Here is a 71,359-nt window from a genome sequence, read left to right as displayed (position 1 = left end):
ACCCTCGCCGGTGGGAGGGCTTCGTTTTTAAATCTATCTTTGAGTTTTGTTAGGGTTTGTGTCCTGCTCAGGAAGACGAGATGGCGGCTGCTCCCTGAAGATGGGATAAGGTTCTTCCCACCTATGCCCCGTTCCGGTGGTGCTTCTAGCATCGTCGGTGGGCGTGTGGAGCTGTGTCTCCGGCAGATCTGTCTTTGGTGGGCTTGCTCGGATCTGTTCGTCGTTCATCTTTGTTCTTGTGTATTTAGGTTGAATTTTCTGAACTACGCTACTCTTCATCGTCAGCGGTTGTTATTCTGTTGGTCCTATGGGGCCTTAGCACCATGACTTCCCGACTGTCTATTACAACAAGTTTTATCCGGCTCCGCGAGGGAGGGGCGATGATTGCGGCGCGCCTTCGGCTCGTTTCAGTATTTTTTGTCGTGGCTAGGTGGTCTACAGATCTAGATGTATTTTTTTATTTCTAGTGTGTGTTTTTTTAGAGATGTTTGTTTCTAGTGTTCATTGTACTATCATGATTGAAGATGAATAGATTAAAATTTTTCTCGAAAAAAAAATGATTTGGAGAAGGATCGCTCTCTGCCACAACATGATGTCAATCCCTAAGTTGCTGAAAGAACGACATGACCTAAAATGTCATGTCGAAGCAGCAAAAAGGTTCTACAAAACGCCACCTCTAGGATGCTTGTCTACCGAGAAAATTGTGGAAGTGATAGCATTGTTTTCGCTAATCACATGCTATAATTGAAGCGGATGATTGCGTGTAACATTTCGGCCACAACACAACACGACATCGATTTGTCATCGAGGAGTAGTAATTGTTTTATTGTACTAGTACTAGTATGCATGTTACTAGTCTATGTTATTACCTCTATAGTGGGGAGTAACATATGTGTGGTAATATACAACACTTTATTTATTAGGCTATAGACACATTTTGTCTTGATATGTGTGATGTTACTCATACTACTAGTAAGGCCTTCTTTGGTTTAGAGGAATCTTGTAAAAATTTCATAGGATATGATTTCTATAGGAAAAATTCCTTTAGAGTCCTTTGGTTTGTAGGAATGAAATCCTATTCCTATGGAGAAATTCTTCCTATCCTCCATATTTCATAAGAAAATAAATATTAGCCTAGATTTAATGAAAAAAATCATATGATGTAAATCAAAGGGTATCTCCTTTTCTATTCCTACTCATAGGATTTGATATACATGTCATCTCATTTCCTATGACTTTCCTATTCCTACGATTTTCCTACCCTATGAACCAAAGAAGGCCTAACTAGCTATGTTACTATTTTGCCCACCTTCTTCATTTATTGCTTGCCACATCATCCACTTTATCTAGATATATGTGATGTTACTATCTATGTTACTTCCATTGTGGGTAGTCTAAACATGCGGAGGCGGAGCGGCTGTTTTACTCCGGACGCAAGCTGTTGACAACTTTAAACGAGTTACTACGACGGCATCTCCCGACTCCCGAGCCCTCCCTCCACCGCGCAACACCACGCCGTGGCCAAATTCCAAAGCGAGTTATCCCGCGACTAGACCGCACCGCACCGCCGCGACGTGCCCATGTCCCCGTCCCTGTCGTCGCAGGAGTCCTCCCATCCATCGTGAAAGGCGCGTGCTTAAACAAACAAATCCAGCTTCCCGATCACGCACGCAGCGGCAGCGCGCATAGGAGGGTGTCGGTTCCTTCCTTGCTGCGCCGCGGCCGCGCTTGTGCGCTCCACGAGTTTCCCGGAAACCCGCACCCGCCGGGAAGCGCAAGGCGACGCACCGACTCGGCGATCGCCTGCAAAGCTATCACCGTCCGTTTCCCCTTCCGACGCTCGCATGGCACGAGTGCGTGCGTCCGAAATTGCACCGGGTGATCACCTAAATGGAACTGCCGCACGCATTTGGGTCACTGAGCGGAGAGGATGAGTCGCGGTTGAGGTTCAAGCGTCACGTCTCGCCAGCAAAGCCACACTACGCAATAGGGTAGGCCACATAGACAAGTGATGTCTCATGAAAAGCTGGGAAAATAAAACAAGAGCGAGCCCGGTTTGAGTATACTACTCCCACCTTTCATGCGTTTCTCTGTCGAATGACAACGTCAATTCTCCGAGCAACAGGGACCATACTACACTTTATATATAAAGGTTTAAAAAACAATGATAAAAAGAGCACCACTAAGAGCATCTACAGCCGGACATAGCAAATTCGACCCCTCAAGCGCGTGCGCATTCGCGGGCACTTATCGGGCACCCCACAAATTTTCACAGTTGCAGCCGAAGATTTCATACTAGATTCTCAAATCCATATAAAAGCATGCAAACGGAAAGAAACCTACGTACTACGTCAATCACCTAGCTACTAGTCGCCGGAGATGTCGACGATCTCCGTGCCCGGCTGCGGCAGCAGTTGCAGCTCAGGCTCCTCCGGCCTCCTCCGCCTCTATTTCCGCGTCGAGTTCGGCGAAGAGCACGTCGGACTCCTCCTCGACCGCCGGAGGAACACCCTGTTGGCCTCCACATAGGGCTCATCCTGGATGGACTCCAGGATGACCTGCTGCTCCGCCATCTCCTCTGCTTGGGCGACGACGAACTCCGCCTCCGCCTGCTCCATGTTGAAGCCCGGCAACTGCTGCTCCGGCTCCGCCTCCTCCACCTCCATCGAAGCCATATCCTCCTCTTCCCCCCGACTGCTCCTCCTCCTCTGGCTCCGGCGAGTCCGGAGGCAGCGCGCGCGGCTTGCCTCGCCCGGATCTCCTGTTGGACCTCGGCGCGGCGCTCCGGCGTCAGCATGGCGTAGTAGGTGATCTTGCTCTGGACCATGGCGGAGTGCCGGAGCGTGGGCGGAGCGTCGGACCAGGGGTAGAGCGCCGGAGCGGGAGAGGGAGGAGGTGGATGTGCTAGGACTGGCGGCGGCAGAGAGGGGGGGAGGTGGATGGGTTAGGGTTGCAGGATGCCGGCCGGCTTAAATAGCCGGATTTGGCCTTGGGCGGCGAACCGGAGCAGCGCCACGCGGCGTTCACACCGTAGCGATGGACACGACGTCCGTCGAACCGCCAGGTTTCCTGGCGCTTTAGCATGGGACCCCGCCATCAGACCGACGTGACGGGCATGCCCTGACGCCTCCATATTCGCCCCATATTTGGGCTGGATATGGGGTGCCGGTCAGTCCGGGCGTTTGAGGCCCGTTTAAGGAGCCCGTCTGGGTTAAAAAAACGTGACCGGACAGTGACCGAACGGCCCGCCGGGCGTATGAGACGGGTTTAAGAGGTCCGGCTGTAGATGCTCTAATAGGCGAATAAAAACAAGGGATGACATTTATGCGGCTTTATTTTCCTCATCTCCGCCCACGCACACGCACCAAAAAAGGAAAAAAAAGGGAAAGAATTGGCTGCCGCTCCGCTTTATGAGGTTCCACAGAATAGAATTAGAACGGGGAGGTGGTTAGCGAAAGTGATGCCGCAGCCGCAGCCTCAACCTCAGCCTCGGGGTAGGGTGGTAAAGCAAGCGAGCTGGCTGGCGCGGTGATCATGACGGGAATGACACTACTGCCAGTCGTACTTAGGAGTAATTAAACATGCGGATTAACCCGTCTCACTCCTGCGCGCTGCCTTGTCCTTCACTTCACCTCCCTCCGATAAAAACAGAGGCAGCAAAGCTGGAAAGGTTAATGCGAGCGGGAACTGCCCCACAAGAGACACTGATCAAAACCTCTCCTCCCTGCTTTTTCCTCTCCCCTCCTCTCTTTTTTCCCTTGTCTGCATCGAGTGAAATTCCGCAGCCCCACCTGGCCTCCCCTCCCCTCCTCCCCCCTCCACTCCTCCTTGTTCTTCTACAAGCCGCAGACGGAGCTACTCTGCCTGCCATAACCGCCCACCAAGGAGAGAAAACACCGCCTCCCCCTACCACTCACCCACCACTCCTACCTCCTCCGACTTCGCGCTCGCTGAGCGGGCCTCGTGGTTGGACGCGCCGGGTAGCAGCCGGAGCAGCGGCGGCGGCGGCAGGGAGTCCACAATGCTGGGCGCCAGGAGCAAGTGAGTCATCCGCCGACGCTCTCTGCATTCTGCAACCATTCTTTTATCAGCCTTCTTTATTTTGGAGTGATGGGTGGGGATGGGCACGCAGAGGTGGTTCTTGGTGGCGTGCTTGCTTGGTTTCCTGGAGCATAGCATAGATCTGGTTCGGATCTTGGTGGTTGGGGACGGAGCTGCCAAATTCTTGATCTGATGGTGTTTTTTTGCCTTTTTTGCTGAGCAGATCTGGCCTGGCCGACGCCAAGGGCGACGGCAAGCCGGAGGGGAAGGTCGGCAGCAAGCCGAGCGGCAAGCCGGAGGCCAAGAGCAACGGCAAGGGCACGCCACCGACACCCAGGGGCGAGACGCCGCCGACACCCAAGGGCGACAGGCCGCGGAAGCCGGCGGTCCCCAAGGCGAATGCCGCCCATGGCACGCCGCCGAGCGCGCCGCGTACGGCCGACAAGTCTCCCAGGTCCGCCGACCGCAAGTCGCCCAAGGGCGCCACCCCAACCCGGATCACCGCCACCACCCCTCCCCCTCCAGAGGTACGCTCGATTCCTCCTCTGCTTGTGATGCACAAAGCTTCATGCTTTTAGTGGAATCTTAGTAGTGGTTTGGTTGGCTTGCAGAAGCAGGGGAAGGCTGGAAAGCCGTGTCCGGAGCCGCAGGCCGCGAAGCCGTCCCAGGAGCTCCAGGCGCAGCTTGATGCCGTCCAAGAGGCGCTCAAGAAGGCCATGGGTCAGCTGGTGGAGAAGGAGGAAGAGAAGGGCAAAGTTCTGGAGGAGCTCGAGTGCGCCAAGAAGGTGGCCGATGAGGCCAATGCGAAGCTCAAGGAGGCGCTCGATGTGCAGAGCAGGACCGTGGAGATCCAGAAGGTCCGTTCCATGGAACCGGAGCAGGCGAGCAATGATGATTCTGCGCACGGCGTGGAAGATGAGCTGCGGAGGAAGCTGAAGAGCATGCAGAGCCAGCAGGAGGCTGACGCAGCCGCGCTGCATTCGACGGTGGAGCAGCTTGAGAAGGCAAGGTATGAGCTGGCCGATGCAATTGATGCCAAGAACTGGGCGCTTAGCCAGGCAGATGATGCCATGAGGGCTTGCGAGGTGAATACTCATAAAATTGAGCTCCTCAATGCCGAGGTGGAGCGCCTGAAGGGGCTGCTTGATTCCAAGGTGGAGAGCAAGTCGAGGGAAGCTGCTGACAAAATTGGGAAGCTTGAGGCAGAGAATTCTGTGTTGAAGCTTGAACTGGAGAAAGCAAAGCTAGCTGAGAAGAAGGTGATTGAATTGGAGGGTGTGGTTGAACAGCTTAGAGTTGATGTTGCTAATGCCAAGAAGGAATGCTCAAAGTCAGATGAGTTAGCTGATCAACTCAAGAAGAAGGTGCAGCTGTTGGAGTTCCAATTGGAGGAAGCCGACCAGTCACTCATTTTGAAAGGCAAGTCTTTGGATTCAGTGATGGAAGAATTAGATGAAACAAGCACTTTGCTTAAAGACAAAGAATCTGAAGCTGCTGTACTTCATGACAACGTCGGATCCTTGGAGGATGAGGTGACCAGGCTCAAGGAAGAAATTGACGTGACAAGTGAACGTCTTGATGCTGCAGAGAAAGATGCAGCCGACCTAATTGCAGAGATCGAAGAGCTAAGGTTGAAGCTACAGGCAGTAGAAGATGAGAAAGCAGAGGCGCTGAACAATGACCAGCTTGCAAGTTCAGAAATCGCGGCCCTGACTGAACAAAAGAACGAGCTAGCCAAGGAGCTAGAAGCTAGCAAAGATGAAGTTGAGAAGGTTAAGAAGGCAATGGAGGGTCTGGCCTCTGCCTTGCACGAGATGTCAGCTGAATCCAGAGAGGCGCAGGAGAAATACCTCATCAAACAGGAAGAGATCGAGCATGCTCGGGCACAAGTAGAGGAACTCAACAATAGTCTGCAGAATGCCAAGGAGAGCTATGAGGTGATGCTCGATGAAGTAAACTATGAGAAAGTTTGCCTCAAGAAGTCCGTTGAGAGAATGGAGGCAGAAGCTAAGAACGTGTCTGAGGAATGGCAGTCCAAAGAGCTAAGTTTTGTCAACTCCATTAGGAAGTCGGAAGAAGAGATCGTCACTATCAAAGCTCAAATGGACAAGTACTTGGCCGTGGTGAATGAAAAAGAAGCTGAAAATACCGAGCTGTTGGAGAAGATGAATCATCTCGAGGCTCAGCTAGTTGAAGCCAACAAGGCCAGTGAGGAAGCCAAGGCCGAGACCCGTCAACTGAAGGACAAACTATTAGACAAAGAGAACGAATTACAGAACATACAAGAGGAGAATGAGGACTTGCAGGCAAAGGAATCAGCTGCTTCGGAGAAGATAAAAGAGCTCTCTTATCTAGTGCCGAATGGAACGACAAATGGTGGCAACAAGGAAGAAGATAACGAGAATGGTGGCGGTGTGGATGACGAACCGGTCGTGGTGGTTGCCAAGATGTGGGAGAACAGCAAGGTCACCGACTACGACTCATCCAAGGAGAAGGAGAACGACGGCGAGTCTGAAGTCGATCTGGAGTCCAACAAGGGAGACTCCACCCTCGACAGCAACGGGTTGCAGTCCGCAAAGATGAACAACGGCATCACATCGCCAACCAAACAGCAGCAGCAAAAGAAGAAGAAATTTAAATTTAGCGGCTTACTGAAGAAAAAGAGCTCAAATTAGCACAAGATCACCAGTCTTATGTTGTTCCTTCGTTGTATGCTATGTGACATCTCCTTTCTTTGACTAGCCACCCACCCATGCCCCTAGTTTTCTGAGTCTGTCATCATGGTAAAGCAAGTGTTGGGTGTTTCAGAGAATACAAAAGAGCCGGCCGATTGTATTTACAGCCATGCGTTTGTTTCTTGCATTTGTGTAAGTTCAGTGATGATGATTCATGTTGTAGTCATAGTGATTGTATTTATTCATACATATGCCCTGGGTAATGGTGTTGTACATGGAACAGAGATTTCCAAATCAATGCAGTTTTTTTCTGTTTTTGTTGAAGGAAATTCTTTGAGCATGGTGCTCCCTCCCATGCATGTTCTTGTTGACCTGATGTCACAGAATGATGATGGTGGCAATGGGGCAAAAGCTGCTGTGCCATCTGATGGAAGAGGACCAAAGCATGTGAGCCAGCCAGGAGTGGTATGGCTTCTGATGAGGCTGTTGCTCATCAATCAAATAATGGGGTTTGCTCCACTCCAGCTAATCCTTTTGCTGTTCCTCCACATTTCTCCCAACCACCCGGGCTAAAAAGGCCCGCACAAGAGGGGAGGCTGCACTATGATGCATGCATTATGCATCGTTCATGTGACTCACAACTCACAAAGATGTAGTACATGTTGGAGTTCTACTGTAGGTCCTATGGTGGAGCGATGGACTTTCCATGACAAAATGCACTCGCAAATTATTGGCTCCAGATGGGTGGTAGTAGTGGTACCTTGGGGGGGCTAGCCTGTCTCTGAAGGATGGCCACTCAGTACAAAGGCCCCTACTGTTCCAGCCTTCCAGGTCAACACAGGCCCACCAAATTAGTAGGCAATGTGTTGTGTATGTACAGCAGAATTGATATGCAACGTGCTTTTGGTTCAGTTAATGTGTGCCAAAGGAGTGACTGTAATGTGGCAGCGACAGAGTGTTGTACATGCAGCACAAGAACATGAGGCCTACTGCAATGTACGTACTTACAACGAGCACCTCTCGCCGCCCGCCATGCCAGTTTGATTTTCAGTCACCCAGCATATGCCAAAATACTATAAACGGCCAAATACGTGCAGTGATGATATGCCTGTGCACGTCTGAAAATTGGGAGCGGCGTCTATTGCTCCGCTTGTTGTCTTGTGAATGGATGGAGGTAAGATAAAGAGGCGAACCGGAAGGGGACCGCAGCGCAGCATCAGTCCTCGCTGAGAAACCATGTGAAAGCCCTGACATCTCTGTAATCTGCATGATCAACAGAGGAGCAGGGCTCAATATTCCTGCTACATGGCATGTGTCCCGGAGTGGCAGGCACCGGCCTCTGCGTCCTTGAGACGCCGCACTCAGGCCAACTCCACATCGCGACCCTATCCTGTCCGGCCCGTCCGTTTGAAGTAAAACGGACGAATAGCGCGGCCCAGCGCGCGGCCTCAAACGGACAAATGTCTGGATTCCGTCCATTTTCGACCCATTCCCGGCCCAAACTTACGCTCGGTTTGGGATGAAACGGACGCGCGCGGACGGCCTGGACGCACGCCCTTGTCCCCCCGTGGCCCGCCTGTCGGGGACACTAGCAGTCCCTCCGCTCCCAACGCTTCCACCCTCTCTCTCCCGCCCCGCCCTGCCGCCGGCGCCGCCGCTATTCTCCGGCCGCCTCCTCACCGCGCAGCCTTCGGCCGTCCCTACCAAACCACGTCTCGACATGGCCGCCACCACGCCCGCGCTTTGGCCGTAGTTTTGGCCGTCAATCGGAGGTTTGGCCGTCGCCGTCTTTGCCGGCCGCAGAGGGGACACGACCGCCGGCGACGTACCACGGCGGCCTCGGCAGCTTCCGACGAGAGCTCCAAAGCGGCCAGTAACCGGCCAGCAACCACCCCTGTTGCGTCGAGGTGATCATCGCGGCCTCTTCGCCACCACGACCGCAAGGTGTTCGGCATTTTGCCCACAAAGGTATGGACAGTGGAGACGAGTTTTTCTTCCATCACTTCCTTTGTTCATCGGACGATTCGTCGTCGGATGATGAAGATCTTGTGGTGGCTGCACTGGTCGTTCACGACCACATTGAACGGCAGCTTCCTCGGTACAGGGGTCAGTCCCTGGCCGTGCTCCCAACCTGAACCGCAACAGGGAGAGAGGCCACGCCCTGCTCTATGTCGATTACTTTGCCAACACCCCGCTCTTCAAGCCGGATAAATTCCGTCGCCGTTTTCGAATGGCAAGGCATGTGTTCAATCGTATCCGAGAGGGAGTGGTTGCTCATGACCCATACTTCGAGTGCAAGACGGATGCCCTTGGCAAGCTTGGATTCTCCTCTTACCAGAAATGCACCGCGGCCATCCGCATGCTTGCATATGGAATTCCAGGCGATCTGGTGGATGAGTATGTGCGTATGAGTGAGACAACATGTCTGATGTCAATGTACAAGTTTTGCCAGGCTGTGATCGAGGTGTTTGGCCCAGAGTACTTGAGGCAGCCAACTGCCGCTGATACAGAGAGATTGTTGGCGACCAACGCAGCTAGAGGCTTTCCAGGCATGCTTGGCAGCATAGATTGTATGCACTGGGAGTGGAAGAACTGTCCATTTGCTTGGCAGGGCCAGTACAAGGGGCATGTCAACGGGTGCACTGTCATATTAGAAGCGGTGGCATCGCAGGATCTTTGGATATGGCATTCTTTCTTCGGCATGGCAGGTTCTCACAATGATATCAACGTGCTGCAGCGTTCTGCAGTCTTCGCGAGGCTTGCAGAAGGCCACTCCCCACCTGTCAACTTTGAGATCAACGGCCACCAGTACAACAAGGGATACTATCTAGCAGATGGTATATATCCTCAGTGGTCAACTTTTGTGAAGACAATCTCGAAACCCCAAGATGAGAAGAGAAAGAGATTTGCCCAAATGCAAGAGAGTGTTAGAAAGGATGTGGAACGTGCTTTTGGTGTGCTTCAATCCCGGTGGGGTATTGTTCGAAACCCTGCACTGTCATGGGATGAAGGTGATGACTGCTTGTGTGATCATGCACAACATGATCGTCGAGGACGAGCGTAATGAGAGTATCTTCGAACAAGGATTTGATTATCAAGGTGAAAATATTGAGCCCCTGCACCAAGACCCGGCCACATTTGAACAGTTTGCCCAATTCCACCGTGAGATGCGTGATTGGCACACTCATTTGAATCTTCAAAATGACTTGGTTGAGCACGTGTGGGATCACATTGGCAACCAATAGATATATTGGTCCATTTTATGTTCAGTCAAGACAATTTCGATTTGGTTGTAAAACTATTTTATTAAAGACAATTTCAATTGGGTTGTAAAACTATTTTAATTTTCAGACAAATATTTGGGTTGGAAAACTAGTTTTGATGAAAATATGGGCATTTTTTGCCCTGATGAACAGGATGGGGCAAACGGATGCGGCCGCGCGCTGGGCGCACGGCCACAGCATCCCAGGACAGGCCCGGACACGACCCCATTGCCCTACCCAAACGGACAGAAACCGGACAAAACGGACGTCCGTTTGGGATCGCGCGGTGGAGTTGGCCTCACCTTCGTACTGCAACAACAAGAGCTCACGACGCTTGCTGGGGCCATGAACTACTGGTGTGAGGCGTCTCCACGCCCACAGCAAGGTGAACAACACATGAGAGGAAAACTGAAGCCAGAGGTACACTGAGAGGCAAAATTTCATGTTTTAACCCTTTTCTGAAACCTATTCGACATCTGACCCTAGTTTGATTTTTTTTTTAGATCTGACCCTTTTGCTACCGCCAGGGTCCATGGCGGTAGGGTATAACAACCTACCGCCAGAGACCTTGGCGGTAGGAAACATCCCTACCGCCAAACGAACTGGCGGTAGCCTGTACAACCCTACCGCCAAGGTGCTTGGCGGTAGGCACGAGCACGTACCGCGTTCAACACTTGGCGGTAGGGCATGCAACCCTACCGCCAGGGACCTTGGCGGTAGGCTGTTAGACCCTACCGCCATGGACCCTGGCGGTAGCAAAAAGGGTTAGATCTTGAAATTTTATCAGACTAGGGTCAGATGTCGAATAGGTTTCGGAAAAGGGTCAAAACACGAAAATTAGCCACACTGAGAAGCAAACTGGAGGTCTGGAATGTACAACTAGTGACTGCTTGTACACAGCTTGCTAATGAGTTTATTTATTATGAAGGCACAGCAGCTCTGCATCCCAACACCAAGAGGAGACAAAGCTAATGATGCATTTCTTGTTCACGAAGGAGATTGGGGAGCTATCTCAGCTCAATTTAGAATGCAAAGCCTATCTAGGGCCCGGCGTAAAACTACCCTACACTGCATTAGGTTAACACTTGTATCTATCAGAATGAGAACTCCTCGGGTAAACATTTGCCAAACTTGCTGGATATAAAGCCCCTGTACTTCCCCTTGAGTTCAGCCACTGCAATCAAACGCCATGTACTTCAACGACAGAAAACAAGCACACTGCATGGTTGGTGTTGACTATATGTTTGGTGCCATAACAGCTATTTACCTCTAGTGTCCTCAGGTTTGGTGCTGTCTGGCATGCCGTTAGATTGCGCCAGCTCGATTAGTCTCATCAAGTCCTTGCCTGTAATTCATAGTGTCTGAAGTGTCCTCCGTTCCAGAAAGTCAAACAGAATAATAAATGAAGGGCACGCTGAATGTAAATTGTACCATCAATTTGCTTTCCGGAGCTCTTGGCATTGATCAGATAAGTTGGTGTCTTGTCTTTTTTCAACTGCAAGGGTAGAGACTCAACTTTCTCAGATTTGACGTTCTCACGTTCATACTAAACCAACAAGTGATGTAATAAAGGCTAGAGAGGAAAAGCAAGGAAATTATGCAACATACATGCAAAAATAAGGAATTCGCGAGGGCAAGCTGGTCAAAAGGAGAGGGGGCCCTGTTGTAAGCTGGGATGAATTTACCATCCTCATATCCAGCTAAGAAATGGTAAGCTGCCTGACCTGGAGAGAGCTTTGATACTAATGGTAGGGCATCAGTGCTGAAAGTACAGAAGAAGGTAACTTATTGTTAGCACAGTAGATATAATGTCTCATTCCTTCTCATTTTAACCATCCAGAAACACACATCATTAAATGCTGTTAACTTGCTACTTGTACCCATGAAGCACATGCTCTCCATTACCTATCAGATGATACAACAACCACTGTAGCTGGTTTGGTAAACAACTGTGGTGGTCTTGACTTTGTTGGGAAAAGCACACTAGATTGTTTTGAACAGATAACTACACCGCTATCAGTAGACACAAGAACATCCTGAATTTCGGAGCAGGACTTGATGACCTCCACTGGAGCAAACAGCAGTACGATAGAACCGCCAGAAGACAGAAGCCTGATACACACAGTATGGAAGATGAATAACATATTTAGGGAAAAGGTAAAAAGAAATATCAAGCAGACTCTACCAGCCAGGGACAGGGAGGCCTCCTCTTGCAGACAGTATAGGGGCAGCCAAAGCGGTAAGAGCATCTTTTAGCATAGCGGAATCAGCAAATGCTTTACCACATAGGATAAGTGATGAGCGCTCTATGTCTGCCACTGCAACTCCATTAGCATATTGTGTCCCTGAACCTAGAGCATTCCTGACGTTGGTACTGTTAAGCAATGCTCAACAAGAAAGACATCAGTCTTATGTTATGGCCAACTACAGTTAATGCACTGAGCTCTTGGTGGCAACTTGAATGCATGCACAAGTTACAACATGCGTAGAAGAACTAAAAAGACAAATTACCTGATGGAACTGGCAACATATATAGTTAAAGGGCATGTGTCGTGGGAAATCGCACGATCTGGTATTTTCTGAAGGATATTGGAGAGTGACATGATGGCAGAGGGGTTGTCACTTATAACACGGACCTTTGCATCACATTCTGCAGATGAACCAATGGCACCATCTTGGACATAAAGACTTGAGATGGATGAAAGGTGAAAGGTCACCTAACAGAAGCAAACAGACAATCAAACACATTGACACTGAAGCTCAACTGGAAAGTAGTAAGTTAAAATTCTGTCAGCTGACAAAATGAGGCCAATGGTGCTTCTGAATTTCCGTCAGTTCATGACAATCATTGTGTTACAAAGCCATGGAGAGTAAAATAATAAATAAATAACCTACCTGTTTCAGAAGCTTTGCAAATTGAGCTCCTGAAATTTCAGGGAACCCACCGATAACATTTCCTTTGACATGAAGTGGAGTACCAGACAAACGCTCTGCATGCTCCAAAAACAGGTACCAAGTTATACATCTGTGCAGCATCAACTGTCTATATAGACACTGTAACTTGATTTTGCATATACCTGCGTAAGCAGTGCCACTTTTCTGAAGCTCAGACGGCTCCAAGTTGTAGAAGACCTTATCTTTTACGACAACACCTCTCGCAGCAATAGCCCAATTGAGACCATATGAGACTTCCTGGTCTTTTCTGTGCAATGCAGAGTAGGTGAAAGATGTGCAAACTTGTAATTTATGGTCTTATTGGAATGAGCAGCGTAACTGAACTAGGATGGTATGATCTTGCACAGCATAATTTTTTGTTTTTGGTCAGCAGTGATTAGAAATTAGGACTCCACACTCATAGCTAGGAACTACGGAGAGAGCAGTATGGAACGGCCAGAGCCAAGCTTACCTCGGCAAGGCAATAGTCTCTCACTGCTTCGATGGTAACAGCACTGGAACTGCACATTTCAGAGGCCAAATTATGACGACAGGGTCACCCAAAAGTACAATCGCAACCAGAAAACAATTGTAATATATTTCCATGAACTACAAGTTCGCATTTTATAGAAAATCCTCATTAAAATCCCACACTAATCGAGACTCTAAACCCCTCTTCGGTCGCTCCAACGAGGCTATTTCTCTACTGAATCGTACATCCGCTCCTACCTAGGTCTGGGTTCTACTTCTACAGCAACGCAGCGTGCGTCTGGATCCTTCGATTTTTCTCGCGGCCAACTACTTCCCCAATCCGCCAAAGCAGTACACGAGGCGGGGCAAACAGAGCGGTTGGTAGACAGCGGAACACAAACAGCAGAAAAGAAGCTGGACTCACTAGCTGGAGGCTCGCCGCCGGCGAGGATGCGGCGCGGCGGCGGAGAAGGCCCAGCATGTGCTTCGCTCTCCGGCTTGGGCGCTTGGCGGCTTGCGGCGCGTCCGTGCGTGCTCCTCCTGGTCTCTGACAGAGTGGAGACGACGGCGGGGATGGTGGCCACTACATGGGCCAAGGCCAGTTAAAGCCCATCTTAAATATTATCTGGGCCTTACAACCCCATTTTGGCCCGTCCAAATATCTGACCTTAGCTGACCTAAAAATTCACCTCTCCAAAAAAAAAACCGACGTAAAAATTCACCTGAAAACTCTTCTCTGAGAAAAAGCTGGTCCAAAATTTGACACTCACTTTCAAGAAAAATTGACACTATCCATCAAGTTCATCATGCTGTCCTCTAAAATCAAAGAAAAAGAAAGATCATCATGGTGTTTCCCTGAAAAAGATCATGATTACTAATGGTCACATGTGACATAAACTGGCGAGCAGATTGAACAGCTAAGATAGAAAAATCTGAAAGTGTCCTTGGCTCAGAAAAATCAAGCTACACATAAGAAGCAAGAAAGGGGAACGGCACAGCAACAGACAAATTGTCATTGAACCACTGAATATGGATTGAATGAATCTGGTCAATATATATACAAGGATTTGGACTAGCTGCCAGTTCCATCTAAATAAACAGCATCGCAGGCTGACGAACGGCACACACACTACTTGTCTACACATCCGAAGCATCTTGCCTGTGGATGGGCATTGTGCTTCCCAGATTCATTCATAACAAACAATGTGGGGGGTGGCCATGAATTGAAACAGTGTTCTCACGGCAACGCACATCTCCGGCACGCGGGTGATAGGCGGACTTGGGTCCAAGGTCCCGCCGTGCTGCTGTGTCGTCATGTGAACTCGCAAACCATGTGTCATCCACCTCACAAGGCCTGTAGGCCCAAATCCAATGAAGCCGCCGCATGCTGTGCCTTGGTATGTACAGGTGGGCTAGGTGACTCCTCTTTGGTGTTCATGAGGCGCCTGCTGCGATTTCTGGTGCCGTGTCTTGCGCCTCGTCCTTGCTCAACAATGCTGGTGTGACCGAGACCACGCCGATCAAGAACAGCAGAGCTACTGACTGGGTGTCGTACAGGTCGCTGAGCGATGTTAACTCTCCCAGAGCAATCCCAGCCTGGATACAAGAAATGAAGCATGCAGTGGGATTGAAGTTAGCACAAACATTGTACGCACTCAAGGGCAGTATATGGACATGCATTGTATCTGAAGCAAGGAACTTACCCTCACGGTCACGTAGGCTGCTGGGATGAGACCGATAAGAGTTGCCAGTAAGAAGGTATGGAAGGGCACATCAACAATGGGCGAGGCCAAGTTGATGAAGGTATTTGGCAGTGTTGGGGTGACCCTGAGGAAAAGCATGTAATTCAACAGCTTTTCTCTTCTTTTGGCAACCTGGAAATGCAGAGAAATCACCCATTTTCAGCTACGAGTTACTACACAGTTCTAAAGGATCTTAAATCAAAGAGTAGAGTGATTCAAATTATCTTTAGGCATCCCCACAGAAATTTAAGATGTTATGAAACTACACAGTGTTGAAAAAAAACCACATTGACTAATATTGGTGCTGAACTTATTACCTGCTTCTGGAAGAATGTGAGCTTGTCTGGCCACAGCACGAACACCAGCGGTTTTCCAATCAGCTTCGACAGGAAAAAGCATGAAGAAGCACCAGCTGAGGCAGCAAAGACAACCAGAGCCACACCCCGGAGTTGCCCGAATAGAGCACCAGCAAGCAATGACATGAATATTGTCCCTGGGATCATGAAGGTCTGCATGAAAATGTACACAGCACAGTAGCCTATCAACACCTGTACGGTGTAGTCACTGGTATAGTTCTCAAGATGGCCACTGCAAAGAAACCATTTGATGGTTAGAAACTGAGGGGAAAAATTCCATCGTCAGCACGCAGCACAAGCAATTGGACACTCCCAGTGCACATGCTTTTCAGCTTAAGCAAATAATCACAATAGCAATGGAATCATAACGCGACGTGCATTGCATAACTGTAAAGCGTGCAGATAGCTCACACGTCTGCGACAGATACATGTTACGTGTGGTGATTATCAATACTAAACAGAAGGCACATGAAACATGCCAGGACCAGGTCCAATGCATATCTCGGCAATAGCTGGCAAAGTGGCAAGAAAGTGACATGGTAATTTGAGAAAAAATAAAATAAATGATTGCTTACTTCATCAAGAAAACAATGTGTTAGATTTCTTTCATTATTATAAGTTAGTCCAGGGAACCATGCTAGATTGGTATTGGAAATGCAGGCTTTAATTTGAGCTCTATACTGTTATGTTAGACTAACAAGATAAAACATTAATCCGAGCTGCTGTTTCAAGGCCCTATATTCCCAAATTTGGAAGTCAGTTTGAAATAAAACGGCAGTTCATATATTCCCAAATTTAGCAAAGATGCAACATGAACTGGATATTTTTTTAACCAGATCCATGCCCTCCTTCTCGCCTACCAAACCAAGGCTGAGGTCGTTACCAAATCAAAGAGACAACAACCACTAATTCCACCCCCCACCCCCCACCATAAACTAGCATCGATAAACTGTTCCATTCACGATGGCTTGGATCCATGGAAAGCAGATGGTTTCTGCATTGAAAACCTACCCCAAAAATCTCCGCGCAGAACGCAATGGCATAAGAAATCTGCAAATCTACTCATCGGCAGATCCGCATAAACCGACCGACGCGCTCTAGGCAAAACAATTAAGGGAACGCAAATCGAATCGCCTCTTCTCCTCCAAACATAGAGGAAGACGGGCGACAAAATGATGAAGCCACGAAAAGTACGCGAATGGGGAAACTTGTGGCATGCGATTGCCCGAAAAGGACGGGAGGTCTTCCCTGACGCAACCGACGACGCACCAACCGAAACAAGAAATGAAGGAGGAAGAGGATGATGATTATTACGTGAGGATTTGTAGTTCGTGGAGGTTGCGGGGCAACTTGAGGAAGCTGTAGTCGGAGTCCGGCATGGAGAGGTAGACCCCGACGAGGCCCGCGGCGAAGACGGCGGCGACCCCGGCGCCGAGCGCGGCCTCCCAGACCGGGAACCTGTCCTCCCTCCCCATCCCCACCTCCTCCTCCTCCTCCTCCTGCGGGAATCCGGCCGGCCGGGGTCCGGGCGAGGCGAGGAGAGGGGCAGAAGAAATAGGATGGAATTCGGGGAGGGGGGGAGAGCTTTCTTCGGCTCCCTTTCCTTCCTTTCTCTCCTCTCTCGCCGGCTCCCTTTCCAGGACAAGTTTATATGGCGGAGGAGGGAACGGGAAGGGGAGGGGGGGGGAGAGAGAGAGGAAAAGGATTGGAATATTCTCTCCCTTTTCTCTGCTGATTTAGCCCTCCTCTCTTCTCTCTGTAATAACTTGAACAATTTGCTGTGCGTTGGCGTGACGATAAACATGTTTCTTTCTTTTAACGCAGTAGGGACGCAAGCACTCATACATACGCGGATACACTCATCCCTATAAACGGACACACGCATACCGTATCCTTATGAGCACCTTCGAAAGACTGAGCCGGCACATCATCTTAAGATTTACGAAGTCATCGTAGGCGTCTCGTCGTCGACGGGAACGTCTGCTCCCACTGAAAACGCATCGCCGAAAATTCTGAAATAAATCGGAATTATGCGAGCACCAGGACTTCAACCCTAATGGGCTGGGGATACCACTGTCTCTCTAATCATCGAACCGCAGGTTGGTTCGCTGTTTCTTTTTGTTTTTGAAGTATAAATAAACATGTGTTCTTTTGCGCTGGATAATAAACATGCTTTTTAGGCCAGGTTTCCTTTGGCTTGTGGCGTGTCGGGCACTGCATATTTAGGCCGGTCTCGCTTGGTTTACTTTTTGTTTTTCCCCACTCTCTTCTTTTTTGAGCTGGCTTTTGTTTCCCACTTGTTTATCGTGCGTTTTGTAGAGGGCGCGCCGTGTGTGTGTGTGTTGTCTCGGGGAGCTGTAAAACAGCAAAGTGAGTGTTTGTGCTTTCCTGCGTTGCTTGCTCCGCCCTATGCTACGTGTCGCCGTGCTCCTAACGGGCCTTAAACTAGGTTAGTAGTAGCTGGGATCCGAATAGAGAGATTTGATGTGACATTTACCCTACAAAAATTTAAACGGCGAGCACGTTGGCCTTCGTTTCCATTTTTTAACGCGGATTTCAATCTTGTTTACACATCAATACGTCTGCCTGCCTCGGTGTCCCTCGCCGACGAGCAGTGGTGTGGAAGCGACGGTGCGCGTGTTTGTCCTCGGCTGGGTGGCTCCGCTGGGGACGGGGGTCGTGCGTGCGCCCACGACACGATGAGCCCACCGGCGACCGGTGAGGTGGTCTGGTTCTTGTGGTGGCGTCTCGGAATCTGATGTGAGGTCTCGCTTGCCACCGGCGACGGAGATCGATCATCGTATGAATATGATGTTAGGTGCGTGTCATGCGCGCGCGCCCGCTCTCCCTCTCTCTCACTCACGCTCATGGCGTGACCCGTGATGGCGCTAACTAATTGCGGAGTTAGTGAGGAGGTGCTGTGCTCCATGAATCTTCTTGTACTACTACCAGTGGTTCCCAACAGCAACGGAAAGACTCGCCGGTACCGTGCCTCAAGTACTAGTACATAACATTGCATTCGCGGCCGTGCTACGTAGACGTGAGACGTTAACTGATACCGCCCGGCGCATCTTGTGTCCTGTACCTCTGACCGCGAGACCGGATCTTTTCTCGACTTCTTTTTTCCTCTCGCTCATGGGCTGACAGTTGTAGTTGGCCTGAATTAGTGCCTCCAAGATCACAGCACATGGAGATATAGGCTTTTTTTTTCTCTCCTCCACTGGGGTCTGGTGGTGCCCGTCTGTTTCTGTTCAAAATCTCGCTTGGCCCGTTGCACCGGCCTCCCCATGTGTACCCCCGCGCGCACCCATCACGCACTCCGCTAACCGCTAACTGCCACTGACATTTCCCGGTTTGTTTTAGTATTAGTACTAGTATAAATATACAACGGGACAGAATTCCACTGCGCATGTGGTGTGGTGCGGCACGATCGGAATAGATCGGGATTCAGGCTGCAGCTCAACCATAACAAACTGGGAAACAAACGGGACCTCTTCCATAGGATCCCTCCCTTGTGATGGAACGGTACATGTATGACCCCTTCAGTAAAGCTGAGATGGACCAAACGAGATACCTACACCTTCTTTTTTGGGAGGGAGATACGTATTCTACACCTAAATGGGAGGTGAGAGATACGGGGGTCAAACTATGCTGTGCAGGTGCAGCAGATATCTATGCCTAAAATGAGAGCCGAGAGAGACCCACCAGCATTGAGTGCGAATAAAGCTTTGGATTAAGCTTACAAGTCTTACTCGCAAGAAAAAAAGGAGCTTTGGAAGACTAATAATAACACGGTAGATCATATAGCTGCAATTGTTGAACCAGTGGCCGGTAAAAAGAAAAGCAACATGTTAAACTAGCGATCGCCCCACTGGTACGCACATGGTTGTGGTCAAACTCGCCATACGGTCAGACTGATCTAAACCCACGCGCTCCTCCTCTTTTTTACAGATGGAGATGTTTGTTTCTTTGTTTACCTCTTCCGATGGATGGAAGAGATAGACAACCAAACAAGCAAGGGAAGGGACGATCGGTGGAGCTGAATCGTCGGAGAAGGGGGGTGGCACAGCCGCATGGCACGGGGTTTGTACAGGTAGCCACGTTTGTCTGTCCTGTCTTGTGCGAGGTACGGCCGAGCTGGCGTGCTAACGGCGCGCCCAAATCAATCCGGCCAACGTGAAACCCGTTGCGTACGTACGAAGGGATATTTCAGTCGGCTTCGTCTACAGCGAGGCAGTCAAATCCCAAAGCTGTCACACACCGCGGCTTTAGCATTAGATTATGATGAATTATGGACCGGTCATGTTTAAAACGCGTCCTGTGAAACCGTCGCCTTTAACCAACCAGAGGAGTTTACAGTTACAGGTTTACCAGCTACTCCACGAAATCAATCTCTGATACTCCGTGGGTTTTAGGAGCACCAACTGTTTTCCGTATGATAATTAGGCTGTCTGACATTGATTAGGATGGCCGTTTGGTTGGAGAATGGTGGAGGAGTAGAATAGTGCACAGGGCACAGGCTTTTTGTTTGTGGGTCATGACGGCGAGCTCTCGATGCCATGCCCTCACATGGCCTAGTGCCGGTAAGACCAGATACACTGTACATAGACACATTGCACCGAGGACGGACCAACCGTTGGAGAGCGTGTCGAGTCGCAGGGGAGTTTTGTAGTGGTTCGTGTCAGGGCCGGCTCCTCCTCCCTTTGCGTGACATTGGACCGTCCATGGATCTCCACGGTGGTCAGGGAATTTCTTTTTACCGTCCTTCACGTGGCCGTCATGTCTCATGTGTGGACGGGCGGTGGACCACTCTTTGCATTGCAAATAGAGCCTGCGAAAAAACTTCAAGTTTGAGATCTGCGTTGTGCCAAGGGAAATACTTGTCGGAGAAATGAATATATCTATACGTGTTTTATTTGTACGTACATCCATGCTTATCCATTTCTTCGATAAGAATTTTCGGACAGAGGGAGTATGCAAAATTTCTATTTGTGATTTGTGTTCATTTTACAAATAAAGCAAAACCCAGTCAAAAATAGATAAACAAACACGATGAAGGCACATGGTCAAAGAACGGCGTATGATAACAACCCTAATAAATTGTCTTTCTTTTGTTTTTGAAAAAAAAACAGCGAGTCAAAAAAATATCTACAGTTTGAAGATGTTTTAAATCAAATTCAGTCTGTCAACTAGAGAATAGAAATAAAAACAACACCCATATTTAGCATAGATGTGAAACGAAGATATTTATTGCCACATCACATTTTCTCACTCTCCTCCATACAGCTTCCAATGGGCACAATATCTGTACATAGTCTAGACAACCCCAATCATGTAAGATTCTCTACTAAGTTGTCTCTAGGTAAGATATAAATTCGTTACAACCTTTTACGAATAAGTAACATCAAAGAGCAGAAATCATTTTATGCCAACTAGGCGGGAAGTATATGTTTGCCAGTCAAGCAATTTCATAATGCTCCATTTTTAATCACTAAATAAACGCATGCTCTCATATCTTAAATTTTAATTAGGAATAAAGTCTCTAAAATGCTTGTACCAAAAATGATGAAAACATGGAGACATTTCCTTGTTTTAAATATTTTTCTCATCTCTCTTATCATATACTCACTCTGTTCCACAATATAAGATGTTTTTGCAAGCTAACACGGATGGAGTACTATGTCGCAAAACGCATTTGGTTTAACACATACTCATGTAAAATTCAACAAGTTTTTGTTTTATAACAATTTATACATTTCTCATAATTTTATAATAAATAAGCTATACAATACAGTCAATGCATGTGTAGGTATGACTAGTTTGTAAAACCAACAATCAATTGATGTTCTACAAAAATGGACCTCTACTTATCCAATGCTTAATTCATCAATGTCTTTTGATTTGAGGCCTTTAAATAAGAATATTAAAATTACTAGTTTATTTTATTAAATCATGAATGGGAAATGGTTGAACCTATTTGTCATATTTTTGGTGTTGTTCACAGGCCCACACAACATATCTGATGTACATCATATTCAATATGTTACATACACTTTATGAGATCTGAAGTGTGATATGAATATTGTACAAATCAGTTTGAAGTAAAAATGTGTGATGTTGTTTCATGGTGAATGAGAAGCGGGAAAACTGGGATAATTCTTTTGGACCAGTTGAGCTCAACGTTGTACGAACAAATTAGTTTCATTTTTTGGCACGCGTCACATTTGAGGAATGATTTGGTTTTTTGTAAAGGAAAGGAATCCATTTCAGCCTCCGCTAGCTTTGTATCTAATTACTGGTCGTCATTTGTATCATGTCACTCCTGTCTTGTGATGGATTTGAATAGTAAAGGTAAAGTAGCGTTGTAGGAATTAAGAAATGATCCTGCTCATTTGAAGACTCGGGTGAACTGGCAACCCCTACCTTCTGATTACATCACGGTCAATGTCGATGCAAACTTCGTGGAGAGCATTAGCGCTGCAAGTGTTGGGATGATGCTCAGGGACGCGTATGGTAAGGTCATCATCTCCTCGTGGGATTTTATTGGACATTGTAAAAGTGTGGAGGAAGCGGAATTTCTGGTTTGCCTTGCATGCCTTTGTATAGGTATCACTCCCCACAATCCCATTATTTTAGAGATTGGTTGCGTTTTTGTGGCTGCAGCTCTTGCAAATGGAAAATTCGACAGGTCCTCTCTGGTCGACTTGAAGAAGTGATGAGTATACCAAAGCTTATAAATAATTTTAAAGTTTCCAATATTAATCGATTGGCCAACGTGGTGACTCATCAAATTGCAAAGTTTAGCTTTGATAATAGATCAGATGGTGTCCTTGTTAATAATGTTCCACCCTGTGTGGTGAAGTTTGTAATGAACGATTGTAATAACTCATTTATTTATTTGATACTCCCTCCGTCCGGAAATACTTGTCATTAAAATGGATAAATGGAGATGTATCTAGACGTATTTTACTTCTAGATACATCCCTTTTTATCCATTTCGATGACAAGTATTTTCGAACGGAGGGAGTATATGAGGTGATGTTTTTCAGATGGGATAAATACTTCGAAGGTTCATATACTTTACAAGGTGTGTACTACCAGGTAATTCAAAAAAATCCATAAATTTCCCCCAATTTGGTTGAACCCTAACCCTAGAATGCAAATCGACATCAGGCACGCGGATAGGACTAGGTTTTCAAATACAAACACTCGCAGCAGCCGAATGCCAAGGCCAAGTGGTGGCTCCCTGTAGGAGTCGCCTTGACCGTCTGAGGTAGAGCACATGACACCACGTATTATAGCGACAGTTGCGGCCTCCGGGCCTGTGCCAGCTGGGTAGGGTTCGAGCTCCCGCAAACCTCCTTCGGTGGCTCAGGGTCTCTGGTAGGTTTCGTCGTCGCCATAGCAGAGAGAGAGAGAGAGAGAGAAGATGAAATGAGGTGAGACGCGGAGAGGGAAGGGGAAAGGAAGGGGGACAAGAACGGCTCGTCTCCTGTGTTGCCGTCTAACGTTGTCCGGGGACAGCTGTTACTCCACATCTGCAAAAGCGGGATCCACCTATCGGAAACGTCATCAAAACGCCATAACCTGCCGATAAGTATTTTATGTAACGAGATTACCAGTATAGGGGGGCTATTTGTCACAAATTCGTGAACCGGTGGTTTCTGCAAACCCATCCCTTAATGTAGTGGTTTCGTGTAATTAACTCGTGTTTTCAAGTTCAGATTTTCCTTTTAATGGAAGCAAATTCGGATTTGAGACCCCATATCTCGTGTGGGCATGTCACATGTGGTGTTTCTTGGTTCGTTGTGCAGGGGATTCCTGTATGCCACACAAATCGCATCTCCTTTGGTGCGATCTATGTTCATTTTACGTAGGGTAACATGGACAAACTAGGCTCAACAGTTGCACATCTTTGTAAGCTACGTCGTCGGCTTGACATAACGTCCAAGCATCCCGAATGGAACGCGCTCTCCTTTTTCCGGTGAAAGACCCCGGATGGCATATGCTGAATTGCCGGTGGAAGAACCTATCTTTGGGGTTAAGCTGGCGACGTTGAGTGTTTATGAAGCAGGAGGGACCATCGGTTGTTGTCTGGCATATCTAAACGTCACATTCCTGAATCACACCGGACGTTGATAGGCTCAGAAGCAGCTTCTCTCGAAGTCCTGTGAAATTCGCACAACAATACCCTTATTCTGGCAGCATCAGCAACTCCTGCTGCCGAACTGAAAGCACCACCGTTTTACCGGCGATTAAACTCGTGACCGGGGAACCAAAAGGCGATGACAGATGCTTTTCCCCCAAAGGTTTACGTTACACAACTGCTATGGAATTTTATATCAGAACTTGCAAAACGTGGGGCACAATTGCTCCACTTCCACCTCAATCCACACTCAGCCACAAAAGGTGACTAGGACAGGAATTATGAAGCATGCATAACGGCGTCCAGATCGCAGATCCAACAATTGCAAGTGGAGCAAGCGACTTTATGACTGGGGCACGCACTGCCTCCGTGGAGGCGAACCAACCCAGCGGATAAGATGGCCTGCAACAATTTCTGAAACTAAAAGCTCAGCTGTGGACTCCATCAGAAAACTGAAACAGATCGCTCGTACATGCCTGAAGCAAGCATGTCTTCTCGACTCGCCAAAGAATACATTCTGTACAGTGTCTGTCACGATGCAAAACAAATATGATTCGGCAGATACAACAGCAGCTACAAAATCGGTGGCGCGAAGAGAGACCCGGTCAGTGTTAACTGTTTACACCTCGACAGAAACAGCTTTACTGTCGCCGTTAGAAGAAGCCTTCACCTTCTTGCTACTTTTCTTGCTTGATTGGCTTGTTTTGCTGGATTTTCTCTTCTTGCCCGGCTTTTCCAGTGTCTCTAGTGCAGGCTCCGTCGGCGCGATCTCAACATTGTCCATTGACGAGTCGTTTGTAACATCTTTGGTTGTGCCCGCATCTACGTCTGGGTCTACGACAGACATCCGAGTCAAGGTGTAGTCCAACAAAAATGTGCTGCGTACAAGTCTATCGACTCTGCTGAAGTGTCTTTGCGAATATGGGATGAGGCCCTCAAGGAGCTCGCTGATGCCTTTTATCTGCACAAACAAATGAGACGTCTCAGGAAAAGGGTAACAGTTTGTCACAGATTATCAGCATGCTCTTCAATACAACTCTTTGAAAAGAAAAAAGGTAAGTACCTCCAGGATATCAGTGGGAGGCAAGCTCCTCAACACCCGAAAAAGCACAAACTGCGCAACATGACAGAACTTGGGCTTTGTATTCCATTCCCGTATATACTCAAGAAGCACGCGAAGCCCTTTCTTTGGGAGACCAAGAAGGGCTTTTTCTATAGGGTCCTCTGGATCAGCTTTCCTGCAGAGACAACAATATATCAAATTTATATACAAGAAAAGCAAAGTGACCTCCTTTAAAGATGAGTACCTGCAAAGCTGTGAGAATAACTCAAGAAGCCTGCGTGGTCTTCTAAGCTCAAATGCGAGTTGTATTGCTCTTGTATAGTCTGAATCTGACACTGCATTTTCCAATTCCTGGCCTCTTAAAACTTCCTCCTCCTGAAACAATGGTGAATGCAGATAAGCATTGTACATAGATCCAAGGAGGCATAGGCACTCGCAGAAGTAAACATGTACGAAAAATGGCATCCATCAAAACTCAAGAATATGGTAACTACATCTAATTACCAAACCACTGACTGCAAGTGTTTATTGGATTCAAGGTTACGTCCATTTATAAGAACCAAAGATCATGTTTCCAGTGTTGTTATACTCAGGAAGAAAGAAAAATGTATTCGGTGCTGTTTGCCAAAGAAATATACAAAGACAAGCATCTCGCATGCAAAGCTTTTTATCCTGGAAGTATAGTAGAATATTGCACTTGCCTTCTTAAGGAAATCCTCCTGCTTATCTTCCATCGTGCAATCGTGCCAAAGGTTAAGATCAGAATCGGTTCCGCCAGTAGCAAGCATTTCAGTTTTCTTGCCAACAGCCAGTGCCCAAACCTGTTGAATAACTGACAGTCAGTTGGGGAGTCCTTACTAAGCATACAGCAAGCGAAAAATACATGTATTGCCTAAAAATAGTACAGAATTTACTAATTAACTAACTTTCTAAAGTTTATGTTAGATAGTAAGGTGGATATTAGAAAATTCTCATGAAATCATACATTTTGTCCACAGATGAACTGATTAATAATGCTAAGCAAGTCGCAAATTAACAAAAACTGATAGCAAATATCGAGGCTGATGAATCGCACAGCCAAACTGCACATTATCACACTGCTCTCTAATGAAACAGAATACCGGCAGTTTCTGTTTGACTGAACACAAGTCAGGTTCATTATTAAACTCTCTTAAAAACCGGTAACAGCAGTTCAGCATAGTGTTTCAGCTGCTTCAACATAACTATGTTATTACAATATCATAAAATGTGGATGATCTACCGAGCTCAGATTACAGATGATAAATAAAGCAGAGCTAGATAGCATACCTTCCCATCGTGCTTGTCATACGTAGCAATGCACTCATTCGTTTTTATCGTCCATAGCTTCACTAGACCATCGCTTCCTACAGTAAGGACATCACAACAAGGGAGTCAGTACCACGACCCAACACCCAAATAATAATAATAAAACGTGCTTATTTCTTATTACCACAAGAAACAAACTGAGTTCCACGTGAAAGGAATGAAGCTCTTAAAACACTTGACGTATGACCCTCAAATGTCTTCAGGCATGAGCCATCAGCAACATGCCATATTTTGACAGTTTTGTCGCCAGATGATGTTATGACACATTGTTCAACAGGGGAAAACTCAACTGACCAAATGCCCCTTTTATGCCCTTTAAGGACAACAGAGGACACTAGGTTAGGGAGTTTCCATATGCTTGCAGTTCGGTCCTACAGAATCATGGTAATGAGATCCGACAGTTCAATGAGGCAAGTCAAAAGAGCCTTCAAGATAAGTAGCATATACTCAATCTCACCTCCGAACCACTGCAAACAAGGCCGTCATTAGGTGAGACAGACAGAGAATTAATATCTTTATCATGTGCAGCTACACCAGCCTTTGCTTTGAGAGGAACTTCACCGCCAGCATCAATGAGTGTATCATCCCAGGTCCAAACCTTGATGGTTCGGTCACTAATAATAAGGCAAACTTATTTTAGAAGAACATTAGCAATAACGGATATAGGGAAATGGACAAGGGAAGTATCATTCTTGTAAGAAACTGTGGTGAAGAAAGACTGAAAGTGTTCAATAGTTCCACTCATTCCAGAATTTAGACTTGAACATTGGTTCACTTCGACATGTTTTGCATCCACAAGTAAAACTAGTGAGGTTCTCTAGAACCGATGACGAATCACCAAGACGGTCTCGAGTTGCCTACATACATTCCCTTGGCCAGTTGACTAATTGGGCAGTTCAATGCCTACACTGCTACATACAATAACTCGATACCAAAAGGCAAAGTCAATTTCCTTAGAACACCCACCCGCCCATAGACATGCAAAACCCAACCAAAACATGGCATCTCAACAGTTCTCAAGACTGTCAGATAACTATACGTCTAGAAAAAGAGTCACGATTAATCACTGAGGAATTGAATATCAATCAGCTCTGAAATGGAACAGTTATGATTTTCAAACTAACCTGCTGCCACTAACAAAAAAGTTCTTCGACTTCTTTGAGAAAGCAACACAACCAATAGCTCCTAGATGGCCTTTACCAGTACCAATACAGCTTCTCTTTTCCATATCCCACAATCTTACCTGTGAGATACCAAATGTTACATCCAAAATGGAAAAATGACAAAGGAGTAATAACAGTTAACCCACAAAAAATGTATGTTAATTCAGCAGTATCTTTAGGCAGGAAATCACACTTACAGTATTATCTTTGCTCCCAGTTACAACAAGTGTCTTCCCAGAAGCAGAGACACAAGTATCAAGGCAAACAACAATTTCAGTGTGGCCCGCCAGCACATAAGAACATGACATTGATGCAACGTCATAAACACGGACCTGCAAATGGAGAAAATGGTGTGAGAAATTGGTTAAATCCACAAGAACTGTAATATAAAATTATTCACGCACCTGCTCCAAGTTAGTGGCTACGGCAAGATATTGTTCCTCTTCCCCAACAAACTTCAAATCAAGAATCTCGTCATTATAACCTATTAGACGCTTATATAGGTTTAACTGGAAAGTTCCTTCATCAGTTCTTGTACAAGAATAGAACAAAAATTGTTGATCAGCAGTGACACATAGAATTCCTTGATCATCTGGCAACATAGTAGTAGCTGTAAAGCCCCTTCTAGATTCCTCGTTTTCTGAGTTGATGGTTACATCAGATGACTGCTGCTCAAACACGCAGACAGCGCTGTAGAATGACCAGAAAAGCAATTGAGAAATGCATTCTAGATGGACATGAATGAAGTATTTAAGAACTGCATATGTAAAATCAATGTACCTTTCCAAGCACCATATGCGTACGATTCCACGTTCACCAACCGTAAGAAAATAACCATCCGTTTGTTCCTTCAACTTTGCCGCTTCGACACCCAAACAAGCCAAGATGCCGCTCCCTGGTCCAATGAAGGAAACACCTTCTATCATTTCATATGCTGGTATTGTCTTCTTTGAGGCGTACTTCCGAAGATCCCACACATTCACAACCTACAGACGTTTCATTCACTCAAATTGTTGGTAGCTCAGGACAGAAATGTGCATTGCAAATTTACAATTTATATACTGATAAATATCGGAATGCTAGCCATGCAAAAGTATCTAGTCTAGACAAATAAAAAGCATGATCGTAACTAGCCCCATCCCCCCATGAGGACATGAAGATCATCCTATTTTATGACTGTCACAATCAATTTCAAACCCCAGCCTTTCCAGTGTCTAGCAATGACAAACCAATGGTACTCATGCACCATCAAAGTATAAGCTAGTACAGAATTTAAGCCAGATTTCAATCCTTCCGCTATACCTTATCCCTCCCTGCACTGAGCAATGTTAGCCCATCTTCTGATAATGCCAACGAAGTCACTGTTGAAAAATGTGCGTTAAGCACAGCAATGCATTTTTTGCTTTCAAGGTTCCAAACGCGCACTGTGCCATCATCACTTCCTGAAAATAACTAGACATCGAGAAAATAATGAGGCTGTAAATACCGCGAATACATAGAGAAATAAAAGGAATACTCCCTCCGTTTCTAAATATAAGTCTTTTTAGAGATTTCAATAAGGACTACATACGGATGTATATAGACATATTTTAGAATGGAGATTCACTCATTTTGCTCCGTATGTAGTCCGCATTGGAATCTCTAAAAGGACTTATATTTAGAACGGAGGGAGTATATCACTAAAACCAACAACAGCTCAGTGGGGCTAATACTGAGTTACTTGCACCAACAGCAAAAAAGTTCGATATCAATTGATCACTTAAGTAATGTATCTCCAAAATCACACTCACCAGAAGGCGCTTTGGATCTTTGTGGAACATTATGGTTGTCACAACACCTGTATGACCTCTAAAGAAATGTGTGCAAAATCCACCATCCACATCCCACACGCACACCTTCTTGTCTGCTCCAGCAGTTGCAAGCAACCCACCTGAGGCATGGCATGCCATGGCCATAACAGGACCATCATGTCCCTGTACGACATAACAAAAAACAAATGAGCATACCTTGAATGTCAATATTGAGGAACAAAAAGAAGGCAGTACTAATATACACAAATGAAACATTTTATAGTTGTGGAAGATGTTAACATTTACTCCCTCTGTAAAGGAATATAAGAGCGTTTAGATTACTACTTTAGTGATCTAAACGCTCTTATATTTCTTTACGGAGGGAGTATATATGAAAATCCTCCATTCTATCACTGCCGTCACCACTATGAAACAGGAATTGATGCAAAGCTATTCATGCAAGATGTAGCAAAAGCTAGATTTATCATATTAATATGCATGCCTTATAACACTGTGATGCAAAGCATCAATTAACAGATTGTCAGGTATCAGGAGGTGAAGCTCCCTGAGAGTCTAGCACCTATGCTTGCAACATTTTTTTAACACTTCCAAGAACACAAGCTAGGTAAATTTTCTAGAACTAACTATTATGTGTTTCCATAAGAAGGTGCAGCTTTTAGAATTCCTGGAGCAAGCTACCAGTTTTGTGTGAATATCTCGGGTGGAGAGCATAGGTTGGTCCACTGCTGTTTCCTGATTTTCCATGGCGCGTTAGTATCTCCTGATTCGTGAGATGTCTGAGAAGGTGATCGGGCATCTATTCACTCACCACCCTATTTGAATTCATATGCACACAAGAGTGCCAGCGTATGCTCAATTTCACATGCGCATAAAATTGATACACTATGCTCGATTCCACATGCGCAAAAAATTGCGCCTGAGCTACCTGTCTTATTAGTTTCACGGATATGAAATTGGGAGCGAGGAGCTCCTTAATACTGTAGTAGGCATTAGGATGCGATTAGCATTAGGATGCAACATTTCAGACAGGAGGCAGCACAGTTAAGTGCCACAGAACACATGAAGATCAGAAAAGTACCTTCCAGCTGCGGATGCAGGTGCGGGACGCGAGGTCCCAGACCCTAATAAGCTTGCTGTGGCCAGCAGCGAAGAGGAGGCGGGAGTCGGGGGAGAGAGCGATCCCCGTGACGGCCTCGGAGTCGCCGTCGATGGGCTCCCCTATGGCGGAGGCGTCGGCGGCCGACACCACGCGCAGCTCGCTGCCGCAGGCGCACGCGAGGAACGTCTCGGCGTCGCCCTCGCCCTCGCCTTCGCCGCGGGGGCCGCGCCCGACGGCGAATGGCCCGCCCGTGTAGAACTGCTGCAGAGAGCGGTCGCAGCGGTAGTTCTTCTTGGGCCCCTGCGACAGAGCCATGGCGGCGGGGTCGTCGGAGCTAGGGTTTTGCGGTGGCGGCGGCGGCGGCGCGAGAAGGGGGGAGAAGGGTTTAAGAGCTCGAGTGGCGGCAGTGCGTTTGTGGGGAGGAGAGAAGCCGGCGTCGCGCACTCTCCGACACGTGGGTCCCTGACGCAGCGACGTTGAGGGCCGTGCCCCCCTGTTGGGCTCACCGCTCACGTTTAATTTTGTTTTTAGCAAAAAATATTCTGGGCTCACGTAAGCGGGGTGTGTGTGTGTGTGGGCCGATCCAATTCCCCGCATTTTCTGAAATTCCAGGATATTGTTTAGATGCTTGAACATTTTTGGAATTCGCAAAAACATGAGGTTCATCGACATTTTTTCAACTTCAGCACATTTTTTGGAATTAGTGAACATTTTTCGAACTTACAAACATATTTTGAACTTCATGAACAGTTTTTTAACATGAGAACATATTTTAAAAGTCATGAACATTACTCACTAGCATTTTTGATTTTTCAAAAAAAAAATAAATTCATGAAAGTTTTATAAAATTCGTGAACATTGTTCCAATTCACTAACATTTTTTCCAAACTCACAACATTTTTTAATATGATTGGTTTTTGAATTTATGAACATTTTGTTTTCCAGAAAAAGGAAAAAAAGGCCAAAATTTGTGAATATTCAAATTCATGAACATTTAAAAAATGAAAGCACGAATGTTTTTTTAAAACAAATAAAAAGCGAAAGAAAATGTAACTGAAAAAAACATGGGCGCCCAACCACGCAGTGGGCTGCCCAAAAGTGTGCGGATGGGTACGCCTTTTCTTGTTTCCCCCGCACAGGTTGGGGAATAGAAGCACTATGTGTGTAGGGAGCACGGGTTCCCTACCGCAGAAGTCATTTTGGGGGCTTTGGAGCATGTCATGTGCCGCGCCCAAACTCCGTCATGTGTTGCGCAGTGGTGCACCCTCATAGTTTTCTTATCCCTATATCGGATTTTTTCCTGCTTTCCTTTTTCTTGGTTTCCCTAGGTTTTGACCATTTTTCTTTTCCTTTCTTTTCTTTTCTTCTCGGGTAGCCGTGGTATTCCGCGAGAAATACATCATGTGCTTCCACGAGAAGCACATTCATGCTACGCGAACAGAAGAAAGCACAACTGTGCTTCCGAAAAAAGGAAAAATACATCATGTGCTTTACCGAAAATGGAAAAGATGTAGCTTCCCCGAAAAAGAAGTACAACCCGTGCTTCTACAAGAAGCACTGCTATGCTTCCTAAAAAGGTGAAAACACAGGTTGTGCTTCCGCGAGAAGCAAAACTCCGCTTTTTGAAAAGGGAAAAGCACAACTGCACTTCCAAAAATGTGAAAAAAGCACGACTATGCTTTCGGGTTACCCTTTTTTCGTTTCACTTTTTCCTGTTTTTGGTTTTATTTTTTGTTTTTGTTTTTATTTCTATTTTTTATTCCATTTTTTTGTGAGGGAAAAAACTCGTTGAAACCTACCAACATGAGATCTAGTTTTGAAAGATCTCGACGCGAGACATCCAATTGTCAAAACGGTTCATGATTTGGATGCATAATTTAAGAGATAAAACGTTTTTCAAAAACAAATGTACGAAAAAAGAGAAGCTCCCAATTACGATAAGTGACATACATGTAACACTTGTGAGCACCAGAGAATATGGGAGCGACCTTTGTAAGGAATACCCTTTAATTAGTGATTTCGGTGTATGTATGTAGTAGGGCGTGTCTAGTCTGAAGGAGCTCTTAGTGGGCCGGCCCTGTAGAGGATTCGTTTCTTCATCTTTTTGTCCCCGTATGTTTTTTGCTTTCCTTTTTCCTTTAATTTTTGTTTATCAAAACTTAATATTTATAACTAAAAATGTTGGTGTAATGTAAAAAAATGTTTGCATAATTTGTAAAAAATGTTCATTTAATTCAAAAAAGGTTTCATTTAAAGAATATGTTTGTGAAATTTTGAAGAGTCTTTATACAATTTTGATTTTTTTTTGTGTAATTTCGGAAAAGTGTACCATTAAGAAGTGTTTGTGACATTTTTAAAAATGTTCCCGAGACTTAAAAAATATTCTTCATAGCTTTTTGTGAAAATGTTCAATGTGTGTTAAAAAAAAGTTCATTGTGCATTTGAAAGTGTTCAATGTTCATTTGACACATTTTCAATATATATTCGAAAAAATGCTCAGCGTGTATTTAAGAAATGTTTAACTTGTATATAAAGAATGTTTAGTGTGCATTAGACAAAATTCTTTTTGGAGGGGTGTCACCAGTCCCATGATCCCTTTTGTATTCCACTTCATGTGGCCTTTGAGTAATAACCTCGTGTGCATTAGACAAATGTTCGGTATGTATTCGAAAAAAATGTCCAAAGTGTATCTGAAAAAGATAGTGTGCATGTGACAAATGTTCAGTATGTTATACACACTATTGGGCTGGCCTGCTAGCATTAGCGCCAGAAGTGAGTTGTTCTTCGTTCTCGAAGTAGGCGAGATGTAGCCCTGGCGATGTATAGAAAGCCCGTGAAATTTACTTCCGATCTAGCCAGCGCTGAAAGATAGCCGAACCATGAACTGGAAGCCCACATGGGTGACATTCTTCGTGTTCTCAAAAGGAAAAAGGTGACATTCTTCTCGACCCTGAAATTTCTTTCCCTGAAGCTGAGATAGTTATGTTTTCTGTAGTGCCACCCAGATTCAATTCATAGGTTTCGGATGAGTTCTCGCACTTTTTTGTATTACGATGTTGACTTCCTCAACCTCGAAGATTTGGCGGTGCAGGCTTTCAGAGGTGCTTATAAGATGGGAAAAGGTTACCTTCAGCCGACCGATCACGCGCGCGCGTCCGCCAGCTCCGCGTCCATTGGATCGTCTGTTGATCAGACGAGCGAGAGCGTCCCCGCTTCCGCGGCATGCGTGTTCGTTTTTGAAACAGAGCTGTTGTTTCTGGACAAGCATTTATGCAACTGGCCAGCTCAGTTGACTCGTGTCTCTCGGAGGGCGACGCTTCTGGATTTGGGAGGGCGGCGGGGGCGATGGCGCAGGGCGTTGGGCTGCCGGGCATATCCACCGCGGTGGCAATGACGACTGGTTCGGCGGTGGCCGGCGTCCACTCCAGCAGGTATGGATCGAAGATCCCCCTCCCCTTTCTCCTACATTTTTGGGCGATTTTAGGCATTCATGGCGGTTCTCCCCGGGGCGGCTCAATCTATAGGGGTGGCATATCCACCGCGGTGGCGACGACAGCACGACAAGGAGGGAGATGGCTGGTTTGTTGGAGAGTGGTCGTCGGTGTAGGTAGTTCGGCGACATTATAGGAGAGCGGTCGCGGTGTAGGTGTGGATGTCGTCGATGTAGTATGGATAGGGCATTGTCTGTGTAGTAGAGTTAGTGCTGTTGATATGAAGCCAGATTGGATGTGCGGCAGGAATTTTTACATGATTTTTGTAGATTAACATGCTTTTGCAGGGCACATGTGAGCAGAGTTTGTGCTCTACTAAACAGAGGACATGCTTGCTGAATTGTTTCAATGAGTTCTAGGTTTTTGTAGATGTGCTGCTTAATTTTAATGAGTTTCAGGTTCCTTTTTTTAGTTATGCTGCTGAATTTCTACATTGGTTTTTGATGCGATGCAGAAGGACTTAAAGCTGTAGGATCCCTTGTGTTATTGCTACTTCTTCAGCTTGCGTTGGTTTTTCCCTTTAAAAGGAAAGGGTGATGCAGCAAAGTAGAGATAAGTATTTTCCTCAGTTAGAGAACCAAGGTATCAATCCAGTAGGAGACAACGCACAAATCACCAATACATGCACAAACAATCAAACACTTGCACCAACGCGATAAAGGGGTTGTCAATCCCTTCACGGTCACCTGCAAAAGTGAGATCTGATAGAGATAGATAAACAAAAGATAATTTTTTTGGGTTTTTTTATTTATAGATCGGAAAGTAAAAGATTGCAAAATAGTAGATTGAAAACTTATGTGATGGAAAATAGTAGATCGGAAACTAATATGATGGAAAATAGACCCGGGGGCCATAGATTTTGAAGGAAATATGCCCTAGAGGCAATAATAAAGTTGTTATTTATATTTCCTTATATCATGATAAATGTTTATTATTCATGCTAGAATTGTATTAACCGGAAACTTAGTACATGTGTGAATACATAGACAAACAGAGTGTCACTAGTATGCCTCTACTTGAATAGCTCGTTGAATCAAAGATGGTTAAGTTTCCTAGCGATAGACATGAGTTGTCATTTGATTAACGGGATCACATCATTAGAGAATGATGTGATTGACTTGACCCATTCCGTTAGCTTAGCACTTGATCGTTTAGTATATTGCTATTGCTTTCTTCATGACTTATACATGTTCCTATGACTATGAGATTATGCAACTCCCGAATACCGGAGGAACACTTTGTGTGCTACCAAACGTCACAACGTAACTGGGTGATTATAAAGGTGCTCTACAGGTGTCTCCGATGGTACTTGTTGAGTTGGCATAGATCAAGATTAGATTTGTCACTCCGATTGTCGGAGAGGTATCTCTGGGCCCTCTCGGTAATGCACATCACTATAAGCCTTGCAAGCAATGTAACTAATGAGTTAGTTGCGGGATGATGCATTACGGAACGAGTAAAGAGACTTGCCGGTAACGAGATTGAACTAGGTATTAAGATACCGACGATCGAATCTCGGGCAAGTAACATACCGTTGACAAAGGGAACAACGTATGTTGTTATGCGGTTTGACCGATAAAGATCTTCGTAGAATATATAGGAACCAATATGAGCATCCAGGTTCCGCTATTGGTTATTGACCGGAGATGAGTCTCGGTCATGTCTACATAGTTCTCCAACCCGTAGGGTCCGCACGCTTAACATTCAATATTATGAGTTTATGTGTTTTGATGTACCGAAGATAGTTCGGAGTCCCGGATGTGATCACCGACATGACGAGGAGTCTCGAAATGGTTGAGACATAAATATTGATATATTGGACGGCTATATTCGGACACCGGAAGTGTTCCGGGTGATTTCGGAGAAAACCGGAGTGCCGGAGGGGTTACCGGAACCCCCCGGGGAAGTATTGGGCCTTAGTGGGCCTTAGGGGAGAGAGAGGGCAGCAGCCCAGGAGGTGGCGCGCCCCCTCCCAAGGGGAGTCCGAATTGGACTAGGGGAGGGGGCGCGGCCCCTCTTTCCCTCTCCCTCTCCCTCTCTTTCCTTCCCCCTTCCTCCTTCCTAGTAGGACTAGGAAAGGATGAATCCTACTCCTACTAGGAGGAGGATTCCTCCTCTCCTTGGGCGCACCAAGGGCCGGCTGGCCTCCCCCCTTGCTCCTTTATATACGTGGGCAGGGGGCACCCTAGAACACACAAGTTGATTGTTCCAAGCCGTGTGCGGTGCCCCCCTCCACCATATTCCACCTCCGTCATATCATAGAAGTGCTTAGGCGAAGCCCTGCGTCGGTAGTTTCATGATCACCGTCATCACGCCGTCGTGCTGACGAAACTCTCCCTCGAAGCTCTACTGGATCATGAGTTCACGAGACATCACCAAGCTGAACATGTGCAGATCGCGGAGGTGCCGTACGTTCGGTACTAGGATCGGTCGATCGTGAAGACGTACGACTACATCAACCGCGTTGTCATAACGCTTCCGCTTATGGTCTACGCGGGTACGTGGACGACACTCCCCCCTCTCGTTGCTATGCATCACCATGATCTTGCATGTGCGTAGGAAATTTTTGAAATTACTACGTTCCCCAACAGTGGCATCCGAGCTAGGTTATGCGTAGATGTTATATGCACGAGTAGAACACAAGTGAGTGTTGGGGAACGTAGTAATTTCAAAAAAATTCCTACGCACACGCAAGATCATGGTGATGCATAGCAACGAGAGGGGAGAGTGTTGCCCACGTACCCTCGTAGACCGAAAGCGGAAGCGTTAGCACAACACGGTTGATGTAGTCGTACGTCTTCACGATCCGACCGATCAAGTACCGAACGCACGACACCTCCGAGTTCTGCACACGTTCAGCCCGATGAGGTCCCTCGAACTCCGATCCAGCCGAGTGTTGAGGGAGAGTTTCGTCAGCACGACGGCGTGGTGACGATGATGATGTTCTACCGACGCAGGGCTTCGCCTAAGCACCACTACAGTATTATCGAGGTGGACTATGGTGGAGGGGGGCACCGCACACGGCTAAAAGATCAAACGATCAATTGTTGTGTCTCTAGGGTGCCCCTGCTCCCGTATATAAAGGAGCAAGGGGGGAGGTGCGGCCGACCAGGAGGGGGCGCGCCAGGAGGAGTCCTACTCCCACCGGGAGTAGGACTCCCCCCCTTTTCCTTATTGGATTAGGAGTGGAGGGGGAAAGAGGAGGGAGAGAGGAAGAAAAGGGGGGGGGCGCCACCCCCTCTCCTTGTCCTATTCGGACTAGGGGGAGGGGCGCGCGGCCCTGCCCAGGCCGCCTCTCCTCTTCTCCACAAAGGCCCACTATGGCCCATTAAGCCCCCGGGGGGTTCCGGTAACCCCTCGGTACTCCGGTAAAAATCCCGATTTCACCCGGAACACTTTCGATATCCAAATATAGGCTTCCAATATATCAATCTTCATGTCTCGACCATTTCGAGACTCCTCGTCATGTCCGTGATCACATCCGGGACGCCGAACAACCTTCGGTACATCAAAACTCATAAACTCATAATATAACCGTCATCGAAACTTTAAGCGTGCGGACCCTACGGGTTCGAGAACTATGTAGACATGACCGAGACACGTCTCCGGTCAATAACCAATAGCGGAACCTGGATGCTCATATTGGCTCCCACGTATTCTACGAAGATCTTTATCGGTCAGACCACATAACAACATACGTTGTTCCCTTTGTCATCGGTATGTTACTTGCCCGAGATTCGATCGTCGGTATCTCAATACCTAGTTCAATCTCGTTACCGGAAAGTCTCTTTACTCGTTCTGTAATACATCATCCCGCAACTAACTCGTTAGTTGCAATGCTTGCAAGGCTTAAGTGATGTGCATTACCGAGAGGGCCCAGAGATACCTCTCTGACAATCGGAGTGACAAATCCTAATCTTGAAATATGCCAACCCAACAAGTACCTTCGGAGACACTTGTAGAGCACCTTTATAATCACCCAGTTACGTTGTGACGTTTGGTGGCACACAAAGCGTTCCTCCGGTAAACGGGAGTTGCATAATCTCATAGTCATAGGAACATGTATAAGTCATGAAGAAAGCAATAGCAACATACTAAACGATCGAGTGCTAAGCTAACGGAATGGGTCAAGTCAATCACATCATTCTCCTAATGATGTGATCCCGTTAATCAAATGACAACTCATGTCAATGGCTAGGAAACATAACCATCTTTGATCAACGAGCTAGTCAAGTAGAGGCATACTAGTGACACTCTGTTTGTCTATGTATTCACACAAGTATTATGTTTCCGGTTAATACAATTCTAGCATGAATAATAAACATTTATCATGATATAAGGAAATAAATACTAACTTTATTATTGCCTCTAGGGCATATTTCCTTCAGTCTCCCACTTGCACTAGAGTCAATAATCTAGATTACACAGTAATGATTCTAACACCCATGGAGCCTTGGTGTTGATCATGTTTTGCTCGTGGAAGAGGCTTAGTCAACGGGTCTGCAACATTCAGATCCATATGTATCTTGCAAATTTCTATGTCTCCCACCTGGACTAGATCCCGGATGGAATTGGAGCGTCTCTTGATGTGCTTGGTTCTCTTGTGAAATCTGGATTCCTTCGCCAAGGCAATTGCACCAGTATTGTCACAAAAGATTTTCATTGGACCCGATGCACTAGGTATGACACCTAGATCGGATATGAACTCCTTCATCCGGACTCCTTCATTTGCTGCTTCCGAAGCAGCTATGTACTCTGCTTCACACGTAGATCCCGCCACGACGCTTTGTTTAGAACTGCACCAACTGACAGCTCCACCGTTCAATGTAAACACGTATCCGGTTTGCGATTTAGAATCGTCTGGATCAGTGTCAAAGCTTGCATCGACGTAACCATTTACGACTAGCTCTTTGTCACCTCCATAAACGAGAAACATATTCTTAGTCATTTTCAGGTATTTCAGGATGTTCTTGACCGCTGTCCAGTGATCCATTCCTGGATTACTTTGGTACCTCCCTGCTAAACTTATAGCAAGGCACACATCAGGTCTGGTGCACAGGATTGTATACATGATAGAGCCTATGGCTGAAGCATAGGGAACATCTTTCATTTTCTCTCTATCTTCTGCAGTGGTCGGGCATTGAGTCTTACTCAACTTCACACCTTGTAACACAGGCAAGAACCCTTTCTTTGCTTGATCCATTTTGAACTTCTTCAAAACTTTGTCAAGGTATGTGCTTTGTGAAAGTCCAATTAAGCGTCTTGATCTATCTCTATAGATCTTGATGCCCAATATATAAGCAGCTTCACCGAGGTCTTTCATTGAAAAACTCTTATTCAAGTATCCCTTTATGCTATCCAGAAAATCTATATCATTTCCAATCAACAATATGTCATCCACATATAATATCAGAAATGCTACAGAGCTCCCACTCACTTTCTTGTAAATACAGGCTTCTCCAAAAGTCTGTACAAAACCAAATGCTTTGATCACACTATCCAAACATTTATTCCAACTCCGAGAGGCTTGCACCAGTCCATAAATGGATCGCTGGAGCTTGCACACTTTGTTAGCTCCCTTTGGATCGACAAAACCTTCTGGTTGCAACATATACAACTCTTCTTCCAGAAATCCATTCAGGAATGCAATTTTGACTTCCATTTGCCAAATTTCATAATCATAAAATGCGGCAATTGCTAACATGATTCGGACAGACTTAAGCATCGCTACGGGTGAGAAAGTCTCATCGTAGTCAATCCCTTGAATTTGTCGAAAACCTTTTGCAACAAGTCGAGCTTTATAGACAGTAACATTACCGTTAGCGTCAGTCTTCTTCTTGAAGATCCATTTATTCTCAATGGCTTGCCGATCATTGGGCAAGTCAACCAAAGTCCACACTTTGTTCTCATACATGGACCCCATCTCAGATTTCATGACCTCAAGCCATTTTGCGGAATCTGGGCTCACCATCGCTTCTTCATAGTTCGTAGGTTTGTCATGGTCTAGTAACATAACCTCCAGAACAGGATTACCGTACCACTCTAGTGCGGATCTTACTCTGGTTGACCTACGAGGTTCAGTAACAACTTGATCTGAAGTTCCATGATCATCATCATTAACTTCCTCACTAATTGGTGTAGGCGTCACAGGAACGGGTTTCTGTGATGAACTACTTTCCAATAAGGGAGCAGGTATAGTTACCTCATCAAGTTCTACTTTCCTCCCACTCACTTCTTTCGAGAGAAACTCCTTCTCTAGAAAGGATCTATTCTTAGCAAGAAATGTCTTGCCTTCGGATCTGTGATAGAAGGTGTACCCAACAGTCTCCTTTGGGTATCCTATGAAGACACATTTCTCCGATTTGGGTTCAAGCTTATCAGGTTGAAGCTTTTTCACATAAGCATCGCAGCCCCAAACTTTAAGAAACGACAACTTTGGTTTCTTGCCAAACCACAGTTCATAAGGCGTCGTCTCAACGGATTTCGATGGTGCCCTATTTAACGTGAATGCAGCCGTCTCTAAAGCATAACCCCAAAACGATAGCGGTAAATCAGTAAGAGACATCATAGATCGCACCATATCTAGTAAAGTACGATTACGACGTTCGGACACACCATTACGTTGTGGTGTTCCGGGTGGAGTGAGTTGAGAAACTATTCCGCATTGTTTCAAATGTAGACCAAACTCGTAACTCAAATATTCTCCTCCACGATCTGATCGTAGAAACTTTATTTTCTTGTTACGATGATTTTCAACTTCACTCTGAAATTCTTTGAACTTTTCAAATGTTTCAGACTTATGTTTCATTAAGTAGATATACCCATATCTGCTCAAATCATCTATGAAGGTGAGAAAATAACGATATCCGCCACGAGCCTCAATATTCATCGGACCACATACATCTGTATGTATGATTTCCAACAAATTTGTTGCTCTCTCCATAGTACCGGAGAACGGCGTTTTAGTCATCTTGCCCATGAGGCATGGTTCGCAAGTACCAAGTGATTCATAATCAAGTGATTCCAAAAGTCCATCAGTATGAAGTTTCTTCATGCGCTTTACACCAATATGACCCAAACGGCAGTGCCACAAATAAGTTGCACTATCATTATGAACTCTGCATCTTTTGGCTTCAACATTATGAATATGTGTATTACTACTATCGAGATTCATCAAAAATAGACCACTCTTCAAGGGTGCATGGCCAAAAAAGATACTACTCATATAAATAGAACAACCATTATTCTCTGATTTAAATGAATAACCGTCTCGCATCAAACAAGATCCAGATATAATGTTCATGCTCAACGCTGGCACCAAATAACAATTATGTAGGTCTAATACTAATCCCGAAGGTAGATGTAGAGGCAGCGTGCCAACAGCGATCACATCAACTTTGGAACCATTTCCCACGCGCATCGTCACCTCGTCCTTAGCCAGTGTCCGCTTAATCTGTAGTCCCTGTTTCGAGTTGCAAATATTAGCAACAGAACCAGTATCAAATACCCAGGTGCTACTACGAGCTCTGGTAAGGTACACATCAATAACATGTATATCACATATACCTTTGTTCACCTTGCCATCCTTCTTATCCGCCAAATACTTGGGGCAGTTCCGCTTCTAGTGACCAGTCTGTTTGCAGTAGAAGCACTCAGTTTCAAGCTTAGGTCCAGACTTGGGTTTCTTCTCTTGAGCAGCAACTTGCTTGCTGTTCTTCTTGAACTTCCCCTTCTTCTTCCCTTTGCCCTTTTTCTTGAAACTGGTGGTCTTATTGACCATCAACACATGATGCTCCTTCTTGATTTCTACCTCCGTAGCCTTTAGCATTGCGAAGAGCTCGGGAATCGTCTTATCCATCCCTTGCATGTTATAGTTCGTCACGAAGCTCTTGTAGCTTGGTGGCAGTGATTGAAGAATTATGTCAATGACGCTATCATCCGGAAGATTAACTCCCAGTTGAATCAAGTGATTGCAGTACCCAGACATCTTGAGTATATGCTCACTGACAGAACTATTCTCCTCCATCTTGCAGCTGTAGAACTTATTGGAGAATTCATATCTCTCAATCCGGGCATTCTTTTGAAATATTAACTTCAATTCCTGGAACATCTCATATGCTCCATGACGTTCAAAACGTCGTTGAAGTCCCGGTTCTAAGCCGTAAAGCATGGCACACTGAACTATCGAGTAGTCATCAACACGTGACTGCCAGGCATTCACAATGTCTGTAGTTGCTGGCGCAGGTAGTACACCTAGCGGTGCTTCCAGGACGTAATTCTTCTGTGCAGCAATGAGGATAATCCTCAAGTTACTGACCCAGTCCATGTAATTGCTACCATCATCTTTCAACTTTGCTTTCTCAAGGAACGCATTAAAATTCAACGGAACAACAACACGTGCCATCTATCTACAATCAACATAGACAAGCAAGATACTATCAGGTACTAAGTTCATGATAAATTTAAGTTCAATTAATCATATTACTTAAGAACTCCCACTTAGATAGACATCCCTCTAATCCTCTAAGTGATCACGTGATCCAAATCAACTAAACCATAACCGATCATCACGTGAAATGGAGTAGCTTTCAATGGTGAACATCACTATGTTGATCATATCTACTATATGATTCATGCTCGACCTTTCGGTCTCAGTGTTCCGAGGCCATATCTGCATATGCTAGGCTCGTCAAGTTTAACCGGAGTATTTTGCGTGTGCAAAATTGGCTTGCACCCGTTGTAGATGGACGTAGAGCTTATCACACCCGATCATCACGTGGTGTCTGGGCACGAGGAACTTTGGCAACGGTGCATACTCAGGGAGAACACTTTTATCTTGAAATTTAGTGAGAGATCATCTTATAATGCTACCGTCAATCAAAGCAAGATAAGATGCATAAAAGATAAACATCACATGCAATCAATATAAGTGATATGATATGGCCATCATCATCTTGTGCTTGTGATCTCCATCTCCGAAGCACCGTAATGATCACCATCGTCACCGGCGCGACACCTTGATCTCCATCGTAGCATCGTTGTCGTCTCGCCAATCTTATGCTTCTACGACTATCGCTACCGCTTAGCAAAACATTACAGGGCGATTGCATTGCATACAATAAAGCGACAACCATATGGCTCCTGCCAGTTGCCGATAACTCGGTTACAAAACATGATCATCTCATACAATAAAATTTAGCATCATGTCTTGGCCATATCACATCACAACATGCCCTGCAAAAACAAGTTAGACGTCCTCTACTTTGTTGTTGCAAGTTTTACGTGGCTGCTACGGGCTTAGCAAGAACCGTTCTTACCTACGCATCAAAAACCACAACGATAGTTTGTCAAGTTGATGCTGTTTTAACCTTCGCAAGGACTGGGCGTAGCCACACTCGGTTCAACTAAAGTTGGAGAAACTGACACCCGCCAGCCACCCATGTGCAAAGCACGTCGGTAGAACCAGTCTCGCATAAGCGTACGCGTAATGTCGGTCTGGGCCGCTTCATCCAACAATACCGCCGAACCAAAGTATGACATGCTGGTAAGCAGTATGGCTTATATCGCCCACAACTCACTTGTGTTCTACTCGTGCATATAACATCAACGCATAAAACCTGGCTCGGATGCCACTGTTGGGGAACGTAGTAATTTCAAAAAATTTCCTACGCACACACAAGATCATGGTGATGCATAGCAACGAGAGGGGAGAGTGTTGTCCACGTACCCTCGTAGACCGAAAGCGGAAGCGTTAGCACAACGCGGTTGATGTAGTCGTACGCCTTCACGATCCAACCGATCAAGTACCGAACGCACGACACCTCCAAGTTCTGCACACGTTCAGCCCGATGACGTCCCTCGAACTCCGATCCAGCCGAGTGTTGAGGGAGAGTTTTGTCAGCACGACGGCGTGGTGACGATGATGATGTTCTACCGACGCAGGGCTTCGCCTAAGCACCGCTACAGTATTATCGAGGTGGACTATGGTGGAGGGGGGCACCGCACACGGCTAAAAGATCAAACGATCAATTGTTGTGTCTCTAGGGTGCCCCCTGCCCCCGTATATAAAGGAGCAAGGGGGGAGGTGCGGCCGGCCAGGAGGGGGCGCGCCAGGAGGAGTCCTACTCCCACCGGGAGTAGGACTCCCTCCCTTTTCCTTGTTGGATTAGGAGTGGAGGGGGAAAGAGGAGGGAGAGAGGAAGAAAAGGGGGGGGGGCGCCGCCCCCCTCTCCTTGTCCTATTCGGACTAGGGGGGAGGGGCGCGCGGCCCTGCCCTGGCCGCCTCTCCTCTTCTCCACAAAGGCCCACTATGGCCCATTAAGCCGTTCCGGTAACCCCTCGGTACTCCGGTAAAATCCCGATTTCACCCGGAACACTTCCGATATCCAAATATAGGCTTCCAATATATCAATCTTCATGTCTCGACCATTTCGAGACTCCTCGTCATGTCTGTGATCACATCCGGGACTCCGAACAACCTTCGGTACATCAAAACTCATAAACTCATAATATAACCGTCATCAAAACTTTAAGCGTGCGGACCCTACGGGTTCGAGAACTATGTAGACATGATCGAGACACGTCTCCAGTCAATAACCAATAGCGGAACCTGGATGCTCATATTGGCTCCCACATATTCTACGAAGATCTTTGTCGGTCAGACCGCATAACAACATACGTTGTTCCCTTTGTCATCGGTATGTTACTTGCCCGAGATTCGATCGTCGGTATCTCAATACCTAGTTCAATCTCGTTACCGGCAAGTCTCTTTACTCGTTATGTAATACATCATCCCGCAACTAACTCATTATTTGCAATGCTTGCAAGGCTTAAGTGATGTGCATTACCGAGAGGGCCCGGAGATACCTCTCCGACAATCGGAGTGACAAATCCTAATCTCGAAATACGCCAACCCAACAAGTACCTTCGGAGACACCTGTAGAGCACCTTTATAATCACCCAGTTATGTTGTGACGTTTGGTGGCACACAAAGCGTTCCTCCGGTAAACGGGAGTTGCATAATCTCATAATCATAGGAACATGTATAAGTCATGAAGAAAGCAATAGCAACATACTAAACGATCGAGTGCTAAGTAACGGAATGGGTCAAGTCAATCACATCATTCTCCTAATGATGTGACCCCGTTAATCAAATGACAACTCATGTCAATGGCTAGGAAACATAACCATCATTGATCAACGAGCTAGTCAAGTAGAGGCATACTAGTGACACTCTGTTTGTCTATGTATTCACACAAGTATTATGTTTCTGGTTAATACAATTCTAGCATTGAATAATAAACATTTATCATGATATAAGGAAATAAATAATAACTTTATTATTGCCTCTAGGGCATATTTCCTTTAGTGAGTTGTGGGCGATACTAGTCATACTGCTTACCAGCATGTCATACTTTTATTCGGCGGTATTGTTAGATGAAGCGGCCCGGACCGACATTACGCGTACGCTTACGCGAGACTGGTTCTACCGACGTGCTTCGCACACAGGTGGCTGGCGGGTGTCAGTTTCTCCAACTTTAGTTGAATCGAGTGTGGCTACGCCTGGTCCTTGTGAAGGTTAAAATAGGACATACTTGACGAAATATCGTTGTGGTTTTGATGCGTAGGTAAGAACGGTTCTTGCTCAGCCCGTAGCAGCCACGTAAATTTGCAAAAACAAAGTTGAGGACGTCTAACTTGTTTTTGCAGGGCATGCTGTGGTGTGATATGGTCAAGACATGATGCTAAATTTTATTGTATGAGATGATCATGTTTTGTAACAAAGTTATCGGCAACTGGCAGGAGCCATATGGTTGTCGCTTTATTGTATGAAATGCAATCGCCATGTAATTGTTTTACTTTATCACTAAGCGGTAGCGATAGTCATAGAAGCAATAGTTGGCGAGACGACAACGATGCTACGATGGTGATCAAGGTGTCGCGCCGGTGACGATGGTGATCATGACGGTGCTTTGGAGATGGAGATCAAAGGCACAAGATGATGATGACCATATCATATCACTTATATTGATTGCATGTGATGTTTATCTTTTATGCATCTTATTTTGCTTAGATCGACGGTAGCATTATAAGATGATCTCTCACTAAATTTCAAGGTATAAGTGCTCTCCCTGAGTATGCACCATTGCGAAAGTTCGTCGTGCCGAGACACCACGTGATGATCGGGTGTGATATGCTCTACATTCACATACAACGGGTGCAAGCCAGTTTTGCACACGCAGAATACTCGGGTTAAACTTGACGAGCCTAGCATATGCAGATAGGGCCTCGAAACACTGGAGACCGAAAGGTCGAGCGTGAATCATATAGAAGATATGATCAACATAGTGATGTTCATCATTGAAAATTACTCCATCTCACGTGATGATCGGACATGGTTTAGTTGATATGGATCACGTGATCACTTAGATGATTAGAGGGAATGTCTATCTAAGTGGGAGTTCTTAAGTAATATGATTAATTGAACTTTAATTTATCATGAACTTAGTCCTGGTAGCATTAGCATTTCTATGTTGTGGATCAATAGCTCGCGTTTAGCTCCCCTATTTTTTTATGTTCCTAGAGAAAACTAAGTTGAAAGATGTTAGTAGCAATGATGGGGATTGGATCCGTGATCTGAGGATTATCCTCATTGCTGCACAGAAGAATTATGTCCTTGATGCACCGCTAGGTGACAGACCGATTGCAGGAGCAAATGCAGGCGTTATGAACGTTTGGCAAGTTCGATATGATGACTACTTGATAGTTTAGTGCACCATGCTTTATAGCTTAGAATCGGGGCTTCAAAAATGTTTCTTGAAACGCCACAGAGCATATGAGATGTTCCAAGAGTTCAAATTAGTATTTCAGACTCATGCCCATATCGAAAGGTATGAGACCTTTGACAAGTACTTTGCCTACAAGATGGAGGAGAATACCTCAGCTAGTGAGCATGTGCTCAGAATGTCTGAGTACTACAATCACTTGAATCAAGTGGGAGTTAATCTTCCAGATAAGATAGTGATTGACAGAGTTCTCTAGTCACTACCACCAAGTTACTAGAACTTCGTGATGAACTATAATATGCAAGGGATAACGGAAACGATTCCCAAGCTCTTCGTGATGCTAAAAGCGACGAAGGTAGAAATCAAGAAAAGCATCAAGTGTTGATGGTTGACAAGACCACTAGTTTCAAGAAAAGGGCAAAGGGAAGAAGGGGAACTTCAAAAAGAATGGCAAGCAAGTTTCTGCTCTCGTGAAGAAGCCCAAAGCTAGACCCAAGCCTGAAACTGAGTGCTTCTACTGCAAAGGAAATGGTCATTGGAAGTGGAATTGCCCTAGATACTTGGCGGATAAGAAGGATGGAAAAGTGAACAAAGGTATATTGGATATACATGTTATTGATGTGTACTTCACTAGTGTTTATAGCAACCCCTCGGCATTTGATACTGGTTCAGTTGCTAAGAGTAGTAACTCGAAACGGGAGTTGCAGAATGAACAGAAACTAGTTAAGGGCGAGGTGACGATGTGTGTTGGAAGTAGTTCCAAGATTGATATGATCATCATCGCACACTCCCTATACTTTCGGGATTAGTGTTGAATCTAAATAAGTGTTATTTGGTGTTTGCATTGAGCATGAATATGATTTGATCATGTTTATTGCAATACGGTTATTCATTTAAGTTAGAGAATAATTGTTGTTCTATTTACATGAATAAAACCTTCTATGGTCATACACCTAATAAAAATGGTTTGTTGGATCTCGATCATAGTGATACACATATTTCATAATATTGAAGCCAAAAGATGCAGAGTTAATAATGATAGTGCAACTTATTTGTGGCACTGCCGTTTAGGTCATATTGGTGTAAAGCGCATGAAGAAACTCCATGCTGATGGGATTTTGGAATCACTTGATTATGAGTCACTTGATGGTTGCGAACCATGCCTTATGGGCAAGATGACTAAGACTCCGTTCTCCGGAACAATGGAGCGAGCAACTAACTTATTGGAAATAATACATACTGATGTATGCGATCCGATGAGTGTTGAGGCTCACGGCGGGTATCATTATTTTCTGACCTTCACAGATGATTTGAGCAGATATGGGTATATCTACTTGATGAAACATAAGTCTGAAACATTTGAAAAGTTCATATAATTTCAGAGTGAAGTGGAAAATCATCGTAACAAGAAAATAAAGTTTCTACGATCTGATCATGGAGGAGAATATTTGAGTTATGAGTTTGGTCTTCATTTGAAACAATGCGGAATAGTTTCGCAACTCACGCCACCTGGAACACCACAGCGTAATGGTGTGTCCGAACATCGTAACCGTACTTTATTAGATATGGTGCAATCTATGATGTCTCTTACCGATTTACCACTATCGTTTTGGGGTTATGCATTAGAGACAACTGCATTCACGTTAAATAGGGCACCATCTAAATCCGTTGAGACGACACCATATGAACTGTGGTTTGGCAAGAAACCAAAGTTGTCGTTTCTTAAAGTTTGGGGTTGCGATGCTTATGTGAAAAGTTTCATCTTGATAAGCTCAAACCCAAATCAGAGAAATGTGTCTTCATAGGATACCCAAAGGAGACAGTTGGGTACACCTTCTAACATAGATCCGAAGGCAGGACATTCGTTGCTAAGAATGGATCCTTTCTAGAGAAGGAGTTTCTCTCGAAAGAAGTGAGTGGGAGGAAAGTAGAACTTGATGAGGTAACTGTACCTGCTCCCTTATTGGAAAGTAGTTCATCACAGAAATCTGTTCCTGTGACTCCTACATCAATTAGTGAGGAAGCTAATGATGATGATCATGTAACTTCAGATCAAGTTACTACCGAACCTCGTAGATCAACCAGAGTGAGATCCGCACCAGAGTGGTACGGTAATCCTGTTCTGGAGGTCATGTTACTTGACCATGACGAACATACGAACTATGAGGAAGAGATGACGAGCCCAGATTCCGCGAAATGGCTTGATGCCATGAAATCTGAGATGGGATCCATGTATGAGAACAAAGTGTGGACTTTGGTTGACTTGCCCGATGATTGACAAGCCATAGAAAATAAATGGATCTTCAAGAGGAAGATGGACGCTGATAGTAGTGTTACTATCTACAAAGCTAGACTTGTCGAAAAAGGTTTTGACAAAGTTCAAGGTGTTGACTACGATGAGATTTTCTCACTCGTAGCGATGCTTAAGTCTGTTCGAATCATGTTAGAAAATTACCACATTTTACGAAATCTGGCAAATGGATGCAAAAACTACATTCCTTAATGGATTTCTTAAAGAATAGTTGTATATGATGTAACCAGAAGGTTTTGTCGATCCTAAAGGTGCTAACAAAATGTGCAAGCTCCAGCGATCCATCTATGGACTGGTGCAAGCATCTCGGAGTTGGAATATACGCTTTGATGAGTTGATCAAAGCATATAGTTTTATACAGACTTGCGGTGAAGCCTGTATTTACAAGAAAGTGAGTGGGAGCACTACAACATTTCTGATAAATATATGCAAATGACATATTGTTGATCGGAAATAATGTAGAATTTTCTGGAAAGCATAAAGGAGTATTTGAAAGGAGTTTTCTAAAGAAAGACCTTGGTGAAGCTGCTTACATATTGAGCATCAAGATCTATAGAGATAGATCAATATGCTTGATAAGTTTTTTTCAATGAGTACATACCTTGACAAGATTTTGAAGTAGTTCAAAATGGAACAGTCAAACAAAGAGTACTTGCCTATGTTACAAGGTGTGAAATTGAGTAAGACTCAAAGCCCGACCATGGCAGAAGATAGAAAGAGAATGAAAGTCATTCCCTATGCCTCAGCCATAGGTTCTATAAAGCATGCCATGCTGTGTACTAGATCTATTGTATACCCTACACTGAGTTTGGCAAGGGAGTACAATAGTGATCTAGGAGTAGATCACTAAACAGCGGTCAAAATTATCCTTAGTGGAATAAGGATATGTTTCTCGATTATGGAGGTGACAAAAGGTTCGTCGTAAAGGGTTACGTCGATGCAAGTTTTGACACTGATCTAGATGACTCTAAGTCTCAATCTGGATACATATTGAAAGTGGGAGCAATTAGCTAAAGTAGCTCCGTGCAGAGCATTGTAGACATTGAAATTTGCAAAATACATACGGATTTGAATTCGGCAGACTCGTTGACTAAACTTCTCTCACAAGCAAAACATGATCACACCTTAGTACTCTTTGGGTGTTAATCACATGATGATGTGAACTAGGTTACTGACTCTAGTAAACCCTTTAAGTGTTGGCCATATGGCGATGTGAACTATGGATATTAATCACATGGTGATGTGAACTATTGGTGTTAAATCACATGGCGATGTGAACTAGATTATTGACTCTAGTGCAAGTGGGAGACTGAAGGAAATATGCCCTAGAGGCAATAATAAAGTTGTTATTTATATTTCCTTATATCATGATAAATGTTTATTATTCATGCTAGAATTGTATTAACTGAAAACTTAGTACATGTGTGAATACATAGACAAACAGAGTGTCACTAGTATGCCTCTACTTGACTAGCTCGTTGAATCAAAGATGGTTAAGTTTCCTAGCCATAGACATGAGTTGTCATTTGATTAACGGGATCACATCATTAGAGAATGATGTGATTGACTTGACCCATTCCGCTAGCTTAGCACTTGATCGTTTAGTATATTGCTATTGCTTTCTTCATGACTTATACATGTTCCTATGACTATGAGATTATGCAACTCCCGAATACCGGAGGAACACTTTGTGTGCTACCAAACGTCACAACATAACTGGGTGATTATAAAGGTGCTCTACAGGTGTCTCCGATGGTACTTGTTGAGTTGGCATAGATCAAGATTAGGATTTGCCACTCCGATTGTCGGAGAGGTATCTCTGGGCCCTCTCGGTAATGCACATCACTATAAGCCTTGCAAGCAATGTAACTAATGAGTTAGTTGCGGGATTATGCATTACAGAACGAGTAAAGAGACTTGCCGGTAAAGAGATTGAACTAGGTATTAAGATACTGACGATCGAATCTCGGGCAAGTAACATACCGTTGACAAAGGGAACAACATATGTTGTTATGCGGTTTGACCGATAAAGATCTTCATAGAATATGTAGGAACCAATATGAGCATCCAGGTTCCGCTATTGGTTATTGACCGGAGATGAGTCTCGGTCATGTCTACATAGTTCTCGAACCCGTAGGGTCCGCACGCTTAACGTTCGGTATTATGAGTTTATGTGTTTTGATGTACCGAGGATAGTTCGGAGTCCCGGATGTGATCACGGACATGACGAGGAGTCTAGAAATGGTCGAGACATAAATATTGATATATTGGACGGCTATATTCGGACACCGGAAGTGTTCCGGGTGATTTCGGAGAAAAACCGGAGTGCCGGAGGGGTTACCGGAACCCCCCGCGGAAGTATTGAGCCTTAGTGGGCCTTAGGGGAGAGAGGGGGCAGCAGCCCAGGAGGTGGCGTGCCCCCTCCCAAGGGGAGTCCGAATTGGACTAGGGGAGTGGGGCGCGGCCCCTCTTTCCCTCTCCCTCTCCCTCTCTTTCCTTCCTCCTTCCTCCTTCCTAGTAGGACTAGGAAAGGATGAATCCTACTCGTATTAGGAGGAGGATTCCTCCTCTCCTTGGGCGCACCAAGGGCCGGCCGGACTCCCCCTTGCTCCTTTATATACGTGGGCAGGGGGCACCCTAGAACACACAAGTTGATTGTTCCAAGCCATGTGCGGTGCCCCCCTCCACCATATTCCACCTTGGTCATATCGTAGCAGTGCTTAGGCGAAGCTCTGCGTCGGTAGTTTCATCATCACCGTCATCACGCCGTCGTGTTGACGAAGCTCCCTCAAAGCTCTACTGGATCATGAGTTCGTGGGACGTCACCGAGCTGAACGTGTGCAGATCGCGGAGGTGCCGTATGTACAGTACTAGGATCGGTAAATCGTGAAGACGTACGACTACATCAACCGCGTTGTCATAACGCTTCCGCTTACGGTCTACGAGGGTACGTGGACGACACTCTCCCCTCTCGTTGCTATGCATCACCATGATCTTGCGTGTGCGTAGGAAAATTTTGAAATTACCACGTTCCCCAACATATTTCACTAGAGGCTTCTCAAGATAGCAAATAATACGGTGGGTCAACAAAGTACTGTCGAGCAATTGATAGAAAAACGCAAAGTTATGACGATATGTAAGGCAATGATTATGTAATATAGGCATCACGTCCATGTCAAGTAGACCGACTCCTGCCTGCATCTACTACTATTACTCCACACATCGACCGACTCCTACCTGCATCTAGAGTATTAAGTTCATGAAGAACAGAGTAACGCTATAAGTAAGATTACATGATGTAGAGGAAAAAAACTCAAGCAATATGATGTAAACCCCATGTATCCTCGATGGCAACAATATAATACGTGCCTTGCTGCCCCTTCTGTCACTGGGAAAGGACACCGCAAGAATGAACCCAAAGCTAAGCACTTCTCCCATGCACGAAAAACCAATCTAGTTGGCCAAACTAAACCGATAGTTCGAAGAGAATTACAAAGATATCAAATCATGCATATAAGAATTCAGAAAAGATTCAAATAATATTCATAGATAAGCTGATCATAAATCCACAATTCATCGGATCTCGACAAACACACCGTAAAAGAAGATTACATCAAATAGATCTCCAAGAACATCGAGGAGAACATGGTATTGAGAATAAAAGAGAGAGAAGAAGCCATCTAGCTACTAGCTATGGACCCGTAGGTCTGTGGTAAACTACTCACGCTTCATCAGAAGGGCAATAGAATTGATGTAGAATCCCTCCGTGGTCGAATTCCCCTCAGGCAGGATGCCGGAAAAGGCCCCAAGATGGGATCTCACGGGAACAGAAGGTTGCGGCGGTGGAAAAGTGTTTTCATGGATGCTTCTGGTGGTTTGGGAATATATGTGAATATATAGGGCCAAGGGTTAGGTCAGAGGAGTCCCGAGGAGGTGGCAAGGCAGGGGGGCGCGCCCTACCCCCTGGGCGCGCCCTCACCCCTTGCTGCCGCCTCACGGCTCTTCTGACTTCATCTCCAAGTCTCCAGGGTGTCTTCTGGTCCAAGAAATACCATCGCGAAGGTTTTATTCCGTTTGGACTCGTTTGGTATTCCTTTTCTGCGAAGTTCAAAAACAAGGAAAACTGGCACTGGGCTCTAGGTTAATAGGTTAGTCCCAAAAATAATATAAAATAGGATATTAATGCATATAAGACATCCAAAACAGATAATATAATAGCATGGAACAATCAAAATTATAAATACGTTGGAGACGTATCAGTTAATTCTGAATTTTTGGAACTCATAGTTTTTGTAGGATCCCTTGTGTTGTTTCTGAAGCTCATAGTTTTTGGAGCTCATAGTTTATGATGTGATGCAGAGAAACTTTGTAGGAGCCCTTGTGTTATTTCTAAATTTTTGCAGCTCATAGTTTCTGTAGCTCACTCTACCATTTTTGCAGCTCATGTTGTTAGCTCATATTGTTGCAGCTCATAGTTTGTTAATTTTAGCTTATGTTTTGTTTTTTTTTTAAAATTAGCTATGGTGCATTTCCTGTACAACAGAAGAAATTTAGGTTTTATGTTTCTGAAAAAGGAATGCTGAAAATAGCTTTCGTTTTTCTGAAATTAGCTGGGCCTGCTTGAATTAGCTAATTTTTTTCTTCTGAAATTTGCATCATGTCTGCAATTTTCCACTAGTTTTAGTACCTTTGATTTCTTAGATCACTAGATATTGATGACCCACAAGTATAGGGGATCTATCGTAGTCCTTTTGATAAGTAAGAGTGTCGAACCCAACAAGGAGCAGAAGGAAATGACAAGCGGTTTTCAGCAAGGTATTCTCTGCAAGCACTGAAATTATCGGTAACAGATAGTTTTGTGATAAGATAATTCGTAACGGGTAACAAGTAGCAAGTGTAACTAAAGTGTAGCAAGATGGCCCAACCTTTTTTATAGCAAAGGACAAGCCTGTACACACTTTTATATAAAGCAAAGCGCTCCTGAGGACACATGGGAATTATTGTCAAGCTATTTTTCATCATGCTCATATGATTCGCGTTCATTACTTTCATAATTTGATATGTGGGTAGACCGGTGCTTGGGTGCTGTCCCTACTTGGGCAAGCCTCCCACTTATGATTAACCCCTCTCGCAAGCATCCACAACTACAAAAGAAGAATTAAGATAAATCTAACCATAGCCTGAAATATATGGATCCAAATCAACCCCTTAGGAAGCAACGCATAAACTAGGGTTTAAGCTTCTGTCACTCTAGCAACCCATCATCTACTTACTACTTCCCAATGCCTTCCCCTAGGCCCAAATCATGGTGAAGTGTCATGTAGTCGACGTTCACATAACACCACTAGAGGAAAGACAACATACATCTCATCAAAATATCGAACGAATACCAAATTCACATGATTACTTATAACAAGACTTCTCCCATGTCCTCAGGAACAAATGTAACTACTCCCAAAGCATATTCATGTTCAAAATCAGAGGAGTATTAATTATAATTAAGGATCTGAACATACGATCTTCCACCAAATAAACCAACTAGAACCAACTACAAGGAGTAATTGCTACCTCTTGAGCATGCGTTGGTTTTCCCTTGAAGAGGAAAGGGTGATGCAACAAAGTAGCATAAGTATTTCCCTCAGTTTTGAGAACCAAGGTATCAATCCAGTAGGAGCCAGTGCACAAGTCACCTAGTACCTGCACAAACAATCAAGAACCTCGCAACCAACGCGACAAAGGGGTTGTCAATCCCTTCACGGTGTGAGATCTAATAAAGATAGTAAAGTAAATATTTTTGGTATTTTTCTTGTATAGATTGGAAAGTAAAGATTGCAAAATAGTAACGAGATGCGATGTAAATAAAAAAGATGCAATATAATAAGAAAGAGACCCGCGGGCCATAGGTTTCACTAGTGGCTTCTCTCAAGATAGCATGTATTATGGTGGGTGAACAAATTACTGCCGAGCAATTGATAGAAAAGCGCATAGTTATGAAGATATCTAAGGCAATGATCATGAATATAGGCATCACGTCCGTGTCAAGTAGACCGAAACGATTCTGCATCTACTACTATTACTCCACACATCGACCGCTATCCAACATGCATCTAGAGTATTAAGTTCATAAGAACAGAGTAACGCATTAAGCGAGATGACATGATGTAGAGGGATAAACTTGTGACGCCCCCGATTTGACCGTACACTAATCATGCACGCAAATGTGTACGATCAAGATCAGGGACTCACGGGTAGATATCACAACACAACTCTAAAACATAAATAAGTCATACAAGCATCATAATACAAGCCAGGGGCCTCGAGGGCTCGAATACAAGTGCTCGATCACAGGCGAGTCAGCGGAAGCAACAATATCTGAGTACAGACATAAGTTAAACAAGTTTGCCTTAAGAAGGCTAGCACAAACTGGGATACAGATCGAACGAGGCGCAGGCCTCCTGCCTGGGATCCTCCTAACTACTCCTGGTCGTCGTCAGCGGCCTGCACGTAGTAGTAGGCACCTCCAGTGTCGTAGGAGTCGTCGTCGACGGTGGCGCCTGGCTCCTGGGCTCCAACATCTGGTTGCGACAACCGGGTAGGAAGGAAAGGGGAAAAAGAGGGAGAAAGGCAACCGTGAGTACTCATCCAAAGTACTCGCAAGCAAGGAGCTACACTACATATGCAAGGGTATATGTGTAAAAGGGCCATATCAGTGGACTGCACTGCAGAAAGCCAGAATAAAAGGGGGATAGCTAGTCCTGTCGAAGACTACGCTTATGGCCATCTCCATCTTGCAGCATGTAGAAGAGAGTAGATTGAAGTCTTCCAAGTAGCATCGCATAGCATAATCCTACCCGGCGATCCCCTCCTCGTCGCCCTGTTAGAGAGCGATCACCGGGTTGTATCTGGCACTTGGAAGGATGTATTTTATTCAGTATCCGGTTCTAGTTGTCATAAGGTCAAGGTACAACTCCGGGTCGTCCTTTTACCGAGGGACACGGCTATTCGAATAGATAAACTTCCCTGCAGGGGTGCACCACATAACCCAACACGCTCGATCCCATTTGGCCGGACACACTTTTCTGGGTCATGCCCGGCCTCGTAAGATCAACACGTCGCAGCCCCATCTAGGCTCAACAGAGAGGTCAGCACGCCGGTCTAAACCTATGCGCGCAGGGGTCTGGGCCCATCGCCCTATGCACACCTGCACGTTGCGTACGCGGCCGGAAGCAGACCTAGCCCCCTTAATACAAGAGCGAGCTTACGGTCCAATGCGGCGCGCGCCACTCAGTCGCTGACGTCAAAAGAGCTTCGGTTGATACCACGACGTCGGGATACCCATAACTACTCCCGCGTAGATGGTTAGTGCGTATAGACCAAATGGCCAGACTCAGATCAAATACCAAGATCTCGTTAAGCGTGCTAAGTATCCGCGAACGCCGACCAGGGCCAGGCCCACCTCTCACCTAGGCGGTCTCAACCTGCCCTGTCGCTCCGCCACAAAGATCCACTTGCGGGTACTCCTACGAGCCGACCCGACTTTAGTCACCACATGTGTCATGTATATAGTATATAAGTATATACCCGTGATCACCGCCCAGGTGATCACGGCCCGATAGTATAGCACAGCAGACGGACAAGAATGTAGGGCCACTGATGGAAAACTAGCATCCTATACTAAGCATGTAGGATTGCAGGTAAAGGTAACAACAGTAGTAGCAAGGATAGGCTATGCATCAGGGTAGGATATCGGAAAGCAGTAACATGCTACACTACTCTAATGCAAGCAGTATAGAGAAGAATAGGCGATATCTGGTGATCAGGGGGGGGGCTTGCCTGGTTGCTCTGGCAAGTAGGAGGGGTCGTCAACTCCGTAGTCGAACTGGGCAGCAGCAGTGTCGGTCTCGTAGTCTACCGGAGAGAAGAGGGGGAAGAAACAGTAAATACAATGCAAACATAAACATGACGATGCGTGACATGACAATGAGCAGTGCGAGGTGTGTCCTAACGCGACAGTAGGTGGTACCGGCGAAGGAGGGGAACATCCGGGAAAGTATTCCCGATGTTTTGCGTTTCGGACAGACGGACCGAAGGGGGAAAGTTGCGAGTTCGATAGGTTAGGGAGGTGTGGTGGACGAACGGACTGCGTATCTGGATTCGTCTCGTCGTTCTGAGCAACTTTCATGTTGAAAATATTTTAATCCGAGTTACGGATTAAAAGATATGATTTTCTAAAGATTTTATTAATTTCTGGAATTTAATTAATTATTTAATTTAATTCGAAAATGGATTTATGACATCAGCATGATGTCATGCTGACGTCAGCAGTCAACGTTGACCGTTGACCTGGTCAACCTAACACGTGGGTCCCACCTGTCAGGGGCTGTTACCTAATTAACTACTGTTTAGTTAATTAATTATCTAATTAGATTAATTTAAACAGGATTAATTAACTTAATTAATTTAGTTAATTAATTAATTAAATTTATTTTTATTATTTATTTTATTATTAATTTTATTTTTATTTTTTTATTTATTAATTTTTATTAATTAGTTTATTATTTTATTATTTATTTATTTAATCATTTCATTTTATTTTATTTTTATCTTTTTCGTTCTGTGGGCTGGGCCCCGTTTGTCATAGGCCAGGGGGGTTCGGGCCGGGGGGCAGTGGCTCAGGGGGGCGAGGCCCACCTGGCAGTGGCCCAGGGGGGGCGAGGCCCACCTGGCAGTGGCCCAGGGGGCACTGCGGGTTTGGTCCACGGGTGCGGGCGACGGGTTACGGGCGCGGGGGGTGGGCGTGGGCGCCCGTGCACCCGAACGGGGCAACAGGGGGCGCCGGCGGTGGCCGTAGCCCGGCGCGGCGGGGCGAGGCCGTGGCCTCGGCGAGGCTCGGCGATGCCAGAGCTGGGCGAGGCCGTGGCCGGAGCGGAAGGGAGCTGAGCGGTGCCTGGCCTCGGCCAAGCGGCCACGGACAGGGGCCGGGGGAGCCGGCGTCGGGCGTGGCCAGGCAGCGGAGGAGCTGCAGAGCAGCGTACGACAGCAGCGGCTGCACGCAGGGCTGGCCGACGCGGTCGGCGAGCAAGGGGGGAACGGAGGCGAGGGCGCCGTCGACGGGGCGAGCGGCGAGCGGTGGTGCTCGCGCGGGGACAGAGGGGAGAGGGAAACGGCGCGGGAGTGAGGCAATGGCGCGGGGCGAGGCCACGGTGAGCGCGGGCCGCTGTGAGCGCGGCCGGGGCGCGTCTTGAGGCCGGACGGGGCATGGGGAAGAGGAGAGGGGGGGGACGCGGTCTGGGCAGCGAGCGCGGGGAGGAGTGACGGGGATGACCGGCGAGGCGGAGAAGGGGGAAGCAGGCCGGCGGGGGCGTGCTCCGGCGAGGGCGAGGCGGCGCGGGGTCGAGCGCGACTACGACGGCCTCCTCCTCGATCCAGATCGGGGGAGGCAGAGGAGGGGATATTTCGCGGGGGAGTGGGTGGCCGTCGGTGGTGAGTGGGGGGGGGGAGTGGATAAGGAGTGGGGCGGCCGGCTGGGCCTGGGGTTTGGCCCAGTTGGGCCAGGGTCCGGGGGGGGGCAGTTGGGCCAGGGTCTAGTGGGGGGAGGGGGGTTCCTCCTTTCTTCTTTTTTTTGTTTGTTTTCTCTGTTGCATTTTCTTTTCTTTTTATTTATTTTCTTTTCTGTTTTACATCATTTTAAAATAGTTAGGCATTTTCTAAAAATATGTTTTCTCCACAATAATTATCAGTGCAATATCTGGCACCCACCGAACATTTTTGTTTAAATTTTTGAAAACTTTTATTATTGACATTAATTTGAATTTAAAATTTGAAACGGTTTCGAATCATCGCGAGGTTAATTACAGTGACAGAGGTGACGTGCCATCATTAACGTGAGATTACTGTAGCATGATTATCCGGGCGTTACAAAACTCAAATAATATGATATAAACCCCATCTTTTTATCCTCGATGGCAACAATACAATACATGCCTTGCTGCCCCTACTGTCACTGGGAAAGGACACCGAAAGATTGAACCCAAAGCTAAGCACTTCTCCCATTGCAAGAAAGATCAATCTAGTAGGCCAAACTAAACCGATAATTCGAAGAGACTTGCAAATATATCAAATCATGCATATAAGAATTCAGAGAAGAACCAAATAATATTCATAGATAATCTTGTTCATAAATCCACAATTCATCGGATCTCGGCAAACACACCGCAAAAGAGTATTACATCGAATAGATCTCCAAGAACATCGAGGAGAACTTTGTATTGAGAATCAAAGCGAGAGAAGAAGCCATCTAGCTAGTAACTATGGACCCGAAGGTCTGTGGTAAACTACTCACTCTTCATCGAAGAGGCAATGGTGTTGATGTAGAAGCCCTTCGTGATCGATTCCCCCTCCGGCAGATCGATGGAAAAGGCCCCAAGATGGGATCTCACGGGTACAGAAGGTTGCGGTGGTGGAAAAGTGGTTTCGTGGCCCCCTCTGATCGATCTAGGGTATAAGAGTACATATAGGCGAAAGAAGTATGTCGGTGGAGCTACGAGGGGCCCACGAGGGTGGGGGGCGTGCCTACCCCTGGGCGCGCCCTCCTGCCTCGTGGCCGCCTCGTGGCGTTCCAGACTTCAACTCCAAGTCTTCTGGATTGCTTTCGGTCCAAGAAAGATCATCGCGAAGGTTTCATTCCGTTTGGATTCCGTTTGATATTCCTTTTCTGCGAAACACTAAAATAGGCAAAAAAAAACAGAAACTGGCACTGGGCCTCCGGTTAATAGGTTAGTCCCAAAAATAATATAAAAGAGCATATTAAAGCCCATTAAACATCCAAAACAGATAATATAATAGCATGGAACAATCAAAAATGGGATAATTGATTTTATACCCCTAGTTGGGTCACACTCGACAAGTTTGCCCCTACTTTACAAAAACCCTCGGTCTTGCCCAAGTGAGTTTGGTTCCCTTATGCTTTTACCCTTCCATCTCAATTCCGTCCGGTCAAAGGCGTTTGACCGTTAGACAGATATTTCTCTTGACCATTTTGCCCCTCCTTATAACTCTAGTGAAAATATGAAGAGAAAAAACATGACACTTACAAGTGGGTCCCAACCACATAGAAAAAAATGCCAAATAGAAAAAATAGTCTCTCTCTCCTCTCTCAATCTCTCGGTCTCTCTGCCGCTGGGCAAATAACAGAAGCGACGATGAGCAATTGCCGTCGGAAAGTCGGGCCAGGCCGGCGAGTTGGCGAGCTGGGTCGGAGGGCTTCAGGCGAGGTTAACTGCAAGGGGGTGGCGGCGGATGCAAGGGGCCCGAATCAGCACGGGGCATGAGTGTGCAGTGGAGAGACGGCCGGATCCCGCCGCAGGAGGCTCGGGATGAACCGGATACGGCCGGGATGGAGGTTGGGGAGGCGCTGGCGATAGCGGGGGGGGGGGGGAAGGACGGAGGGGTTCTGCGGCTTTCCTCCGGTGGTGGTCCAACGGTGCGGTGTCCTGGGCAAGCGCCGCGCGGCGCACATCTTTTTCCGGCGGCGGCGTTGTCTCTGGAGGGAGGCTCGGGCTGGATGGGATCCGTCCAGGATGGATGTCGGGGAGGCACTGGCGACCGACGGCGGGGAGATGGGCAGGTGCTGCTCGTTCTGGAGCTCGGGGCGCCATGGGCACGGCGGCTTAAACCTGTGGAAGAATGGCAACGTGCTCAGATAGGAAAACGCAGAGGGGGAAAAGGAAGGAGAAGGGCGGCGGTCCTGCTGCTTGTTGCCGGTAGCGCCATCGCGGGCCACATGCACGACAGATCGGGGTGGCGCGAGGCGCTGGCGTGCCTCCTATGCACGAACGCGAGTGGGGAACGAGGCAGCGTCGAAGGTCAACGGGGAGAGAGGAACGGGGCGGCAAGCGAGGCGAGGTGGTCGGGGTCGCTCAGATCTGGAGGTGAGGGCGACGGATCTGGCACGGCTGCCCGTGGTGGTGCTCGAAACGGCCAGTGGCGCCGGCGGCCGAGATCTATGGGGGCCGCAGCGGCACCCTGTTGCACGCAAAGAGAAAGAGGCGGGCACGCAGATAGAAAGAGGCACGCTGAGAGAGAGAGAGGGGAAGGGCAAATGGTCCAGAAAAATGTCTGACTAACGGTCAAACGTCTTTAACCGACGGAAGGGCAAAAGCATAAGGGGATCAAATGCATTTGGGCAACACCAAGGGTTTTTCGAAATTAGGGGCAAAACTGCCGAGTGGGACGCAACTAAGGGCACCAAATTAATTATCCCATCAAAAATTATAGATACGTTGGAGACGTATCAAGCATTCCCAAGCTTAATTCCTGCTCGTCCTCGAGTAGGTAAATGATAGAAACAGAATTTTTGATGTGGAATGCTATCTAACATAATTATCAATTTAATTTTCTTTATTGTGGCATGAATGTTCACATCCGAAAGATTCAAGACAAAAGTTTAATATTGACATAAAAATAATAATATTTCAAGCATACTAACAAAGTAATCATGTCTTCTCAAAATAACATGGCGAAAGAAAGTTCATCCCTACAAAATCATATAATTTGGCTATGCTCCATCTTCGTCACACAAAATGTTCAAATCATGCACAACCCCGATGACAAGCCAAGCAATTGTTTCATACTTTAGTATTCTCAAACTTTTTCAACTTTCACGCAATACATGAGCGCGAGCCATGGACATAGCTCTATAGGTGGAATAGAATGGTGGTTGTGGAGAAGACAAAAAAGAGGAAGATGGTCTCACATCAACTAGGCGTATTAATGGGCTATGGAGATGCCCATCAATAGATATCAATGTGAGTGAGTAGGGATTGCCATGCAACGGATGCACTAGAGCTATAAATGTATGAAATCTCAACAAAAGAAACTAAGTGGGTGTGCATCCAACTTGCTTGCTCACGAAGACCTAGGGCATTTTGAGGAAGCCCATCGTTGGAATATACAATCCAAGTTCTATAATGAAAAATTCCCACTAGTATATGAAAGTGACAAAATAAGAGACTCTCTATCATGAAGATCATGGTGCTACTTTGAAGCACAAGTGTGAAAAAGGATAGTAGCATTGTCCCTTCTCTCTTTTTCTCTTTTTTTGTTTGGCTTCTTTGGCCACTCTTTTTTTCATTGGCTTCCTTGGCCTCTCCTTTTTTTGTTTGGCTTCTTTGGCCACTCTTTTTTTCATTGGCTTCCTTGGCCTCTTTTTTATTTCCTCACACGGGACAATGCTCTAATAATGATGATCATCACACTTCTATTTATTTACAACTCAAGGATTACAACTCGATACTTAGAACAAAATATGACTCTATATGCGTGCCTCCGGCGGTGTACCGGGATGTGCAATGAATCTAGAGTGACATGTATGAAAAAATTATGAATGGTGGCTTTGCCACAAATACGATGTCAACTACATGATCATGCAAAGCAATATGACAATGATGGAGCGTGTCATAATAGACGGAACGGTTGAAAGTTGCATGTCAATATATCTCGGAATGGCTATGGAAATGCCATAATAGGTAGGTATGGTGGCTGTTTTGAGGAAGGTAAATGGTGGGTTTATGGTACCGGCGAAAGTTGCGCGGTACTAGAGAGGCTAGCAACGGTGGAAGGGTGAGAGTGCGTATAATCCATGGACTCAACATTAGTCATAAAGAACCCACATACTTATTGCAAAAATCTACAAGTCATCAAAACCAAGCACTACGCGCATGCTCCTAGGGGGATAGATTGGTAGGAAAAGACCATCGCTCATCCCCGACCTCCACTCATAAGGAAGACAATCAAAGAAACACATCATGCTTCAAATTTGTTACACAACGGTTACCATACGTGCATGCTACGGGACTTGAAAACCTCAACACAAGTATTTCTCAAATTCACAATTAATCTACTAGCATGACTCTAATATCACCATCCTCATGTCTCAAAACAATCATCAAGCATCAAACTTCTCATAGTATTCAATGCACTTCTTATGAAAGTTTTTATTATACCCATCTTGGATGCCCATCATATTAGGACTAGTTTTATAGCCAAAGAAAATTACCATGCTGTTCTAAAAGACTCAAAATAATATAAGTGAAGCATGAGAGATCAATAATTTCTATAAAACAAAACCACCGCCGTGCTCTAAAAAGATATAAGTGAAGTACTAGAGCAAAATTATCTAGCTCAAAAGATATAAGTGAAGCACATAAAGTATTCTAATAAATTCCGATTCATGCGTGTCTCTCCCAAAAGGTTTGTACAGCAAGTATAATTGTGGTAAACTAAAAATCAAAGACTCAAATCATACAAGACGCTCCAAGCAAAACACATATCATGTGGTGAATAAAAATATAGCATCAAGTAAAGTTACCGATAGATGAAGACGAAAGAGGGGATGCCTTCCGGGGCATCCCCAAGCTTAGGATTTTGGTTGTCCTTGAATTTTAACTTGGGGTGCCTTGGGAATCCCCAAGCTTAGGCTCTTGCCACTACTTATTCCAAAATCCATCAAATCTTTACCCAAAAACTTGAAAACGCACAACACACAACTTCAACAGAAAATCTCATGAGCTCCGTTAGTATAAGAAAATAAACCACCACTTTAAGGTACTGTAATGAACTCATTCTTTATTTATATTGGTGTTAAAACTACTGTATTCCAACTTCTCTATGGTTCATACCCCCCGGTACTATTCATAGATTCAACAAAATAAGCAAACAACACACAAAAAACAGAATCTGTCAGAAACAGAATAGTCTGCAGTAATCTGACTTAATATAATACTTATGGAACTCCAAAAATTCTTAAATAAATTGGTGGACGTGAGTAATTTGTCTATTAATCATCTTCAAAAAGAATCAACCTAAAAGCACTCTCCAGTAAAAAATGGCAGCTAATCTCGTGAGCGCAAAAGTTTCTGTTTTTTACAGCAAGATCGTAAAGACTTCACCCAAGTCTTCCCAAAGGTTCTACTTGGCACAAACACTAATTAAAACTTAAAACCACATCTAAGAATAGGCTAGATGAATAATTTATTACTAAACAGGAACAAAAAGCAAAACACAAAAATAAAATTGGGTTGCCTCCCAACAAGCGCTATCGTTTAACGCCCCTAGCTAGGCATTGATAATTTCGATGATGCTCATAGGAAAGACAAGAATTGAAGCACAAAGAGAGCATCATATAGCATATGAAAAACACATCTAAGTCTAACATAGTTCCTATGCATAGGAATCTTATAGGAAAATAAATTATCAAGACAAGCAAAAACTAGCATATGCAAGAAAGAAGTGAGAAACAATAACAATCTCAACATAACGAGAGGTAATTTAGTAACATGAAAATTTCTACAACCATATTTTCCTCTCTCATAATAATTACATGTGGGATCATATTCAATTTCAACAATATAGCTCTCACATAAAATTTTCTCTACATGATCCACATGCATGCAAAGTTGACACTCTTCCAAAATAGTGGGAATATCATTAACTAAAGTCATGACCTCTCCAAACCCACTTTTATCAAAAACTTCATAAGATTGAACATTATCCAAATATGTGGGATATAAAGTTGACACTCTTCCAAACCCACTTTCAGTATTATTGCAAACATTATTATCAATCGCATATTCATCATGGGGCTTAAATAAATTTTCAAGATTGTAAGAAGAATCACCCCAATCATGATCGTTGCAACAAGTAGTGGACATAGCAAAACTAGCATCCCCAAGCTTAGGATTTTGCATATCATTAACACAATTGACATTAATAGAATTTGTAATAATATCATTACATCATGCTTTTCATTCAAGGAGCTATCGTGAATCACTTCATAAATTTCTTCTTTCAACACTTCATCACAATTTTCAGATTCATGGATTTCAAGCAAAACCTCGTAAATATAATCTAGTGCACTCAACTCACTAGCAATTGGTTCTTCATAATTGATCTTTTAAAAAGATTAGCAAGGGGATGAGGATCCATAGCAATAGATTTTTAGCAAGCGAAGATGCAAGCAAATAGCAGGCACATGGCAACACAAGCAAACATAAGATCGAACGGAAGAAGGGCGAAGAAAAGGGAAAATATTTGTGAAGTGGGGGAGAGGAAAATGAGAGGCGAATGGAAAATAATGTAATGCGAGGGAGAAGAGTTTATGATGGGTACTTGGTATGTCTTGACTTGGCGTAGATCTCCCCGGCAATGGCGCCAGAAATCCTTCTTGCTACCTCTTGAGCATGCGTTGGTTTTCCCTTGAAGAGGAAAGGGTGATGCAACAAAGTAGCATAAGTATTTCCCTCAGTTTTGAGAACCAAGGTATCAATCTAGTAGGAGACAACGCACAAGTCATCTAGTACCTGCGCAAACAATCAAGAACCTTGCAACCAACGCGATAAAGGGGTTGTCAATCCCTTCACGGTCACTCGCAAAAGTGAGATCTAATAAAGATAGTAAAGTAAATATTTTTGGTATTTTTGTTGTATAGATTGGAAAGTAAAGATTGCAAAATAGAAAACGAGATGCGATGTAAATAAAAGATATGCAATATAATAAGAAAGAGACCCGGGGGCCATAGGTTTCACTAGTGGCTTCTCTCAAGATAGCATGTATTACGGTGGGTGAACAAATTACTGCCGAACAATTGATAGAAAAGTGCATAGTTATGAAGATATCTAAGGCAATGATCATGAATATAGGCACCACGTCCGTGTCAAATAGACCGAAACGATTCTGCATCTACTACTATTACTCCACACATCGACCGCTATCCAGCATGCATCTAGAGTATTAAGTTCATAAGAACAGAGTAACGCATTAAGCAAGATGACATGATGTAGATGGATAAACAAAAGCAATATGATATAAAACCCATCGTTTTATCCTCGATGGCAACAATACAATACGTGCCTTGCTGCCCCTACTGTCACTGGGAAAGGACACCGCAAGATTGAACCCAAAGCTAAGCAATTCTCTCATTGCAAGAAAGATCAATCTAGTAGGCCAAACTAAACCGATAATTCGAAGAGACTTGCAAAGATATCAAATCATGCATATAAGAATTCAGAGAAGAACCAAATAATATTCATAGCTAATATTGTTCATAAATCCACAATTCATCGGATCTCGGCAAACACACCTCAAAAGAGTATTACATTGAATAGATCTCCAAGAACATCGAGGAGAACTTTGTATTGAGAATCAAAGAGAGAGAAGAAGTCATCTAGCTAATAACTATGGACCCGAAGGTCTGTGGTAAACTACTCACGCTTCATCGGAGAGGCAAAGGTGTTGATGTAGAAGCCCTCCGTGATCGATTCCCCCTCCGCCAGATCGCCAGAAAAGGCCTCGAGATGGGATCCCACGGGTACAGAAGGTTGCGGCGGTGGAAAAGTGGTTTCGTGGCTCTCTCTGATCGATCTAGGGTATAAGAGTATATATAGGCAAAAGAAATATGTCGGTGGAGCTACGAGGGGCCCATGAGGGTGGGGGGCTGATACGTTTTGCATCATGCTTTTATATCGATATTTATTGCATTATGGGCTGTTATTACACATTATGTCACAATACTTATGCCTATTCTCTCTTATTTTACAAGGTTTACATGAAGAGGGAGAATGCCGGAAGCTGGAATTCTGGGCTGGAAAAGGAGCAAATATTAGAGACCTATTCTGCACAGCTCCAAAAGTCCCGAAACTTCACGGAGGCAATTTTTGGAATTAATAAAAAATACTGGCGAAAGAATCAACCAGAGGGGCGCACCCACCATCCACGAGGGTGCGGGCGCGCCCTACCCCCCTGGGCGCGCCCCCCTGCCTCGTGAGCCCCCTGGCAGGCCTCCGGTGCCCATCTTCTGCTATATGAAGTCTTTCACCCTGGAAAAAAAATCAGAAGGAAGCTTTCGGGATGAAACACCGCCGCCACGAGGCAGAACTTTGGCGGAACCAATCTAGGGCTCCGACGGCGCTGTTCTGCCAGGGAAACATCCCTCCGGGAGGGGGAAATCATCACCATCATCATCACCATCGATCCTCTCAGCGCGGGTGGGGGGGGGGTCAATCTCCATCAATATCTTCACCAGCACCATCTCCTCTCAAACCCTAGTTCATCTCTTGTATCCAATCTTTGTCCCAAAACCTCAGATTGGTACCTGTGGGTTGCTAGTAGTGTTGATTACTCCTTGTAGTTGATACTAGTTGGTTTATTTGGTGGAAGATCATATGTTCAGATCCTTCATGCATATTAATACCTCTGTGATTATGAACATGAATATGATTTGTGAGTAGTTACGTTTGTTCCTGAGGACATGGGAGAAGTCTTGCTATAAGTAGTCATGTGAATTTGCTATTCGTTCGATATTTTGATGAGATGTATGTTGTCTTTCCTCTAGTGGCGTTATGTGAACGTCGACTACATGACACTTCACCATTGTTTGGGCCTAGAGGAAGGCATTGGGAAGTAATAAGTAGATGATGGGTTGCTAGAGTGACAGAAGCTTAAACCCTAGTTTATGCGTTGCTTCGTAAGGGGCTGATTTGGATCCATATGTTTCATGCTATGGTTAGGTTTACCTTAATACTTCTTTTGTAGTTGCGGATGCTTGCAATAGGGGTTAATCATAAGTGGGATGCTTGTCCAAGGAAGGGCAGTACCCAAGCACCGGTCCACCCACTTATCAAATTATCAAAGTAACGAACGCGAATCATATGAGCGTGATGAAAACTAGCTTGACGATAATTCCCATGTGTCCTCGGGAGCGTTTTCCTTCATATAAGAGTTTGTCCAGGCTTGTCCTTTGCTACAAAAGGGATTGGGCCATCTTGCTGCACCTTATTTACTTTCATTACTTGTTACCCGTTACAAATTACCTTATCACAAAACTATCTGTTACCGATAATTCAGTGCTTGCAGAGAATACCTTACCGAAAACTACTTGTCATTTCCTTCTGCTCCTCGTTGGGTTCGACACTATACTTATCGAAAGGACTATGATAGGTCCCCTACACTTGTGGGTCATCAAGATTCTTTTCTGGCGCCGTTGCCAGGGAGTGAAGCGCCTTTGGTATGCCCGAGGATGTTATCAAGAAGAAGGTCTTCCCTTTATCTTTGAAGTGAAAGGCATTGACATGGTTTAGGCTATGTGATGATATGGGATCATGGAACTACAACCGATTGAAATTGGAATTTCATCAGAAGTTTTATCCTATGCATCTTGTTCATCGTGATCGTAATTATATATATAATTTTTGGCCTCGCGAAGGAGAAAGCATCGCTCAAGCTTGGGGGAGGCTTAAATCAATGTTATATTCATGCCCCAATCATGAGCTCTCAAGAGAAATTATTATTCAAATTTTTTATGCTCGGCTTTCTCTCAACAATCGCTCCATGCTCGATACTTCTTGTACTGGTTCCTGTATGATGAAGACTATTGAATTTAAATGGGATTTATTGGAAAGAATTAAAGCAATTCTGAAGATTGGGATCTCGACGAAGGTAAGGAGTCAGGTATAACACCTAAGTTTGATTGTGTTAAATCTTTTATGGATACCGATGTTTTCCGTGAATTTAGCACTAAATATGGACTTGACTCTGAGATAGTAGCGTCTTTCTGTGAATCCTTTGCTACTCATGTTGATCTCCCTAAGGGGAAGTGGTTTAAATATAATCCTCCCATTGAAGTAAAAGTAGTTGAACCTATTAAAGTTGAAGAAAAGACTATCACTTATAATTTTGATCCTGTCGTTCCTACTGCTTATATTGAGAAACCACCTTTCCTAGTTAGAATAAAGGATCATGCTAATGCTTCAACTGTAGTTCGTAAGAGTAACACTAGAACACCTACACCCCCTGAGCAAATTAAAGTTGAACCTAGTATTGCTATGGTTAAAGATTTCTTGGCCGATAATATTGATGGGCATGTTATTTACTTCTGTGTTGAAGCTGCTAGAATTGCTAGACCTGATACTAAAAATAAACATAGACCTGTTGTAGGCATGCCTGTTATTTCTGTTAAAATAGGGGATCATTGCTATCATGGCTTATGTGATATGGGTGCTAGTGCAAGTGCAATACCTCATTCCTTATACAAAGAAATTATGCATGATATTGCACCTGCTGAGATAGAGGAAATTGATGTTACAATTAAGCTTGCCAATAGAGACACTATTTCACCAGTTGGGATTGTTAGAGATGTTGAAGTCTTGTGTGGGAAAGTTAAATATCCTACTGATTTTCTTGTTCTTGGTTCCCCACATGATAACTTTTGTCCCATTATATTTGGTAGACCCTTCTTGAATACTGTTAATGCTAGGATAGACTGCAAAAAAGAGGTTGTTACTATTGGTTTGGGGGATATGTCTCATGAGTTTAACTTTGCTAAATTTCATAGACAACCCCATGATAAAGAATTGCCTAGTAAAGATGAAATTATTGGTCTTGCTTCTATTGCCGTGCCTCCTAATGATCCTTTAGAACAATATTTGCTCAACCATGAAAATGATATGTTTATGAATGAAAGAAGGGAAATAGATGAAGTATTCTTTAAACAGGGACCTATTTTGAAACACAACTTGCCTGTTGAAATCCTAGGGGATCCTCCTCCACCCAAGGGTGATCCCGTGTTTGAGCTTAAACCATTACCTGATACTCTTAAATATGCTTTTCTTGATGAGAAAAAGATATATCCTGTTATTATTAGTGCTAACCTTTCAGAGCATGAAGAAAAGAAATTATTGAAAACTCTAAAGAAGCACTGTGCTGCTATTGGATATACTCTTGATGATCTTAAGGGCCTTAGTCCCACTCTATGCCAGCACAAAATAAAATTGGAGAAACACGCCAAACCGGTTGTTGATCACCAACGACGTTTAAATCCTAAGATGAAAGAAGTGGTAAGAAAAGAAATACTAAAGCTTCTGGAGGCAGGTATAATTTATCCCGTTGCTGATAGTCAGTGGGTAAGTCCTGTCCATTGTGTCCCCAAGAAGGGAGGTATTACTGTTGTTCCCAATGATAAAGATGAATTGATCCCACAAAGAATCGTTACAGGTTATAGAATGGTAATTGATTTCCGCAAACTAAATAAAGCTACTAAAAAGGATCATTACCCATTACCTTTTATTGATCGAATGCTAGAAAGGTTATCCAAGCATACACATTTTTGCTTTCTAGATGGTTATTCTGGTTTCTCTCAAATACCTATGTCAAAAGAGGATCAAGAAAAGACTACTTTTACTTGCCCTTTCGGTACCTTTGCTTATAGACGTATGCCTTTTGATTTATGTAATGCACCTGCTACCTTTCAAAGATGTATGACTGCTATATTCTCTGACTTTTGTGAAAAGATTAGGTTTTCATGGATGATTTCTCCGTTTATGGAACTTCTTTTGATGATTGCTTAAGCAACCTTGATCGAGTTTTGCAGAGATGCGAAGAAACTAATCTTGTCTTGAATTGGGAGAAGTGCCACTTTATGGTCAATGAAGGTATTGTCTTGGGGCATAAAATTTCTGAAAGAGGTATTGAAGTTGATAAAGCAAAAGTTGATGCTATCGAAAAGATGCCGTGTCCTAAGGACATTAAAGGTATAAGAAGTTTCCTTGGTCATGCTGGTTTTTATAGGAGGTCCATTAAGGACTTCTCTAAAATTTCTAGGCCTCTGACTAATCTCTTACAAAAAGATGTTCCTTTTGTCTGTGATGATGATTGATACGTCTCCAACGTATCTATAATTTTTGATTGCTCCATGCTATTATATATTCTGTTTTGGATGTTTAATGGGCTTATTTATACACTTTTATATTATTTTTGGGACTAACCTATTAACCCAAGGCCCAGTGCAAATTGCTGTTTTTTTGCCTATTTCAGTGTTACGCAGAAAAGGAATATCAAACGGAGTCCAAATGGAATGAAACCTTCAGGAGCGTGATTTTTGGAACAAACGTGATCCAGAGGACTTGGAGTGGACGTCAAGAAACGAACGAGGAGGCCACGAGGCAGGGGGCGCGCCTACCCCCCTGGGCGCGCCCTCCACCCTCGTGGGCCCCTCGTGGCTCCACCGACCTACTTCTTCCTCCTATATATACCTACGTACCCTGAAACCATCGGGGAGCACCACGAAAACCTATTTCCACCGCCTCAACCTTCTGTACCCGTGAGATCCCATCTTGGGGCTTTTCCGGCGCTCTGCCGGAGGGGGAATCGATCACGGAGGGCTTCTACATCAACACCATAGCCTCTCCGATGATGTGTGAGTAGTTTACCACAGACCTTCGGGTCCATAGTTATTAGCTAGATGGCTTCTTCTCTCTCTTTGGATCTCAATACAAAGTTCTCCTCGATCTTCTTGGAGATCTATTCGATGTAACTCTTTTTGCGGTGTGTTTGTCGAGATCCGATGAATTGTGGGTTTATGATCAAGATTATCTATGAACAATATTTGAATCTTCTCTGAATTCTTTTATGTATGATTGGTTATCTTTGCAAGTCTCTTCGAATTATCAGTTTGGTTTGGCGTACTAGATTGATCTTTCTTGCAATGGGAGAAGTGCTTAGCTTTGGGTTCAATCATGCGGTGCTCGATCCCAGTGACAGTAGGGGAAACGACACGTATTGTATTGTTGCCATCGAGGATAAAAAGATGGGGTTTATATCATATTGCTTGA

General features: G+C 45.1%; 4 protein-coding genes across 4 annotated transcripts; 1 reads left to right on the top strand and 3 right to left on the bottom strand.

The window, feature by feature from the left end:
• Positions 1 to 3,739: 3,739 nt before the first annotated feature.
• On the top strand, positions 3,740 to 7,040 carry LOC123054501 (WEB family protein At5g16730, chloroplastic). The gene is made up of 3 exons (XM_044478281.1): positions 3,740 to 4,041; positions 4,265 to 4,568; positions 4,653 to 7,040. The coding sequence occupies exons 1-3, from the start codon at positions 4,022 to 4,024 to the stop codon at positions 6,714 to 6,716; spliced, it is 2,388 nt and encodes a 795-aa protein (XP_044334216.1). The 5' UTR covers positions 3,740 to 4,021; the 3' UTR covers positions 6,717 to 7,040.
• A 3,806-nt stretch (positions 7,041 to 10,846) lies between these two features.
• Positions 10,847 to 13,954, bottom strand: LOC123049965 (uncharacterized). Its single transcript, XM_044472817.1, has 11 exons — positions 13,809 to 13,954; positions 13,386 to 13,434; positions 13,057 to 13,176; positions 12,875 to 12,969; positions 12,491 to 12,696; positions 12,165 to 12,353; positions 11,885 to 12,091; positions 11,588 to 11,741; positions 11,411 to 11,474; positions 11,247 to 11,324; positions 10,847 to 11,153 (listed from the first exon to the last, which is right to left on the bottom strand). Exons 1-11 carry the CDS (start codon positions 13,863 to 13,865, stop codon positions 11,074 to 11,076), a joined length of 1,299 nt encoding a protein of 432 aa, XP_044328752.1. The 5' UTR covers positions 13,866 to 13,954; the 3' UTR covers positions 10,847 to 11,073.
• Positions 13,955 to 14,393: 439 nt separating this feature from the next.
• LOC123054500 (uncharacterized membrane protein At4g09580) lies at positions 14,394 to 17,133 on the bottom strand. The gene is made up of 4 exons (XM_044478279.1): positions 16,797 to 17,133; positions 15,444 to 15,714; positions 15,088 to 15,258; positions 14,394 to 14,980 (listed from the first exon to the last, which is right to left on the bottom strand). Exons 1-4 carry the CDS (start codon positions 16,955 to 16,957, stop codon positions 14,819 to 14,821), a joined length of 765 nt encoding a protein of 254 aa, XP_044334214.1. The 5' UTR covers positions 16,958 to 17,133; the 3' UTR covers positions 14,394 to 14,818.
• Positions 17,134 to 24,075: 6,942 nt separating this feature from the next.
• Positions 24,076 to 30,525, bottom strand: LOC123054499 (transducin beta-like protein 3). Its single transcript, XM_044478278.1, has 14 exons — positions 30,091 to 30,525; positions 28,992 to 29,174; positions 28,504 to 28,653; positions 27,982 to 28,187; positions 27,606 to 27,891; positions 27,399 to 27,533; positions 27,163 to 27,281; positions 26,496 to 26,652; positions 26,163 to 26,409; positions 26,000 to 26,076; positions 25,393 to 25,512; positions 24,936 to 25,066; positions 24,692 to 24,866; positions 24,076 to 24,589 (listed from the first exon to the last, which is right to left on the bottom strand). Exons 1-14 carry the CDS (start codon positions 30,424 to 30,426, stop codon positions 24,248 to 24,250), a joined length of 2,664 nt encoding a protein of 887 aa, XP_044334213.1. The 5' UTR covers positions 30,427 to 30,525; the 3' UTR covers positions 24,076 to 24,247.
• Between the last annotated feature and the right edge of the window lie 40,834 nt (positions 30,526 to 71,359).

Source organism: Triticum aestivum, chromosome 2D, assembly GCF_018294505.1.
Source record: "Triticum aestivum cultivar Chinese Spring chromosome 2D, IWGSC CS RefSeq v2.1, whole genome shotgun sequence".
Taxonomy (NCBI): domain Eukaryota; kingdom Viridiplantae; phylum Streptophyta; class Magnoliopsida; order Poales; family Poaceae; genus Triticum; species Triticum aestivum.
This window is presented reverse-complemented; position numbering and strand designations above follow the sequence as displayed.

Bases quoted from the DNA above. Each gene is read 5' to 3' on its own strand.
- LOC123049965 (XM_044472817.1), bottom strand. From the start codon at position 13,865: ATGCTGGGCCTTCTCCGCCGCCGCGCCGCATCCTCGCCGGCGGCGAGC. The intron at 12,697-12,874 runs GTAGGTTATTTA...TGCTTCTGTTAG, and splicing joins TTGCAAAGCTTCTGAAACAG to GTGACCTTTCACCTTTCATC. The intron at 11,154-11,246 runs GTAAATAGCTGT...GTTTGATTGCAG, and splicing joins CAAACCTGAGGACACTAGAG to TGGCTGAACTCAAGGGGAAG.
- LOC123054499 (XM_044478278.1), bottom strand. From the start codon at position 30,426: ATGGCTCTGTCGCAGGGGCCCAAGAAGAACTACCGCTGCGACCGCTCT. The intron at 27,282-27,398 runs GTAAGTGTGATT...GGTATCTCACAG, and splicing joins CTGGGAGCAAAGATAATACT to GTAAGATTGTGGGATATGGA. The intron at 26,077-26,162 runs GTAATAAGAAAT...TCCTTACTGTAG, and splicing joins AACTCAGTTTGTTTCTTGTG to GAAGCGATGGTCTAGTGAAG.
- LOC123054500 (XM_044478279.1), bottom strand. From the start codon at position 16,957: ATGGGGAGGGAGGACAGGTTCCCGGTCTGGGAGGCCGCGCTCGGCGCC. The intron at 15,715-16,796 runs GTAATAATCATC...GTTTCTTTGCAG, and splicing joins CACGAACTACAAATCCTCAC to TGGCCATCTTGAGAACTATA. The intron at 15,259-15,443 runs GTAATAAGTTCA...CTGCATTTCCAG, and splicing joins TCACATTCTTCCAGAAGCAG to GTTGCCAAAAGAAGAGAAAA.
- LOC123054501 (XM_044478281.1), top strand. From the start codon at position 4,022: ATGCTGGGCGCCAGGAGCAA. The intron at 4,042-4,264 runs GTGAGTCATCCG...TTTGCTGAGCAG, and splicing joins ATGCTGGGCGCCAGGAGCAA to ATCTGGCCTGGCCGACGCCA. The intron at 4,569-4,652 runs GTACGCTCGATT...GTTGGCTTGCAG, and splicing joins CCACCCCTCCCCCTCCAGAG to AAGCAGGGGAAGGCTGGAAA.